At 36.8% G+C, this 60,948-nt stretch overlaps 1 protein-coding gene and 1 long non-coding RNA gene across 2 annotated transcripts; one reads left to right on the forward strand and one right to left on the reverse strand.

Moving 5' to 3' along the window:
- Positions 1 to 43,746: 43,746 nt before the first annotated feature.
- Positions 43,747 to 48,875, reverse strand: LOC130221062 (uncharacterized). The gene is made up of 2 exons (XR_008836254.1): positions 48,740 to 48,875; positions 43,747 to 44,681 (listed from the first exon to the last, which is right to left on the reverse strand). It is a non-coding gene; the product is annotated as an uncharacterized LOC130221062 (long non-coding RNA).
- col1a1a (collagen, type I, alpha 1a) lies at positions 44,291 to 60,387 on the forward strand. The gene is made up of 51 exons (XM_056453373.1): positions 44,291 to 44,377; positions 45,767 to 45,958; positions 46,343 to 46,365; positions 46,560 to 46,595; positions 47,229 to 47,321; positions 47,645 to 47,713; positions 47,937 to 47,981; positions 48,267 to 48,320; positions 48,799 to 48,852; positions 49,027 to 49,080; positions 49,230 to 49,283; positions 49,372 to 49,425; positions 49,508 to 49,552; positions 49,640 to 49,693; positions 50,027 to 50,071; positions 50,155 to 50,208; positions 50,659 to 50,757; positions 50,858 to 50,902; positions 51,584 to 51,682; positions 51,771 to 51,824; positions 52,016 to 52,123; positions 52,206 to 52,259; positions 52,354 to 52,452; positions 52,551 to 52,604; positions 52,916 to 53,014; positions 53,106 to 53,159; positions 53,254 to 53,307; positions 53,559 to 53,612; positions 53,724 to 53,777; positions 53,960 to 54,004; positions 54,096 to 54,194; positions 54,354 to 54,461; positions 54,567 to 54,674; positions 54,782 to 54,835; positions 54,920 to 54,973; positions 55,064 to 55,171; positions 55,318 to 55,371; positions 55,479 to 55,532; positions 55,624 to 55,785; positions 56,243 to 56,350; positions 56,498 to 56,605; positions 56,716 to 56,769; positions 56,891 to 56,998; positions 57,087 to 57,140; positions 57,248 to 57,355; positions 57,457 to 57,510; positions 57,630 to 57,737; positions 57,828 to 58,107; positions 58,218 to 58,408; positions 58,502 to 58,744; positions 59,033 to 60,387. Exons 1-51 carry the CDS (start codon positions 44,296 to 44,298, stop codon positions 59,177 to 59,179), a joined length of 4,344 nt encoding a protein of 1,447 aa, XP_056309348.1. The 5' UTR covers positions 44,291 to 44,295; the 3' UTR covers positions 59,180 to 60,387.
- The last annotated feature ends 561 nt before the right edge of the window (positions 60,388 to 60,948 follow it).

A 60,948-nucleotide genomic window follows, 5' to 3' on the forward strand; every position in this document is an offset into this window, starting at 1 on the left:
GATGGCCTTCGGTAAAGTTGTTTGAATTAATATTAATTAATATCTAGCCAACTGGACAATATTTCTGTCAAATGTTTTCTGTGTTAGGTGTTTGGAATGTATAATTACTTAACGACCTGAGGAGATTTCTCTGCATGAAAGACTCGCGAATGGCAGATTGACCTGCTGCTTTAAATGGTAGGTAATTAAATATGAAAGAAATGAGGATGATGTGTTGAGATGATTGACGGGGACTTAACTAAGCATCATAATCGTCCATTAATGATGTAGCATGTCCCAAAGCTAACATACTCTTGTTACACACTCAAAAGTATTTACTTTTTCTTCACAGAAAAAGTCATACTTTTAGAACGTATAAGTATACAAATGGGGACGCAGCTCATTTTTTTTTTTTTGCTCTAAACGTGGCTGTCAGAGTTACAGTTGGCATAAGGTCATAAGTCAGACAGGATCAAAGAGCTGTTTAGGAGGCAATGAGTGAAAAAATAGAACCTAAAAAAAGTGGCAAACTGATCTCTCAGGCTTAGATATCATAAACACACAACATGCATCAAAAATGCAATGTATCTTTGGAAATATTGATTTGTCCTATGTAACATGTCACAATAAGATCTGATTTGTTAACATTATGTAATGCATTTGCCTACCAAAAATGAAAAATATCTATTTTTACATTTGTTAACGTTAGTAAAACCAATCATTGATTGTACCTTTGCATTTCAGGAATGTATTCATACAAAATGAAATTACAATTAACTTTTGAAGATTAAATGAAGATTAAAAAGTAAAATTAAAGTAGAAACCATGAAAGTTAAACCATTTTCATGAGATATAATGAATTTTTACTGGAAATATACTGAAAACATGAGGCACCTTTTTGTTATTTTGACCAATTGCCATTCTGTTAATGACTTAATTTTATTTTGAATTGGTAAGAATGTCACCTATAGAGTGAAGGAACTATGGCGTCAATTTGTATGCAAAAACCTGAAAGCAAGTTAGCATTTTAGCAGTCAAATAGGATTTTTAGCAGTTGAATGGAATTTTGGTTTAATCGCTTAAATATGGTTCGTGGTTACCACAAACTCAAGATACTTTCACATTTTATTCTACGAGATAAAACACATTTGTTTCATCACACTCTTAAATTTTTTTTAAATCAGTTACGTTTTTTCAAAAAGACGGTTGCTATCAAGTTGCTAAATGGGACTACAGGCGATGTCAGAATAGTTTTACATCATCAAGCTAAATTGATCTGTAACTCAGCCCGCTATAAATTTACAGCTTGCATTTGCATTTGGATTCATCTTCTATTTGGTTGAGTATTTAAGTGTTTTACAGTTTGTAGTATTTTCTAATTGGGCATTCATGTTGTTTGTATATAATGCTTTAACTTGTAGAGGCGTAAAGATTCATTTGTTGATCATTTATTTTGAGATAGCTATTTTATGAAGATACTGCTTAACATAGTACAGCCTGTCTCTTTCTTGCTCTCAGTAAAGCAGATGTATGAATATGTCATCTTTTTCATCTGAACACATTTAACTGAATGTCATAACTGCGATATTTACACTCCTTAAACTCGGTTACACTCACCTTAAAACTCATAGCATATGTGACTGTATGGGCTGCTTTTCGCTGTACTTGACAAATGGAATATGTATGTGACAAAAAAGGAATATTAAATGATGTTCTCTATCCATGATGGGACGTGCAGGCATTTAATAGACGTATCCCTCATTTGTGTCATTTATGAAAAAGAATATGAGATTTGTAATTGACTGCCATAGCTAGGTTTTCACTAAGGTGTATGCATGCAGGCAAAACACCTATTTAAAGATGTCATATGATAATAATATCAGACACATTTATAAAACATCAACGTCCAAAACTGTAAAGCAAAACATATGTATTATTTTCAAGTATTTGTTTATATAAGCATTGATGGTTTTGCTCTTCAGTGTTTGGACTTTCAGCAGTGAAAATTAAACCACACTGAACTGAACTTCAACTCTGAAAACTCTGAAAACTGGACTGACACAGTTTCAATTTACTATAATCTTCTATGTGAAACTGCTTTGGCGCAATCTGTTAACATTGTTAAAGCACTATGAAAATAAAGATGAATTGAATATAGCGTGGGTTATAATATACTGAATCGAGAAAGTAAATCTTTGTCATGAACCACATTTCTAAAAATAAGCTTAAAACTTTGTCGTTAGCAGGGTGGTGCTGACGTCACAGGCAGCCGCCCTGAAGTCAGTGTAGTCCGTTTATAGCCTAATGTTAGTTCTTGCGTTTGGATTTAAGATCCAACAGTGGTAAAAGTGATATTATCATGTGAGGATTATCCGTTTGGACAAAACTTGTAAGTGCAATGAACTGTGTTTAAACACAAAGCTTATTATTTGCAAACTCGAAACGAGTCTATGGGAATATCCTATGGGGATTTTATCGAGGGAACCAGTTTTATGCTAGCAGCCGATTGGCCGACAAGGTGACGTCATAGTTCCTCCACTCTAGTTATATAATAAACCAAATATTAAGTTTACTATAATAAACCAAATATAAAGTTTAAATTGTACAGAGAAACTGACAATTGCAAAGTGCAATCATGTCTCCACCAACATATACTGATAATTAGGTTAGGTTTTATTGAATGTTATATGACGTAAAAATTGAACCAGTGATTTGTGTTTGAATTTTCATATATATCCCTGTAAACACTTTTAACTATTAAATTCCAATCAACAGTGCAGCTACTAGAGGCTAATGAAGTCGTTTTTCTTTCCTGTTGTTAACCTAACACTGGGCTTTTGGATTTTAAAATGGCTCTCAAGTTTTACTTTAAAGAGTCCGAGGCGCCACGGAGATCTGAACAGATCCTCCAATGAAACTCAAAACAGTCGGACGAGTAGTTAAACCCACAGGAAACAGCAGCTCTTCAGCGTTTATGTGGCTCATTATTAAGCTCTGTTCACCTTAGGACGTTTCACACGTCACACACAACAATTAACCCTCGCTAAAACAGACACATGTCTGCGCACATATCTGAACTTGAGTTTAGGAGTTGGACTGAGATTTAATGTATAATCCTAATTAATAATGAGTGAAGCACAACTATATTTAATATCCATGTGTTAAAAAGATGAAGTCTTGAGGAGATCTAAAGGGAAAATCCCAATTCAATTCATATATTTGAGCTGAGCTAATAAACAGAATACACTATTTGAGTTGGATTTAGGAAAGCATAGTTTTTTTTCTCCTAATTTTCTATTATGGAATATAGAAATCATTTTGGAATAAGATCGCTTAGTTAACATTAGTAAATGTATTAACTAATATTAACCAACAATGCACAATAAATATATTCAGTATTTATTAAGATTACTGAAAGTAGTTAATGAATTCAGTAGTTTATAATTGTTCATTTATGTTAGCTTTGTTTCATCGAGTTATGTTTATTAATACATTTAATTAAATCTAAAGATGCATTTATTAATGTTAAAAGTAGCATTAGCTAAGATTGCTAAATGCCTTGGAAGTGTTTTTAATTACTACTGCTAGCACTGCTAATAATAGTAAGAACTTATTAATATTATTTTGTGCTTTTTACATGAAAGTGAGAACTATTTGAACACGTTTAGACCAATTTCTTATTATTTACAATTTATGAAAATTACTAGACATAAAATTTTAATAAATAAGATATTCTCGTATAAAATATAAAATATTTTAATAATAAAATATTAAAATATAAAATAGAACTTGTTAAAAAAATTCAATAATTATCGATACCGAATAATATAAAGCATGATATCGTAATAATTTTTTTGCTGTATCACCCAGCCCTAATAATGCATTAATAATCGTTGTTTAAAATGTATCCATGAATTTATATACAGTATGAATTTATATACTGTTATGTATATACAGTTGAAGTCAGAATTATTAGCCTTTTGAATTATTATTTTTTCATATTTCCCAATATTTCCCAAATGATGTTTAACAGAGGAAGGAAATTTTCACAGTATGTCTGATAATATTTTTACTTCTAGAGAAGGTCTTATTTGCTTTATTTTGGCCAGAATAAAAGCACTTTTTAATTTTTTAAGCACAATTTTAAGGTCCAAATTATTAGCCCCTTTTAGCTATATTTTTTTAATAGTCTACAGAAAAAACCATCATTATACAATAACTTGCCTAATTACCCTAACCTGCCTAGTTAACCTAATTAACCTAGTTAAGCCTTTAAATGTCACTTTAAGCTGTAAAGAAGTGTCTTGAAAAATCTAGTCAAATATTTTACTGTCATCATGACAAAGATAAAATAAATCAGTTATTAGAAATGAGTTATTAAAACTATTATGATTAGAAATGTGTTGAAAAAATGTTCTCTCCGCTAAATAGAAATTGGTGAAAAAAATAAACGGGGGCTAATAATTCTGACTTCAACTATATGTATGTATGTTACATTTAATCGCAAACTGGAATGAAGTTTTAAATAAATTGAATGGTGAATTGAAATGCAAACTGTAATTAAAGAAAATGTAATTACATTTCAAATAAATTTGGCTATATTTACTTTTCAAAGTTAACCAATAGATTGCCATTATGTATTAAATTAAAATATAAAATAATTGTCCTCTTTTACTGTCAAACAGGGCCAGTGTGAAAAATACACTATTTAAGCACTAGGAAGCAAAAATAAATCACATAAACCCTTTAATGAGCAACTTCTATCAACATGACAGTGAGTTTTTCTTGGCTCCTCCTGACGTTTGAGTTCACTTTCTTGAACCCAGCCCTTGACAGTGGATCAGCAGGCGCAAGGAAAAGTGTGTACATATTCTAGAAATGAATCACCCAGTCTCCCCCTCCAGGGTTCCAGGAGGACTTCACTGCCAGACAGCCTCTCCACTCAGATAAACTAGCCTATGGGAAGGAATTTCTTCAGCATCGACTCAAGCACTTTTTAAGCTAGTCCTAAAGCTAAGCTGACAGCCTTCTTCTCCATAATCTGCACTGAAGCTCCTCTTCTGGGTTGGATTCTTAAAAAGCAGCATGGTTCTCTACAAGTAATGTGTACCTGGAAGTGGTTAAACTTCAGAAGCATGGCCGTTATTCTCACAACATAGTTTTGTCTTTTCTTGTCTGTGCATTTGAGAAGTCAAGAGGCTGAGAAAGAGAGAGAAAGGGGGAGGTAATGTTCTCTGCAGACGTAGACTTCAGCTCACTCCCTGACTAATTTCCACGGCTGGAAGACTGCAGAAAGGGGGATGGGAGCGACTAATAGCTTTTCAGCAAGACATTTTTCCAGCAGCACGCAGGTCTGGGCAAAGTGCTCCCAGTAGAAGGAGTTGGAGAAATGGAGAGCGGCGGCTCTCAGAATGGCTGATACATAGCATGTTGACGAACAGGCTTCATTTTTTGGGCCTTTTAAATTGAAGTTAGAATGGCCACTGTGGAAATGAGGTTGCCTTGACTTGTGAAATGATGCCTGTACACTTAAATTGTCTGTTATGTTATGCTTTCTGAGACATTTTAACGCAGTATTGCAATCCATTCTTACATTTTCATTTATAAAGTAAGCTTTGAATTAATTTTTGCTTCATTGCATGATTTAATATTAACAAAAGTGTTCAAAACCCCTCTAAATTCAGTCAATAGATCAACCCGAGCATCCTCGAAAATCAATTGGCATGACAAAATCAACTCAGCCTTATTCCTTGGCCTTTTAAATCTAAACCGAAGATGTTGTTGAGGACATAACTCATACATTTTTCAATTTATCTTTATTTCTGTAGCACTTTTTACTATATAGATTGTGTCATAATAATTCAAATTGTTAAACAAACTTCTATAGTTCAATTGTCACTGTTGAGCGTAATGCAAATGTCACTATACTGAAGGCCGATCCACCAATGCGAGCTCCACCAGTCCCAGTCAAGCAAGTCAGTGGCAGCACACAAGGAACCAAACTTCATAAGTTGTTTGAAGTAAAGAAAAAAGTAATTCCTGGACACAACCAGTCGAAACATTTTGTGCCGATCATATTTATTATAGATCTATCCATTATATATAAATCGAATTTCCAAATTTTACATGCAGCTACAGTTTGCTAAGGGTCACAAGTCTGCTATCCATTCATACATTCTCAAGTCAGCTTTTGGATGAGTTTTAAGCTCCACTTTCTGTTTAATAACTCACACAGTTTGCTTGTTTTGGCTGATGTTTTTGTTTTAAGATGGTCTTCACCCTTACCTCAGATTGGTATTTGGAAAATAGCCTGAGCTCAACATTAAAAAGTGATCCTAATTAAAAAAATTAAACTTGAAATTATTTTAAAAGCCTACAATAGTCTATTAGTCTACCATGGAAGAGAAAGGAAACATTCGGTGATAAAGAAATTCTCTGTATAATTGATGGATACAAAAAAAGACTGAAAAATTTTTGCAAAGAAAATAAATGCACACCGCTAGTGCAAAAAAAAACATGTCTAATAGCTTGAGTTGCTAAAAAGTGGCCAATCAACAAAACAACTTTAACTTCAGATGGTTTTGTAATCATTCATAAAGTTCTAGTATAGTCAGAAACTGATTTCTGAATGTTTTTTTTTGCTCGGCTAAATGATTGATTATTCAGAGACGTAAAAACTCAGGACAGTTTGCTGGTCTTTGCAGGTTTTTAGCTCATTTAATTAAGATGGACTTTACATACCCTTCTACACTATTAGCTAAAAAGTGTTGAAAACCCACTGTAAAATAAGCTAACATATCAGATTAAGAGACTAGGTTAGACCAGAAAACCAGCTTATCCTCATTCTTTGACCTATTAAAATTTAATCAGAAAAGTTACTGTGGACATGCGGTTGTATTTTTTTAACCAATGCAGGGTACCCAAACCCGATGTCCTGCAGAGTTTACCTATATCCTGATTCAACACCTATACCTGGAAGCTTCTAGAACAGGTGTGCCAAACTCGGTCCTGGAAGGCCAGTGTCCTGAATAGTTTAGCTTTAGCTTCAAAACACATGCCTGGAAGTTTCTAGTATACATAGAAAGAGCTTAATTAGCTGGTTCAGCTGTGCCTGATTGGGGTTGGAGTAAAACTCTGCAGGACATCAGCTATCCAGGACTGAGTTTGGGAACCCTTGATGTAATATATTTATCTACGTAATTTATCTATTATGTAGAGATTAAATCCATGGTTTACTCACATTTATGTTGCAATACTCAACTGTTGTTTACTCTGAGACTGAAAAACACTCCTAAATCTTACAATTAAATTTCAAGTAAAGTGCTGAATTTAATATGAAAATAATAAACAAATAAAATATTTATGATATTAGAAAAAGATTTTCTTGAAAAATGTCTTTCAAAAATCCTTGTTCTATATTAAAATGCATTTTTAATACAATTTATGAATGCATTTTTGCTGTTTGATTGACTGCTCTGCTTACCAGAAACTTAATAACTTTTACATTATTAGAACAATTGTATTTAAATGAATGTCCTCATAATTATTCTATTGCATCACTAAAACAAATAAGTCTAAACAAATACCAAATATTTCCAAAATTACCTTAACAATTTAATGCTGACATGTATCAACTTTTTCCAAAGTATAGAAACACTTTTATAATTTTGGTAAATTGTGTTTTTTTATTGATTGATTGATTGATTGATTGATTGATTGATTGATTGATTGATTGATTGATTGATTGTTCACTTTTATAGGTCCAGTCCCCATTGATTGGCCAAGATACTCTTCACATGAAGAACGGCAGGTAGGTTTGGCATAATATGAAGTAGACAATGATGGCTTTTATTGGTTAACACTTTAAGGTCATGTTCACATTTGACAAATTTGGTTTGATTAATCTCTGGTGGCATTTTATTTGTTTAAAGCAGTTCATGTGAATAAGTGTGAACCACAAACACATGTTTTTTCTCTGTTTAATCAAAAAATGACACTGTGAGCGCAATAAGAAAAGGCCCAAATGTATCTTTTTTTTACCAAGAAACTGAACTATAAGTGTGAGTACAGCATTAATGTGGGCTCTTCAATCTGAGATCAAGATGAATGCGTCTCATACACCAAGAACAGCAACTGTTCGTGCACTGAGCATCATTAATTAAAGGTTTTGTGTGTTTATAAATGGAGCATCAAGTTGCGGCAGAGTAAAATAACCGTCCCAAGACTTGAGGCTACAGAGTCATGAAAACTCAACAGATTCTCTCCAAACAGACCTACTTAAACACAAATGCTTGTGTTTGATTGCCAAACATTAAAATGTTTATTTCTTCATGGCACAAACAATTGAATTCAGATTCTTTAATATTCCAGAGTAAAGGTTTAGTATTTAAAGGCATTTCTGCTGCATGTTGGTTATAAAATAAAATAGCTTTGCAATATTTGCAATTCTGGTTAGTTATGCTGCAAGCAGTTTGAGACTAGATATCTGCATGACTTCCTGAGAAAACATGCACTCAATTTGAAGAAAAACACCTTCTCTTGTATTTGCCCTTTGTCCAATTTTTTTTTTGTAATATGCAATGAGCTTCCCATTTCCTCAGTGCTACTCTAAAGCAGAAAGTATATTGTCCAGGGTGCTTAGGTTTCTCTATAAAAATATGAAATCTTCATAATATGGTTTATATTTAGCAATAAAATAAGAGCAAGAAAAAGAGTAATTACATTATTACCTTAATCCAAAACATTCTGCAATGGTCCTGAGTGCATTCATGACCAATTCCTTTACTTCATAACACCACAATGTATCTTCAGGACCCATATGTAAAAATTGGATCTTAAAACCATGGGCCATAAAACCATTAAAACCAGTCTCAATTTTCGATAAATGTGTATATTTATATCTGAAAGTTGAATAAATAAGCTTTCCAATGATGTATGGTTAGTAAGGAAAGGACTATATTTGATGGAGATACAACTTTGTGGAAATCTGAAATCTGAGGGTTCTGAATATGAGAATCTAAACATTTTCAAAAAGTTCAAATAAAGTCCAAATTAAGTTCTTAGCAATGCATATCACTAATCAATAATTGAGGTTTCATATTTTTATTAAAGGAAATGTACTAAATGTCTCATGGGGCTTGATCTTTACTTTCAATAATCAAATGATTTTTTGATCATTGAGAGACATAAACTATATTTAAGGTTGTTCTCACAAATATTAGAATAGCTAAGCACAAATAGCTAGAAGCTTTTGACCTGCATTTTTGCATTTTACGAATCACCATGGGCCACATTTTCAGCTAAAAATCGGGAGACAAATTAATTGAGGGAGACAAATTAATTGTTTTATGTTCAATCAACTTAAATTTGTAAAAATGATTAAGTTAATTTAATCGGTTTGTGTTTGGACAACATGAGAATTCAATTTAATTCATGTTTATTTGTATAGCGCTTTTACAATGTAGTGTCAAAGCAGCTTAACAATGAAGTTCTAGTAAACTGAAACTGTGTCAGTCCTGTTTTCAGAGTTAAAGTTCAGTTTAGTTCAGTTCAGTAGTTCAGTGTGGATTAATTTTCACTGCTGAAAGTCCAAACACTGAAGAGCAAATCCATCGATGCACAGCTCCACAAGTCTCAAACCAAGCAAGCCAGTGGCGACAGTGGCGAGGAAAAAACTTCACCAATTGACGAAAGTGAAGGTAACAACCTTGAGAGGAACCAGGCTTAGTTTTGCACGGCCATTTCTTCTCTGGCCAAACTTTTTGTGCAGAAGTCTAGGTGTCAGAGGCTGGAGATTGCTGGAAGTACATCGTGGAGAAGCTGCTAAACCCATCATTGTGTGGAACCCACCATTTTTTACAGTGTACATAAAGAATCTGCAGATTTTCCCACTTTTTCACAAGGAAAATAAATTTAAGTACAGTATGTTAAAATGCATTAAATGTAGCTTGTGAGTTAGGGATTTGAATTCTTATGAACGTGTTGCTGTACGTTTAGTCATGGTCATAAACAGCCAAATATATCATACTCAGAACTGCATTATTATGTCATATTTTGACTTTTATTAAAATTTGTGGAAATGTTTTTTTTTTTTCCTAACTGTCGTTAGTTGACTGATTTGAGTGATATTTGGTAAGGGTTTATTTATTTATTTTTTTTTATTTTTTTTTATAAATATCTCTGCAAACATTTGATCTTTCACACAAAGTTCATGATAAGCTAAAAGTAATTGGTAGATACAGTAGCATTGCAGATGCCTTCATGTGGTTTGAAGGGTGAAAAGGCTTTATTTTCCTTCTGTTTCTCTTCTCTCATCCGCATTCCTGAAATCCTTGTCTCTTCCCCTCGTCACATAACGTTAGGTGATATTGGGGTTTACTGCCTCGTGTCCTCCTGCGCTGTCATTTCTGCAGAATAACGCAGAACACTGCCATAGTTTCCATAAACCGGCTCACTCTCACTGTCTCTTTCCCTTTCTATCTTTCTTTATTAACCATTAGCCTTGCAGTCTTCAAATAATGTAGCAAAAAATTTTGTCTATTGAATTTTTGCTCATGCCTTTTTCTTTACTTGTATAGCCTATGTGTATTGTTAAGTATCTTATAGTATATGTTAGTTATGCATAGGTTTTTGAAAATAGCTCTTATGTCCAGTGTTGTGTTTGTATTTATGATCATGTAAAGTGCATCCGGAAAATATTCATAGCGCTTCACTTTTACCACATTTTATTATGTTACAGCCTTATTCAAAATGGATTAAATTCCAGTTATTGCCTCAAAATTCTACACACAATACCCCATAATGACAATGTGAAAAGATTTTTGAAATTGTGCAAATTTATAAAAATAAAAAACTGAAAAATCACATGTACATAAGTATCCTTTGCTCAATATTTTGTTGATGCACCTTTGGCAGCAATGAGCAGCCTCAAGTCTTGTTGAATATGATGGCCACAAGCTTGGCACACCTTGTCCTTGCCCATTCCTCTTTGCAGTACCTCTCAAGCTCTATCAGGTTGGGATGGCAAGCGACAATGTACAGCCATTTTCAGATCTCTCCAGAGATGTTCAGTAGGTCTGGCTCTGGCTGGGCCACTCAAGGACATATTCACCAAGTTGTTGTGAAGCCATTCCATTGATATTTGACAGTGGTGCTTTGGGTCATTGTCCTGCTGGAAGATGAACTGTCACCCCAGGCTGAGGTCCAGAGCACTCTGAAGCAGGTTTTCATTCAGGAGTGTCTCTGTAAATTGCTGCATTCATCTTTCCCTCTATCCTGACTAGTCTCCAGTCTCGCTGCTAAAAAACATCCCCGCAGCATGATGCTGCCACCACCATGCTTCACTGTAGGGATGGTATTAGCCTGGTGATGAGCGGTGCCTGATTTTTCCTCCAACGTAAATGCCTTGCATTCACTCCAAAGAGTTCCATTTTAGTCTCATCAGAGCAGAGAAATTTGTTTCTTATGGTCTGAGAGTCCTTCAGATGCCTTTGGCAAATTCCAGGCAGGAGTGGCTCCATCTGGCATACAGGCTCTGATTGTAGATTGCTCCACAGATGGTTGTCTTCTGTAAGGTTCTCTTCTCTCTGCAGAAGAATGCTGTAGCTCAGACAGAGTGACCATCGGGTTATTGATATCCTCTCTGAATAAGGCCCTTCTCCCCCGATCACTCAGCTTAGATGGCCTATCAGCTCTAGGAAGAGTCCTGGTGGTTTCAAACATCTTCCACTTACGGATGATGGAGGCCACTGTGCTCATTGGAACTTTCAGAGCAGCAGAAAGTTTTTCTTTAACCTTCCACAGCCTTGTGCCTCGAGACAATCCTGTCTCGGAGGTCTAAAGACAATTCTTTTGTCTTCATGTTTGGTTTGTGCTTTGACATGTACTGTCAACCCTGGACCTTATATAGACAGGTGTCTGCCTTTTCAAATCATCTCCAATCAACTGAGTTTACCACAGGTAAACTCAAATTAAGCTGCTGAACATCTCAAGAAATGATCAGTGGAAACAGAATGTACTTGAGCTCAGTTTGAGCTTCACACCAAAGGTGGTGAATACTGAGTACATGTGATTTATATATTTTATTAAATCTTTTTTCACATTGTCATATGGCTATGTGTGTAGAATTTTGAGGAAATAAATTAATTTAGTCTATTTTGGAATAAGGCTGTAACATAAAAAAGTGTGGAAAAAGTGAAGCGCTATCAATACATTCTGGATGCACTGCAGTTAGCACCGTTGTCCAGCGAGACACAACGTTTCAGTTCTCTGTATGTCCACACATGTATGGAATGGCAATAAAGCTTGACTTGACTTGATGTCTTCCACAATAGTAATAATAAGAGTTAATGCAGTGCTGTTACCGTGCTAGGGACTATTTTCAGGCTCTGCGTAATAATATTGTACCGCTGCAACTGTGGTTTTCCTTGATTGATTTCATTATTAAGCCAAAATTAGAGTATAGTTTTTCCTTGCCCAATTGACATAGAAAACCACAGTTTTTTTGTCTGTCGTCTTAGTATACAGTGTCTTTGTCTTTGTCAATATTTGTTGGATTTTACTAAAATGTATTTAAGGTTCTGTAAGTGGGTTTGCAAACAATTTGTAGGGCTGAAATTTAACTATTTAAATTTTTGTAATGTTAATCTTTATTTGTTTGTTTAAATCACCCCATGAAAACAAAAATTAAGCAATTTAATTAATCATTTTTAGTGTGCAGAGAAGAGTCGAGCTTTGATGAGGAAAAGTATCTAAACTCTCTTTTGAAATTTGGAGTGAGATGCTAATGGTCTAATCTGATTCAATGGCTCATGCTTAGCTAAGCTAAAAAGTGTCCCAGCCAGATCTGGAGATCGCTTTATGGATTCAAAAATTGCAAAACTAAACTCTTTAACGGCTAGCACGGTGGCTCAGTGGTTAACAGTGTCACCTCACGCATGAAAGTCGCTGGTTCGAGTCCCGGCTGGGACAGTTGGCATTTCTGTGTGGAGTTTGCATGTTTTTGGTGTGGGTGCTCTCCGGTGCTCCGGTTTCCCCACACAGTTCAAAGACATGTGCTATGGGTGAACTGAATAAACTAAATGGCCATAGTGTATGGGTGTTTCCGAATACTGGGTTGCGACGGAGTGCATCCGCTGTGTAAAACATGCTGGAATAGTTGGTGGTTCATTCCACTGTGGTGACCTATAAATAGAGACTAAGCAAAAATGATGAAATGAACTCCTTAACTCTAGGGAAGTTTGTAAAATGAGCCTATACAAAATAAAAAGGTGGAATTCTCATTTAATATTTGGCTACTGAATACAAACTGATGAAATTATTTTTGCTATCTTATAATATCTTCTCTAACAGCTCAAGAGGACACTGAAAGAAAAAAAAAGAGGAGAGAGAAGAAAAAAAGACAGAAGCCTCGCCTAAAACTAAAACACATAATCAGTCCAGGCATAAGGAGATGAAACTTGATACCAAAGTGTATAAAACAAGAATCCCTGCTTCCACTCTTCCAAGCTTGTTTTGGGTCAAGACTACATGTCTCTTTCTTCCGCTCCTCTCTCCTTTCTCTCGTGTCTCTCTCCGCTTCAACCCCCCGCTACGCTCCCATCTGTCCTGCTGTGAGCATTGAAGGGCAGCCACGCTGAGCAATAATGTACGTTAATCAAAAGCTCATGCACACATTGATTTGATATTCGGCAGCTCTTTTTAAAGGACCGCACAGACTGAAATGCTTTGACTATCTCTGGTGTTTTGTCTGAATTACAGTTGCCCTCGCTGTGAAATGCTGAACTGCTCGAAAGAAAGACGGCCCACACCAAGCGCACAGCTCCATAATGCTTTGCAGCCTCCGTCATTAGCGCTGTCTGTGTTTTTGTTGAGAGCTGGCATAACAAGCATCCGGAGCATTTGTAAAGGGAGGCCAGGGTAAGACTAAAGTAAAGTGATATCAGGTGGACGGCATCACGAGCGGGGTAAATGGAAACAGCAGGAACTGAACCTGGAGGCGAAGCTCACCTCTCCAAATCCTCTTTTGCTTTAGTCTAGATCCCTATAAGATCTCTGTCAGCAGATGCTGCCCGTGGAGACGTGGCTGTTCACAGCCTTGTCTCCTCCTCGAACCACAGCGCTGTTCTTCTCTAACCAACACAAATAATCATCTAGGAGAAGTCAAATTTATCCCAAACGCTGGATGTGCTGTGCTGAGGGTGGACGCACTCCTGGTTTTTCCTCAGCTACTGTGAGCTATAAAACAGTGTAAACAATACATGAAAAGTGAATAAAACTCAAAAGCACTTGCACTGTTTTTATCTGAGTCCATGTGGAATCAAAAAGAATTAGTATTTAGGCCATTCCTATATTTAAAGTACTGCATCGGCCTAATATATTGAATAAAATCAGATGTTGCTGGTTTTTTCTACATGATTTAAAGGGCACCTATGATGAAAAATCATGTGTTTGGACACAACTGTCTGTAGGTATACACAGTCCACAGTCATATTGGGGTGACAAAGACAATAAGTCTCTTTTTTTTTAATTTTCTGACGTTAAACTAGGATCTAAATCCCTCCCACTTAGAGGCACACCGCAACGTGACGTAGTTTTGTGGTTGTGGACGTTAAATCAGATTTATTTAGTACATTAACATAACCGATATCCATACAGCAGTGGGTATTAACGTTTATCTTGTCACGTATGCTGTGCAAAAACAGTGCAACGTCAAATGTGCTGTATGTGTGTATGTCTGTGTGTGTGTTCGTGAACTTTGTAATGACATTGTTCTCTTCGACTCATTAACTCCACAACAAATACATCATGTAATCATTGGTAAAGTTCTTAACAGTAGTCTTTCTCACAAATGTTATGTGAAATCTGCTTCCTTTATGTTCTGTCACGTGCTGTTTATCTGACGCAGCCGAGGCAGAGATCACAGTCTGACAGGCATGTGGGGAATGGTGGGCGGGGAAATCTACAGGCACAGGCAACAAAAACAGCTGTGTTCAGAGCAGAACATTTTAATATTCTGAAAGCTAAAATAAATAATCTGATAGGTGTTTGAGCTGAAACTGCAGACACATTCTGGAGACACAAAAGACTGATCTTAAATCTTGAAAGAGAGGGGTAAAATAGGTGCCCTTTAAGAACTAAAATCTGTTCTGCAGTTTATTCAGAAATATTTTGCTTATTTTCGGTATGTTTCTTATTTTTGGATTTAAACTAATGAACTATTTTGATGAACTAAAATGTATTTTACAAATTACAAAATATTAACACATTTCTATGATCGAAGAACTGATCTTTTTTTGTTGTTGCAATTTTAGAAATATTCTACAAGTATTCTTTCAGCTACACGTTTTTTCAAAATGGTATACAGTAAAAAATAACACAGTTACAGTACTTTGTTAATTAACATATTCCATATTGATTGATTATTTTTTCCAGTTTGTTCATAGGTATGATCTGCATTATACAGGGTGTCCGCTGGGTATTAAAATGTCTTAATTTTCAAAAAACAATTTTAGGCCTTAAAATGTCTTAGATTCACTGATTCACTGACACACATTTTAAACTGGTCTTAATTTTCCTTTATTTATGTAAAGCTCCCCAATTGATCGAAAACACATCCAATCACCAACAACACAATCTCAATAAAACTTTTAGCAAAAACTACTCATAACTAATATTATAACTGTAGTTTGGTTGTGCAAACATTTAGTTTTTAAAAAGTTTTTTTTTAGGTATGTTAAACAAAAATGTGTGTATACAACTAAGGTCTGCTTGTTTGACACGTTATTTAAAATATGTGGCTAAGAAATGACTAATTATATATATTTTTTCTGCTGGGCCATTAAAAAAATCCTCAGTGTTTAACCATATCGTCTGAAATTTCATTATTCATGGTCTTAAAAGGTCTTAAAACGTCCTAAATTTGACTGTGGAACCTGCAGAAAGCCTGATTATAAGACCTTGAGCTCTGCCTTGCCATCTTTTGAGGTTGAAAATTCAACTCTGTGGTTGAAAAGAGTGACGTCTATTGATAATTTAAATCATTTTATGTCAAATAAGTTTGAAAATATATTGTATAAGAAATTCATTCATTCATTAATTTCCCTTTGGCTTAGTTCCTTTATTCATCAGGGGTTGCCACAGCGGAATGAACCACCAACTTATCCAGCACATGTTTTACACAGTGGATGCCCTTCTAGCTGCAACTTCACACCGGGAAACACCCATACACACTGATTCACACACAAACACTATTTCCAATTTAATTCATTCAATTCACCTATACCAGAGGGAAACCAGAGCACCTGGAGGAAACCCACGCGTGCACGGGGAGAACATGCAAACTCCACACAAAATTGCCAACTGGTCCAGCCAGGACTCGAACCAGTGACCTTCTTGATGTAAGGTGACAGTGCTAACCACTGAGCCACCGTTGTTGCTCCCCACAAGAAATTATATAAAGCAAATTAAGTTATTAAAAAAACAGAAAATGTACTGGAATTTTAATACAGGTTTTTGTACATAATTTAAAGCAACAACCCAGACAATAAATCACTTCAAAACTATTAAAATGTCAATAAATGTCACTTTTCAACATCAAAATGTCAAGGTTCCATAATGCTATTCAAAAACATAAAAAATAAACTTTTAAATAAAGCAATCACAAAATACAGAAAACTGTTCATATATATATATATATATATATATATATATATATATATATATATATATATATATATATATATATATATATATATATATATATATATATACATATATAAAATGTGTGTGAGTGTGTGTGTGTATATATATGTGTGTATATATATATGTGTGTGTGTGTGTGTGTGTGTGTGTGTGTGTGTGTATATATATATAGATATATATATATATATATATATATATATATATATATATATATATATATATATATATATAATGTAATACTCTCAGTTCAGTCACTTTCAATACTGTCTAATAATATATCTCATTAACTAGCTGAAGCCTGATCCCCAATGACATCATCCACCAGGAAGTGACATCACTCTGGAAAGAAAACAGCAGCACACATGAGTGAGTATTAGCAGATTAGCTAAATGGTAGATGTCCTGATCATTTTGACCCAATTGTGAAATAATACATTTATAGTACAGTTTAAGTGCTTGTACTCACCCATAAGTATTGTTTGACCCCATCACTACTAATTATTGACTGTTTTTGTTGTTAAATATGTCCCATTATTCAATTAAATAGTCTGAAACCATAAAATGTTGGATTATCTGAAGTTTCGCTAATGTTCCAGCCACCTGTTGCCCAGAGCCCAGCATTTCTTCTCAGTCTCTGTGTACAGTGGGCACCTGTAATTGTGTGGGATGATTTTTACCTCTGCTGTAATGACAGACGTTTACAGTCGTCTCCAGACCTGGGAGCGAGATCCCCCCTTTCACCACCACCCATTTTCACCCTGTCATTAGTCTGGAACGTGGAGAGTTTATCAAAGCAGCAGCGATGCCATGGTAGCGACTGGCGGCCAGACAGCGGGTGAAGTCAAACACGCCGTCTGTGTGGAGGAAGAGGCTTCTGAATCCTCATCATTTCCTTTCTGCAGGTGTGTGTCCACCTCACCATGCTTGCAACAAACAAACAGCGTAGTGGCTCTGCCATGGTGGAGTTGCTAATACTATGGTGTTTTGATTTATGTTGTGGTAGAGAATGATTACCATATTCATGATCAATGGTGTTTACATCACACAATGCCCCAATATTCATATTAATGCTTGGTCTTTTTTTAATGACTACATTTAAATTAAATTATACTGAATAGTATTAAATACAGATGGATGGATGGATGAATATCAATGAATCAATAAATGGATAGATACATGGATATAGATGGACAAATATGGATGAAAAGATAGAGCTAGAGATGGATGGACAAGATGATAGATGGACAGATAGAAATGAAATAAAATAATGGATGAATAGAGGAATGTGAAAGCTGGATTGGAATAGATGTATGCTGATAGATTAATGGATGGTTAAATATGGATGGATGGAGTTGATAGATAATTACTCTGATGGATGGATGGATGGATAAGCATATGGATAGATAAGGAGGGATGGATATATGGAAATGATGCATTAATATAGATGGAACAAGATAGAGAGCTAGACATGGATGGAGATGATAGATGAACAGATAGAAATGAAAGGATGGATTCATAGAGGAAGGTGGAAGCTGCATTTGGAATAGATGTATATTGACAGATTAATGGATGGTTAAAGATAGATGGATGGAGTTGATGGATATGTACTATAGATGGATACATGCACGAGCATATGGATGGATTAATAAATGGATAGATATGAAGGGATGGACATATGGAGATGATGCATGAATAAAGATGGATGACGATAGAGAGCTAGAGATGGATATAGATGATAGACGGACAGAAATGAAAGGATGGATGGATAGATGGTGGAAGGTGAAAGCTGGGTTAGAATAGATGTTGATATATTAATGGATTTTTAAAGATAGATGGATGGAGTTGATGGATGATGGATGGATGAGCATATGGATGGATTAATACATGGATAGATAGGGAGGGATGAACATATGGAGATGATACATGAATATAGATGGATGAAGATTGAGAGCTAGAGATTGAGATGATAGATGGACATATAGAAATGAAAGGATGTATGCATAGAGGAAGGTGAAAGCTGGATTGGAATAGATGTATAATGATAGATTAATGGATGGTTAAAGGTAGATGGAATTGAAAGATAAGTACTCTGGATGGATGGTAGGATGAATTGACAGATGGATGAGCATATTGATGGATTAGTAAATAGATAGATACGGAGGGATGGACATGGAGATTGATATAGATGAAAGATGATGGATGGCTGGAGATGATAGATGGACAGATAGAAATAAAAAAGATGGCTGGATAGAGGAAGTTGAAAGTGGGATTGGAATGGATGTATGTCGATAGATGAATGGATGGTTAAAGATGGATGGATGGAGTTGAACGATAATTACAATGGATAGATGAACGGATGAGCATATGGATAGATTAATAAATGGATATATAGGGATGGAGGTACATTTGGAGATGATACATGGATATAAATTGAGGAAGATGGATGAAGATGATAGATGGACAGATAGAAATGAAAAGATGGATGGATAAAGGAAGGTGAAAGCTCGATTGTAATAGATGTAAGTTGATATATTAATGGATGGTTAAAGACGGATGGATGGAGTTGATAAGTACTCTATAATGGATGGATGGATGGATGAGCTTAAGCATGGATGCATAAATTGATAGATACGGAGGGATGGACATATGGAGACGATACATGGACATAGATGGATGAAAATTGGTGAAGAGAGAGAGCTAGTGGTGGATGGAGATGATAGATAGACAGATAAGTACTCTGATGGATGGATTAATATTGGATGAATGAGCAAATGGACAGGTTCATGGAAAGATAAGGAGGGATGGACATGAAGATGGATGGATGAATGGAGATGATGGACAGATCAAAATTAAAAGATGTATGGATAGAGGAAGGTGAAAGCTGAATTGGAATAAATGTATGCTGATAAATTAATGGATGGTTAAAGATGGATGAATGGAGTTGATATACAAGTACTCTATGATGGATGGATGAATTGAGGAATGGATGAGCATATAGACAGGTTAATGGATAGATATGGAGCGTTGGACTTGGAGATGATATAGATGGATGAAGATTGAGAGCTGGAGATGCATTGAGAAATGGATGGAGATGATAGATTTAAAGATATTGATGTATGGAGAGAAATGGAAGGATGGAGGGATAGACAAAGGCATAAATAGAATGGAATGGATGTATGTTGATAGATTAATTGATTAAGTGGTTAAAGATGGATTGAGTTGATAGTACTGTATATAGGGGTGCCAGAATGGATATAGATGACAGAAATAGATGCATATGGTTTGCTGAACATATACAGTATATCTTAGATAGATAGATTGATAGACAGATTGATAGACAGATAGACACAAAAAATACAGTGTTTTTTGTAAATGCAGGCTGTTTAAAAGTTGAGTGGAAGTTTTGAGGCTGCTTTAATCAAGCGTGTGTGATTTTGTGCTTGCTTAGATTTTGTTTAATAGATGCTGTTAAATTGCTCTGTGGTTCTGGAGTGAGACCTGATGCTGTAAAAGTGTTTGTAAGTGTGCGACTGCTCACCTGCTGAGCTCCAGAAGTGTCTTAGTAAGCACAGGCGCCAACTAACACATTCCCGTTGCTCTTTAACTTCTAACAGGAGCTTATGAAGTGTGCCTCTCACCCAGAAGCTACCGTTTGGCACACATATGCAAAGTGCACACGCAAACAAGCCGACACACACTTCACAGGGCCAGTAAACGCACACCAACTGTAACGCACAGCGTGAACACAGCTCATATGCAGACATCTGCAGTTTTAATTGTGTGTTACCCGTCAAGCGGATTCATTTATTTATTTAGAAAATTGGTTGTGTATTCATTTTTGTCAATTTTCTGCTCTGAACTGAAGTGAATTGAGATTGCCTTAAAGTGAACTGAGATAAATGTAAGGAAGTAGATATAGTTGGACGGGGATGGATGGATGGATGTGGAAAGAGATAGAAAGATGGATGGATGGATCGTTGGATCGATAGATAGATTGCTGTTGGCATTTTGTTACTGGCTTATTATGGAGCAGAGAAATTTGGTTTAAGTTTAAGTCTTTGGTTTAATATGGGGGACGATAATTTTAGGTCTTTGTCCAAGTTCAGTGTATATTTAGAAAGAGTTAAAGCTTCACACTGTTGTGTAGGCCATTACTGTACTGCGCATTACTGTATGTGACCAGCACTGCTGCTTATGGCCCTCAGACTTCAGGGCCCTCGTGTAACAAGGCAGCTACATTATGGTACCTGCTTTAAAACTTTTTCTCCTGCTCAAGGCCTTAGGCAAACGCAGCCAAATGAAACATCTGTCTACAAGCTGCTACAAGTAGAGAGAGGGATAGTAATCCATCTAACCTCTGAAATGTGTCTATATTTCCAATGACGAAATATGAATTTTTGATTATATGCAAGTCAGTGACATGACCTCAGCGTTTTGATAGATCTTAAATTCTTAGATATTGCATCTGCTGTTTTATTTGTTTAATATTTTACTAATGTTACTGGCATTACTTAAGTACAAACACAATACATTTGTATTGTTTTGCCCAAAAAATGAATGTATAAATATATATATACACATTACCTGACAAAAGTCCTGTTGCCTATCCAAGTTTAAGGAACAACAAATAATAACTTGACTTCTAGTTGATCATTTGGTATCAAAAGGGGCTTATATGAAAGGAAAAGTCCTCTAGATTATGGTTATTTTACCTCAATAAAATATGATCATGCCTTGATTTTTAATTATTTAATTAGGATAGTAAGGTCTTACTTTGCTCAGACAAAAGTCTTGTCACTTAATAGAAACAATGTACAGTATAGAATATAAAGTCATGGTGCAGATGAAAAATAATTATTATTGTGTATGACTCCCATGAGCATGGAGGACGGCGTCCATACATCTCTGCAATTACTCAAATAACTTACCAAAGTCACCTGGAATGGCAAAGAAAGCGCTCTTGCAGGACTCCCAGAGTTCATCAAGATTCTTTGCATTTATCTTCAATACCTTCTCCTCCATCTTACTCCAGACATGCTCAATAATGTTTGTCTGGTGACTGGGTTGGCCAATCCTGGAGCACCTTGACCTTCTTTGTTTTCAGGAACTTTGACGTGAGAAGTATGAGAAAAAACGCTATCCTGCTGAAGAATTTGCCCTCTCCTGTGGTTTGTAATGTAATGGGCAGCACAAATGTCTTGATACCTCAGGCTGTTAATGTTGCCATCCACTCTGCAGATCTCTCGCATTGCCCCATAATGAATGTAACCCCAAACCATGATTTTTTTCTTCCCCAAACTTGACTGATATCTGTGATAACCTTGGGTCCATGCAGGTTCCAATAGGTCTTCTGGAGTATTTGTGATGATTGAGATGCAGTTCAACCAAAGATTCATTGGAAAAATCGACCTTCTGCCACTTTTCCAAATGACCAACTAGAAGTCAAGTAATTGTTTGTTGCTCTTACAACGGTAATATAACGCTAATATAATGTCAGATGTTTTGAGGGATGCTCTTCCCTGCTTTATTTACTTTGAAATTAGTTTTGGACACTGAATCACTTCTCTGAAGTAAATATATATGTTTGATCTGGGTTGATTAAAGATTGCTTTGTCACGCCACATCAATGGTGTTGATTTCCTCATAAAATGACAGAATTGAAAGTTTAGACTGTTTTTTTGTTGAAAGTAAAAACAGTCAGCTCCTTCCAGTTACTGGACAAGATATTTGTTATAGAACCTCCTTCTATATGAAGTTTTATTCACACTTAAACTAAAAGCATAAACTAAAAGAGTCTTAATAGTTAAGAATAAATATATCAATATAAGATTGCATTACATCCGGCTCTATTTCGACCATAATGAAATGTATTGTGTTTAAAGTATTGTTTTAACTATAATATAATGTGAATGTTTTGAGAAATGCTCTTCTCCGGTTTATTTACTGTGTGAAAGAAGTTTTGGACACTGAATCACTTCTTTAAATGTATATTTGATTGAGTTGCTAAAACATTGAGCAACTCGGTGCAGTCAAAGCTGCATTTATTGTGTCAATTTTTTGTTAAAATGGACAGAATTTGAAAGATTAGACTTTTTTTGTTGAAAGTAACAATAGTCATCTCCATGCAATTACTGGACTAGAGGTTTGTTATAACACCTCCTCTTATACACTGGAAGCCCATACAGATTAATTGAACTTTTAAAAAATTATGAAAACTTATTGCCCTAAAAAGCTAATTTTGTCTTGCTGAAAAAAACCATACTTTATAGGTTTATTGTAACAATAATGTGTCAAAAATGAACATGAACCTAACATTAGACACAGCTTAATCTTACATGTCGTTTTCTTGCTAACCGTTACATATTTGGTTTAATAAAGGAGAACAATGTAGGGGCTGTTTAAGACAAAAGCATGAAATCATGCTCACAGTGACCAGCAGACGGAAAATGTGCACTATATACTCGGCCGGCCGGAAGTGCGATATCTACCTCAATATAGCAGCGTTTTGTTTTTTTTTTTGTTTTGTTTTTTGTTTTTAAATGATGCTGTATAACAATAATGAATGTTTTTACAGTACTGTGGCGGTTGGGTTTAGAGTTGGGGTGGGGGTAGACGTTAAAAAAATAACATTTATTGGGTAATTTAATAGATAGCATAAATAATACTTGGTACACCTACTGTTTTTAAGTTACTGTGACGGTTTGGTTTAGGGTTGGGGTTGGGGTAGGCGTCAATAAAATACAATTAATGGGAAATTTACTAAATATTATAAATATTTCTCGTTTACTTCCAGTCGCAACCATATCCCATCTAGCAACAACCGTTCAAAGAGCCAATACCTTTCCTTGCACATTGTTCCTTTGACAACAGACTAGAATAAGTTAGGTACATTCAATTTAAACATTACAATAGAATAAAAAATATCATGCAATCATACAACAAACTAAACAAAATGGAGTAATTGAGCAAAAAATTTCAAGATGTCTTCGCTGCAGCCTGCTGATGTAGGCAATCGTCAACTACGTAGTGGACCTTGTACTGCCCACTAAGGTAGCGCCCATGCTACTGTGATGATTGGGTTTAGGGTAGGGGGAGGTGAAGTCGATCGTCCTTGTACTGCCCACTAAGGTAACGCCCATGCTACTGTGACGGTTGGGTTTAGGGTAGGGGGAGGTGTAGGCGATCATTAACTACATAGTAAACCTTGTGCCACTCATTAAAGTAGTGCCCACGCTACTGTGACGGTTGGGTATAGGGTAGGGGGAGGTGTAGGCAATCGTCAACTACGTAGTGGACCTTGTTCCACCCACTAAGGTAGCGCCCATGCTACGATGACTGTTGTATTTAAGGTAGGGGGAGGTGTAGGTGATCGTCAACTACGTAGTGGACCTTGTACCGGCCACTAAGGTAGCGCCCATGCTACGATTACTGTTGGGTTTCGGGCAGGAAGAGGTGTAGGCAATCATCCTTGTACCGCCCACTAAGGTAGTGCCCATGCTACTGTGACGTTTGAGTTTAGAGTAGGGGGAGGTGTAGGCAATCGTCCTTGTACTGCGCACTAAGGTAGAGCCCATGCTACGGTGATGGTTGGGTTTAGGGTAGGGGGAAGTGTAGGCGATTGGCTACTACGTAGCGGTCCTGGTCAACTACATCATCAACTGGATGATGGACTGTCTCAAAAATGTGGTATTTTTGTTTATTGAATCTAAGTATTTTGAATTAATACAACTTCAGGGATAACAGTGTATAAAGTTTTATTCACACCTCAACTAAAATTAAAAGCACCAAATAAAAGACCTATCTTAGGATTTAAAAATCAATATTGCGTCTTTAAAAGGAAGACACTGTAAAATAATTTGATTTCTACATTAGTAATAATATGTTATTAATAATAATAATTAGTTATAATAATTAGTATAATATAGTAAAACTAGTTCAATATTTTTAAAGCTGTATCGCATTATTTGTCTTGATATGGCGTGTGTTTATATAACCACACAACTTTAAGCCACATGAACAGGAAATCACTGATACACTTGAGTCCCTATGATAAACGACTTCATCAGAAAACAAAGCCAGTCAATTTCTCACTTTCTCTTGTTGTACTGCCACAAATCTTTCAGATGACAGAAACTCTTGTTTGTGAAGAAAGGTAAAAGAAGAGTAGTTTGGCCTCAGGTGTGGAGTATTTCTTTAAAACTGTGCTCCAGAGTGCTTTATTACCTGGTTCCTGCCCTGCAGATGTGTGTAAACCATGTGTTGTGTGTGTGTGTGTGTTGTGCATTCATGCTCCAGCAAACGTGTCCTTTAACAGCTCTTCAAATGTGCGGCTTCCGTTCATAAAAGCCAGCTCTTCAAAGAGAGGCACCTTTGGTTCAGGCAGTCAGCACGGACAGCTACTGTGTACTCATTAGGACCCTGTTATGAAGGATGATGAAAAAGCAGATGTTTGTAATGTTTCAGCAGCACAAGCAGTGTTTTTACATGCTTTAATAGGCTATTTAGCTAAACAGTTCTGTAATCTTGTTCACTATGAACAAATATCGTTTTACAAATAGATTTTACATGGTGGGACAAATGGTTTCAAAAACAACAGGTATGCAGCTTGTCTGGCGAATTGGCGTCGTTGTTGTTGAATATGCTGACCTGATGATAGCTACATACTTTGCTAGACGATCACACAAGTACAGCAACGTTTAAATGTTGTGAAGACTTAAAATCAATGCTATTCTTTTGTACATAAAACAATTATAATTAAAAATATTATGATTTCCACTAGGGTGACATGGTGGCTTATTGATTAGCACAGCAAGTTGGATTTTCTATGTGGAGTTTGTTCTCCTGAAGTTCGCATGGGTTTCCTCTGGTTTCCCCCACACTCCAAAGACATGTGATACAGGTGAATTAAATAAACTAAATTGGCCGTGGTGTATGAGTATGTGTGTGTATGGGTGTTTCCCATTACTGGGTCGCAGCTGGAAGGGCATCTGCTGTGTAAAACATATACTGGAATTGTTAGTGGTTCATTCGGCTGTGGTGACCCCTGATGAATAAAGAGACTAAGCCGAAGGAAAAAGAATGAATGAATGATTTTCACTCTTTTAAAGGGATAATTCACCCAAAAATGAACATTTTAAAAACTTTTTACTCTCCCTCAAATGGTTGTAAACCTTAATGAGTTTCTTTATTCTGTTGAGCTCAAATAAAGATAGTTTGAAAAAAGCAGCAAGCCTGTAAACATTGACTTCTATAGTAGGAAAACGAATCCTATGGAAGTCAATGGTTACAGGGTACTTTCTTTCTTTAAAGTATCTTCTTTTGTGTTTAACAGATGGAAGTAACTCATAAAGGTTTGAAACCAGTAAAAGATGATAATGTTAACTGAATTCTTTTTTGGGTGAATTATTTCTTTAAATAGCACATCTGATAAGCTTTTTTCAACATTGGTAAGTAGTTTTAGTTTTAAAAAATTATTTGGAAGAGATTAGAATAATTTCGGAAGGATCATGTGATGAGTATATTACATTTTGAAAAACTTATTGTAAATTAGCGCGATCACTGAGTATGTTTACATGGATACCAGTAATCAGATTTTAATGTGAATAAGACAATATTCTGATTAAGAGTCTATCATGTAAACAGCGGTTTTTAATTAATTTAATCTGATTAAGGTCATAATCGAACCAAACAGAAATCTGATTAAGATGTGAAATATGTCGATTTTAGTCGCATTATTAAAGTGCAGTACAGACATGTAAACACCTCAATCAAACTATTACCATTGTGTAGGATTTTTGCCGCATTTTGCGACGGGATAGTCTATACACACACGGCTGTTTGACTCTATTCTCTGCACCTACCGAGTCAGTTAAGGGAAACAGACACCTGCATCACCAAATGCAGAGGTTTTTCCCATATGGCGTGCGGAATCAAATTCCAACAATACTAAACTCAGCAGTTTATACTCGCATCCAACATCTCGTTTGGCACGGGGGGCATGCATAAAATGTTTCTGAATGAAAGTGTAAAACAGCTTGTCAAAAGCTGTGAACAGATTACATACAGGAATAGAGAAAAGAGCACTCTTTAATTATCAGCTGTTAGTCAGCGCTCGCTCTTTTGGTCATTTCGCCTTTGCCGTGTGCAGTGTAAATGCAGATGATCGGATACGAGTCACTTTTAAAAGATGATGTAAGCAGGTCATCAAAAAAATAGTCATAAAACAGTCATAAAATCGGAACTGATCATAAAGATCTGCAGTGTAAATTCAGCATAGGTTTTTGCATCTGAACTCTTCATATTCTTAAAATCACCCCTAAATTATTAAAGTCACTTTAAGTCAAGTCATTTAAATTGGCAGCCATCTTTGAAACGCCTCTCAGGCAGTATGCTAAGGCATTCTATCTGAATGGAGAAACATCAAATTCTTCAAAACTTTTTACATTACATATTTGGAACCACCAATAAAATTAAACAACTGTCTCATAAGTTTAGTTTCTAAATGACCAAATCTAACAAAATCTGCATATTTGCAGCTTGCCCAAGCTAATTCGCACGCACTTGCAAGGAAGGAGATCACAACACCAACCTCATTTATGGCCATTCTAAACATTATCATCCTCTGGATAACGCCACGTCAGATCACGCTGCTCTTCTGAAGTAATTCACAACTTAATCTTGAAGGTGAATCTCCTCCAGAAATGAAAGTAACTCTTTGTTTACAAGTTTGTGGACGTTTGAGTAGTTGCTACTGTCATGTGACGTGCATTTGACAGGATTGACTGTACCTCGCATTCGTTTCATACAGATTACAAAACCAGACAACTTTAGTTATCAAGAGCACTTGGTTCATTTAACAGGACAGATTTCAAGCTTTATGTGGACATATTTCTTATGTCTGTGAGGCAAGTATTCGCTGAGATTCAAGTGCATTTATTGACCACCAAACTGTTGTAAAAACACGTCTGATCAGAGCTTTTCCCTGGGAGAAACATTAGGCTATTATGTTGATGATTAACGATGATTGGCTCCTGTACCAGAAGGTAGGGATTCATTCGCCATATTGATTGTTACACTTTTCCCCATTTAAAACTATACGAGTGACATGTCTTGTGTATTCTACAGTCTTTGTTACCATGCAGTTGCTAAGTTGCTCAGATTCTTATGTGCCTGTATAATGGGGTTGTGTACAGAGTGAATCCAAAAAATTTTTAATTATCCTATAAGAAGGAATGGGCGTTGTTCAATAGTTTTAAGACTACTTTGATAAAAGGTAATGATCTGCTTCAAATGTTGACTACTGTATAATCAGCATACCCAAGTCTTGTTAAACTACATTTCAAAGGATGTAATGTTAATGTCCAAAAATACAATAAAGAAAAAGACGACACTAAAATCCTGAGTGGTTTCAACTCAAATTTGCGTAAAATAAGGACAAACCCAAATGTTTGGTAACATTTTTTAGCTTATAACATATTTTATGCAAATTTGAGTTTTAGATTGAATACTGCAGTTCACGAATGCTCTGATTTAAACTTCATTAAATATCCTCCAGTTGTCTCGGTTTTGCCCCAAAGCAACTCAAATTTGTTGTTTTCAATCTGTAAATAAGCCCCATTCACGCACATGTTTAAAGTTGACACACGTTTTCTTCTCAACCTAGATTTATTCGGGCACGTTACAATCTTTTTTTAGCTGTTTTCAAATCAGTTCCGCCTCGTTCTCTCTCTGTCAGATGTCTGCAAACTCAATCAGCTATTATTGTATTGTCATTGTACAGTGAGAAAGAAGGAAAGAAAGCAAGCGATCACTCCTCTGTAGGATCTCTTCTCATTTCTCCATCCAGTGGGACTCCACCTATAATTACTAGCTGACCTCTGCGAGACTCTGACCACAGAACTATAGATTACAAAGAACAGGGTCAGACCAGGAAAATGCCAGTTTCTATTTCAATGCCACTGTAGCTGTAAACTCGCATGCAGAACAAACTGGAGACATCAGCCTGAGAGGAACTTTTTACATTGTAAATAAATGCTGGGTTCCACACAGTCAATTTGTGTTGGGGAAACATGAAATTTTTACAAATTTAAGTGGAATGGATGTAAAACAATTAAGTTGTTGCCAAAAAACTCAACAGTTGTGTTGTTTCAGCTCATTTTAATAAGTAGTTTGAACAAACAGCAAACATCAGTGTGGAGATAGCAGTAAAACACAGACACTCATCTTGTTTTTAACAAGCGATGGCTGTTTGTAGTTTTAAATTAATATACATCATTTTAGTTAAAAAATAATAATATTACATTTAAAGACATTATTTAGCTGTGTTAGATGAGAGAAAATTACTTATTTTTGAAGCATTGGCATCAAGGCTGTTTTTATTTGAACAAAAATGTAGAATGAATGGTAATATAGTGTGATTTAATTTATTGTATTTAAGAATTTTTCATTTTAATATGCACTACTGGTCCAAAGTTCAGGGTCAGTAGTATTTTTAAACGTTTTAAAATAAGCTTCTCCTGCTCACCAAGGCTGTATTTATTTCATTAAAAATACAGTACAAATTGTAAAATTGTGAAACGTTATTGCACTATAAAATAACTGTTCAAAAGCAGTTTATCATTTAATAATTTATTCCAGTCATTTTACTGATGAATTTTCAGCTTCATTACATATGATCCTTCAGAAATCACTCTAATACTAATTATTATCATTATTATTATTAAAATTATTAATGGTAATAGTAATAAAAGCAATAATGACTAGAGAAATAATTTAATTTGAAACTACATACAACAAGAAAGCAGTTATTTAAAATAATTTATAATATTTGTATAATTTATAACAAATCATTTTAAATATTTTTAATAATTATTTGACAATTTAACATTTTTTTACATATAATAAATGACACTTTTTCTTTAAAAAAACATTGAAAAAAAAAGACTCCAAATTTTTAAACGTTAGTGTATTTATTAACATTTTTGCAAAAGAAAAGACAACTTTTGATAACGCTTTACAATAAGGTTCATTAGGTAATGTATTTACTAACATGAACTAATCATGAACAATACATGTGCAGCATTTATTAATCAGAATTGAACATTTACTAATGCATTATTTACATCCAAGTCCATGCTTGTTAACATTAGTTAATGCACCATAAGTTTACATGAACTAACAATGAACAACTGTATTTTCATTAACTAACGTTAACTAACATGAACAAATACTGTAGTAAATGTTTTGTTCATTGTTTGTTCATGTTAGTAAATGCATTAATTAACATTAACTAATGAACCTTATTGTAAAGTGTAACCCAACTGTTTTATTTAGCAGTTATTTAGTACTCCAGACTTAATCTTATCCTACCAGACTTAACATAATCTTTCAGAAGTAGTTGCTGTTGTTGTTGTTATTTATTATTATTATTATTATTATTATTATTATTATTATTAATAATAATAATAATAATAATATAGTTTAAAAGAATAACTGTGCTGGTTAATTTTGTGGTTTTCTTTTTTAGAATTCTTTGATGAATAAAACAGCATTAGTTCTTTTTTTTCACTTTTGTAGTTTAGTGCTGGAAAAAATAAATATACAAATATCTAAATGTGTCTGCAAAATAGCCTAATGTTTAGTGCACCAACATATGATGTGGTAGCACTTCAGGGTGTTCAGAATTCAAATCCCAGTTCAAGGACATTTCCTGACCCTACCCCCCTCTCTCTCCCACTTCGCTCCTGTCAAATAATGGAAAAAAGGTCAAAAATAAATCTTAAAAAAAAGAAATATCTAAATGTAAGTAAATAAAAGTTACATAACAAGCCTTATTTGTTTTATATGTATATATATATATATATATATATATATATATATATATATATATATATATATATATATATATATATATATATATATATATATATATATATATATATAGCTTTTTACATTTAGATATTTCTTTTTTTTTTGTATCTAAATATAAAAATCTCCAAAAAAAAAAAAATAACAATTATATGTTATTTAACCCTTGTTTCACAGACAATGCTTAAGTCTGAGACTGATCTTAAAATATGTCAGTTTTGTTGTGTCTCAAGATGGACACCAACATTTTTATTTATTTATTTTTGTAAAAAGCGTGTATTCAAAAATAACATGAAATTCTTTTATGTCCTAAGTAAACTATGGTCTAATCATGTCTGTAAAAGAAGGCCATAATGAACAAAAGTGTCTTTTTAAATTATATATTCATAAATTCTGGTATTGTATGTTGTACAATTCCTAATGCTCTTTTTAATAAGATTCAATAGAAGCGTATTGTAATGTTACCATTTTCACATCCATTAAAAGGGTCAACTAAAACTATTTCACCTCTTCCATTCCTAAGATTCTCATCTGTATTTCCATTTTATTTGAGTTTTTTTTTCTCTCTGGCAATCCGGTAATTCTGAGCCAGGAGGTTTTTTCCATGCTTTTTGGATTGAGCTGACATTCAGTAGTCCTCTAAATATCTAGAAGATGTAGACTCTAATTCCTGCAAAGACACAGTATCAGGTTCTATACGTATCCCCCAATTGCTTATCTCATATCACATGCTCGTATGTTTTTTTTTTGTTGTTGTTGTTGTTGTTTTGAAAAAGTTGTTTAACATAAGACTTCATTCAATTTCTTTTCAGCTTAGTCACATTATTAATTAGGGTTCGTCACTGTAGAATGAACCGCCAACTTATCCAGCACATGTTTTATACACTTCCAGACCCAATCCAACACTTTAAAACACCCATACACTCTTGAATTCACACACATACACTATGGCCAATTTAGCTTATTCAATTCACCTGTACTGCATGTCTTTGGACTGTGGGGGAACATGCAAACTCCACACAGAAATGCCAACATACCCAGCCAGGGCTCGAACCAGCAACCTTCTTGCTGTGCGGTGATACTATTATTTTTTGTATAAAGTGTAATTTAAATGCTTATCTAGGTTAACCAAGCAAATTAGCGTAATTAAACAAGTGATTGTACAGCAGTGGTTTGTTCTGTACACAATCGGGGAAAAAAATTCTTAAGAATCTAATAATATTGATCGTAAAAATAATTTAAAACAATTTAAAAGCTTTAATTCTAACCAAACTAAAGTAAATAAGACTTTGTCTAGAAGAAAAAATGTGGGTGAAATAATGGTCTTTCATTGTTCTTCATAAAAGATATATTTACGTAAAAATAAAAGAACATTACTTATTCTGACTTATTAAAACAAACAATAGGTGATTGTTACTTTTTAAATGTTTTAAAACTCATCTTGCTGACAAATGAGTATAACCTGGCTGTTTTAAAGGATAGTGAAAAAGAATAAAGATTTAAAATAACAGTTATTTAGTATTTTGAGGTTGGAGATCTTTGAGTCTGTAAATCCTGGTAAAAATGTCTTTATGGTGCCGTTTATTTTATGCAAGCCTTATTTGTTATAGTCAAATAAAATCTGAGATCCGCCTACGTTTGACCCTAATGGTGTGTAACATAAAAGTGTGCTATACTCAGAAGCATATCATAATGTATAAATTGACTTTCTGGCAAAAACATTGTGGTTAAATGCACTTCTGGCTAAACACGACTCTTTTAAAAAAATGCCATTGTCGTCCTCATGGTTGCCAGTGCTTGTGTTTTTTGAGAAAACGAGCATGCGTCCTTTAATTGGGCTTTTTGGAGCTACTTCCATAAAATTCCACCAAAATGGATAGATTTAGACTGCAGCGTGTAGTTATTTACTAGAAACAGTTTAATCTGTGTTGTAGTATGTGGTTTCCACATGCCATTAAATCAAGCTTGAGGATCTTGGAGTAACCAAACAGAAAAGAGCAGAGCTTTGAAGAACTGTACTGGCTCAGATGAAAGTTTTCTAAACTACACAGAGTAACTTTTCAACGGCTTTTTAATATAGAATAAAAGGAAATCAAGCCTCCTGGTGAGCGATGTGATTTTCATCTTTATTTGATTTGATTTTATTTAGGTTTATTTTATTTTTTATTATTTTTCCTTCTGATTAGTTCCTTATTTATCAGGGGTCGTCACAGTGGAATGAATTGCCAACTATTCCAGCAAATTTTTTTACATATCGTATGCCCTACCAAACCCAACCAAGAACTGGGAAACACCCATGCACTCTCATATACATGCACTCTTACACTATGGCCAATTTAGTTCATCCATGTGGGGGAAACTGGAGCACCCACAGGAAACCCACACCAACACTTATTTTTTTCTTATTTTATTTTATTTTATTATTATTATTATTATTATTATTATTATTATTATTATTATATTTTTTATTTTATTACTGGATCGCAAAACTAGGTCTTATATTTATGGCAATAGTTAATTGTATGGGTATAAATGTTACTTTTTTTTCCTTCTATGCTAAAAAATTGTTATATATTAAGTAAAGATCGGGTTCCATGAAGATATTTTGTACATTTCCTACTGTAAATATATCAAAACTCCATTTTTAATTTGTGATATTAATATAAACTGCTAAGAACGTGATTTGGACTTTAAAGGTGATTTTCTCAATATATCAAGAGGAGTCTGGATGCAGACTTGGTACAGTTGCAAGGTGAGCTGCATGCAATGCTTTTAAAGTGCACACCTAACATTCGGATGGTCGGGTCAGAATTTGATATCAACAACGTGAAAGCATGGATTCATCCTGCTTTGTATCAACGGTTCAGGCTGGTGGTGGTGTTGTAATGGTGTGGGGGATATTTTCTTGGCACACTTTGGGCCCATTGGTACCAATTGAGTACCGTGTCAACAACACAGCCTACCTGAGTATTGTTGCTGACCATCTCCATCCCTTTATGACCACAGTGTACCCATCTTCTGATGGCTACCTCCAGCAGAATAATGCCACATGTCATAAAGCGTAAATCATCTTAGACTGGTTTCTTAAACATGACAATGAGTTCACTGTACTTAAATGGCATCCGCAGTCACCAGATCTCAATGCAATAGAGCACCTTTGGGATGTGGTGGAAGGGGAGATTCACATCATAGATGTGCAGCCGACAAATCTGCAGCAACTGCATGATGCCATCATATCAATATGGACCAAAATCTCTGAGGAATATTTCCAGTACCTTGTTGAATCTATGCCACAAAGGATTAAGACATTTCTGAAGGCAAAAGGGGGTCCAACCTGGTACTATTAAGGTGTACCCAATAAAGCAGCCGATGAGTATATTTTAAGCTCAAACAGAAGACTGTTTTTGTGATTTTGAGTATTTATACTGTATGGAATAGAAATATGTTTGGATGAAACATCCCTTTAAATGCAGAGACCTCCTTCCATGATTTCTATTTAGTTATGAAATCTATTCTATCAGTCTGAAGCACACTGGTTTAAATCTGACCAAATCTCATATAAGGTCCATTTTTTGGCCCAGTGAAACCTTCTTCTTCATTCTAACATGTGATTTATCAGTGTTTTACAGTCAAACCTACCATTCCTTCAACACATGCTTCCCGTACTTCCAGGTCCATCACAGTGAGCGTGTGTGTGCTTGACAGTCAACCATAAAGAGGATAAGCACTTTCCTGCAGAGGAACAGCTGTGGAGCAGGAGCACAGTGAGTCTGGTATTTTTGGAGAGCAGGCCTTCTGCCTCATGAAAGCGCGGGGTGGGTCACAACACCTGTTTGTTCAGGACAGACAACCGCCTATCAAAGCACTGAGGCTCCGAGCGCTGCGTAATGACAAGACCAGCAGAAGATCCTCAGTGCTGCAGCGCCAGCTTGTCCTCTATCCTGAAGCATACAGTATGAATGATCGAATGAACGAACAGCAGGACGAATGAAGGGATGGATGGATGAATCTAGACAAATGCTGGTGATTAGCTTGAATTTGTTTGTTGGCATTAATAAGGTTGAAATGAATGCCTGGATATCACAATATGGCCTTGTGGGTCAGTTGTGTGTGTCTGTTTTTTTTTTTTTCTTGTAAGAGGCTGGGTCTCTGCACTGTAAAAAAAATCTTGCTTTTCCTAAATTTTTAAGCTGAATCATTTTTACCTTATGAGTCCATTGAACTTATATTATGTTAAACTGACTTAAAACAGCTTGCATAACTTATAAGTCAGAACATGATTAACTTAGTTTACTAAGTTACAATGACCTAAAAACAGATGCTGTCAGGATTAATTGACCATATGATTTTTTACAGTGCGAGTCTGTATATATTTGTGACCATAAATGAGAAATCATTACTATAGTCTAATTATGCCAGCAAAGAAATCAAAATTTTAGAAAAAAAAATAAAATAAATAATTTAAAAAGTTTAAATAAGATGAAATAAAATTATGACTAAAAATATTTAATAAAAAATAGTATTAAAAATAATTTGTTCAATATCTTTTTAAAATTTTATTTTGAGTTTTTTTTTTGTTTTGTTTTTTTTGTTTGTTTTTTCATTTATTTATGTTATGTGATAATTTTTTGATTAGTGAGATTTATATTAATTGCTAAGAACTTTATTTGGACAACTTTAAAGGCAATTTTCTCAATATTTACACTGTAAAACCCAACAGTCAACTTTATCAAATGAAATGTGTACTTAACTCCAAATGTAATGAAAGTGAATTCTACTCATCTGAAAGGAGTTTTGAACTCAGTGTTGAAGGTAACGAGTTAATTAAATACCTCATCACTTGAACTTAAATGAAGTAAGTTCATAGTACTCGTATAGATTCGTTTTTTTAACTCAAACCGTTTGAGGAATTGCTACAAGCCATTTGAGTTGACTTAACTTGTTGGGTTTTACAGTACTCAGTTGGTTTGAGTTCTCTTTATTAGGTTTTACTGTGCTCAAATTGCTCCATTTACTCAAATGGATTAAGTTCACAGAACTCATTAGGATTCGTTTTTGAACTTAAATGGTTTGTTGCAATTGGTTTCCTCAAATGGTTTGAGTTACCTTAACTTTTTGGGTTTTACAGTGTCAATTTTTTTTAATTGTCGGACTCCAGATTTTCAAATAGTTGTATCAAATATTAGAGTTTCCTAACAAAACATACATCAATGGAATTTGTATTTCTAAAATATGCTTTTGACTGGTTTTAATAATCATTTAAACCAATACTTAATACGAATTAATACAATTTAACCATGAAATTTAATAACCACCTAAAAAAAATCCCAGTTTAATTATCACCACAGTGGTCCACAACAACATTTGATATGTGTTTATTTAGGATATTAGTATGAGAAATTATCTATATCTTAAGGTTGGACAGAAGACAGCTAACTACATTGTTCAACATATAACAGTACACCCCTCACAAATCTCTCTTTTACATTCATATTTTTAATAGGAAGCTATACAATATTATATATGTGCATATACATTAGATTAGTCAGTACTGCCAAATCTGGAGCTTATACAACAAAATAACTAAATAACGGTCCAAAAACTAGTACACCCAAATGTAAATGTTATAGAAAAATATTAAATAATTTTTTTTTTAAAGGACAAATCAAGAGAAGCAAAAAAATTGTATATTATTTTTTTTGCAATATTTAGCTTGAATTTAAATGTATTATCGTACAATTTCTAAATATGTTGGATGACTATTATTTATTTAAATATTATTTGTATAAATCTATCTGTTTAATAAATATGTTTTGTTTAAATGCACCAAAAATGCATAGCCTATATTCACTGAGAAATGGAGAAAAATACTCTTTTTCAAAATGGGCTGTACTCTATGCTGAGCACTGTATTTATTTTTTTGTGACTTTGGATATTTACAGGTATATGTAACAAAGAGATGTTTGTATAAACTGTCCCTTTAAATTCAGACAGGCCTCCTTGCTTGAAAAAAAAACATATATGAATTTTTACTTATTTATGAAACCTATTGGCCCAGTAGCTCCTCGTTCAATACGAAAGCACTCACTCTTTATTTAAATCTGACCAGATCTCATTTAAGATCAATTTTTCGGCCCAGTGAAACCCTCTTCTTCTTCTTCTGTTGGCTTTTCCAGGTCAGATCTTTGGAAGCTGTCTGTGCTCTGTTGTGCTTGGCTCTTGCTCTGCTGCAGTTCCTGCTGGCTTTGGACAATGTGCGAGCTCCCAGAAGGCTTTGCTCTCCCAGGCTAAACACTAATACTTGGCTTCTTGCGGTTGCATCCATTTTCATAAATTTTCAACTCTATATTGGCCACTACTGGGTTTTTCCTTATTTATAGTATTTTGACAAATGACATGGCCATGTGGAGACATTTGCTTTTGCAGATTTTTTTGATAACAGATGGCATAAGGTTTTATATATGGTGACTATTGAGGCGAGACTTTTATACAGTATAGACATCCCTACACTGTAAAACTCAAAAAGTTAAGGTAACCCAAACCATTTGAGGAAACCGATTGCAACAAACCATTTAAGATCAAAAACTAATCCTAATGAGTACTGTGAACTTAATCCATTTGAGTACACAAAGCAATTTGAGCACAGTAAAACCTGATAAATGAAGAGAACTCAAACCAACTGAGTACTGTAAAACGCAATAATCTAAGGCAACTCAAACCGTTTAAGGAAACCGATTGTTACAAACCGTTTGAGTTGAAGTAATGAGGTATTTAATTAACTCATTACATTCAACACTGAGTTCAAAACTCTTTTCAGATGAGTAGGATATACTTTCAGTAAATTTTGAGTTAACTACACTAATTTCATTTAATAATGTTGACTGTTGGGTTTTACAGTGTAGCATAACACTGACACTTTTGTCACTGTGTTGCCTTTAAGTTGGCTGATGCTGAAATGACCTTTAGCATAAGTTCATGCACTCACAGAATGCTTAATGTCTACTCGATCTTAAGAAATCATCTACAACTTAAGGTTGGCTGTATGGCTGTTAATTATACGTCTGTGACTTTGGATATTTATAGGTAGATGAGTGCGTGTTTGTCGTTGTGTTCAGTAGAAAGGTCTTGGCAAGCCGTTGGCAACATTCTTGTTTCATTTCTTTGCCTTTAATTTGAAATATGCTTGGTTGCTATTTTTGTTAACTTGTTGGATGGGTGAACAAATTATAAGCAAAAATTTTTGTGGATTTGTACAGAGGTCACTGCGAGTGCTGTCGGCGATGTGATGCATTTTATCAAAAAAATAATAATAATTGTAAAACAATTGTCTTTCCTCTACTTGTCATAAGTTGGGATTCTTTAATACATTATTAATAATATATGCTTTTAATTGCAGAGTCCTAATTGCAGAAAAACAATGAATAATGTTAAGTATTTTTCACACTAAGAACACCTAAGAAAGCCCGTGGTAACCCTCTATTTGGTCCGCGATGTCATCCGAGAGGAGGGGGTTGCTGGAATGGCTTTGTAATGTGAACGGGAAGCTGACAATAGGGTGCAGATCCAAATGCAGGTTTATTGAGAATGGTCAGGCAAGCAACGGTCACAATCAGGAGCAAACAGATGTATGTAGGCAAATCCAGAGTCACAGTCGAATACGCAGGCAGCAGACAGAAATAACCAAACAAAGCAAAGCGAGGGTCAAAAACACCGCAAGACAAGGAAAATGCATAGTAATGTTCACAATACTGTACAACAAGACTCAGCAATGGGGGTGTCAGAGTAAGCCGTATATATGGGAGTGTAATCAGTCCATGAGCAGCATCAGCTGTGGAAGGGTAATCGATGGAGACTTGGAGCAGGTGTGTGTGTGCGTTGCATCAATGGAACTTGTAGTCCATATACCAGCAGATTTGTAGTCCTTTAGCAATCTTCACAGGCTGGATTGCTGGTGACCGTGACAAGCTTTGACAATTTTGAGTTTTTAAATTTAACATAACATTTATTTGTTGTTGTTTTACTGTTGAACTTCATAAAAAAACTAAATTGAACCTTTAAAATAAATAGTAAATTTAATTGATTTTGTTTTATCGTACATGAAAGGTACGGCTCCGCATGCTTTGAGGCAATCTACGTCAGTCAAAGTCAACATGTTAACAGACAAGATAGAGAAATCAAGACTAGCAAGGTGATTTTTTTATTTACTGAAATAAATTGAACGGCAGTATGTCTAGGTCTGCGAACAGTCTGTTGCCGTTTTAAAAGAGTACAATATCCAGCGTCATTACGAAACAAAATACTATGCTGTTTATCAAAATACACAGCTGAGGCATGAAAACAAAAGGCTAGTGAGTTGGTAGAATATTCATTCATTTTCTTTTTGGCTTAGTCCCTTTATTAATTGGGGGTCACCACAGCGGAATGAACCAGCAACTTATCCAGTATATGTTTTACACAGCAGATGCCCTTCCAGCTGCAACCCATCGCTGAGAAACACCCATACACTCTTGCATTTACACACACTACGTCCAATTTAGTTTATTCAATTCACCTATAGCGCGTGTCTTTGGACTGTGGTGGAAACCGGAGCACCCAGAGGAAACCGGAGCCAACACGGGGAGAACATGCAAACTCCACACAGAAATGCCAACTCACCCAGCTGGGGCTTGAACCAGCGACCTTCTTGCTGTAAGGCGATCGTGCTATCCCCTTAGCCAGCGTGACGCCCATTGCTAGAATATATTCTTTAAAATAGTATTAAATAAATAAGGGGACCCTGTGGCAACTTTAATAAAATTTCCTTTTGGTTCACGGTGCAAAATTTACTTTTGGCCCGCAACCCAAGTTTTATTTTTGGACCTTTATAGGAAAAACTTTAGGCACCCCTGATTTAAGGCATGTTGACTTTTTTTTATGCAACATTTGTTTTTCACAATTTTTATCCTCTTGTGAAAAAAGAAGGTTATTAGGGGAGTGCGGGGCACAAAGTAATACGGGGTAAAATGTAACACAGAGTTTTAAGGTATTTGCTCAGGGTTAACCATGGCATGCTTCTTAGGATTTCACCAGTGTCGGCAGACGTCTATCTAACAATTATATCAAAAGTTCGGCAAAATTTGCATGAGAAACACAGGAGAAAACATTTTTGTAGCATAAAAGTATTTTTTATTATAGTTGATATTTTTTTATTTTAAAAATCTTATAAAGTAAAATCTTATATTGTTGTAATTGCTGTCTACTAGGCTAAACGATGGAACCATTTTGAAAGATGTAAAAAACACAGTGACTGCTAGCCAGTTTTGAGGAAAACTCGACTCAGCGGGGTTAGTTGTAATGGGGTGTTACATTTAAGCCACATGCTGTTAGACACCAATTAAACCAACAATATAATTGTTGAATTTTGAGTGTAATGTTGAAAACTTTTTATATTAAAACGTTTTTTAATAGAAAATATTTTTAATAGAAAAAAATGTATTTTATTACTAATGCAAATAAATACATTGTATATTAAATCCAAATGTGCTTATCCAATAGATAATTAAATAAACATGCTAGGCTAAATAAAATAAAAATAAAAAAAGCTGAATAATTTGCCAGGTTATTCCGCTGTGGCGACGCCTGATTAATAAAGGGACTAAGCTGAAAAGAAAGTGAAAGAACGAATGAATGAGTTAAGTACTGAGAAAATATACTATTTAAAGTAAACTGGATTTAAATTAATTGTGTGAAATTTGCCTCATAAGCATGTGTAACAACTAACCCTCTGTCTGTTACAACTTGCCCCACATGTGGGGTAAATAGTAACATTTATATTCCTGGCACTTTTGGCAATACTGCACAGAAACCATAAGTCCGGCGATCATACAACCAGTGCTTATTTGTAGGAGAGGCTTGTGTATTATTGGTAAAAAAATATATATATGTATAGTTTGTGTAACCCCATTACTTTTGTTCATTATTTGACCAAAACCAAAAAGTGTTATTTTGTACCCCGCTCTCCCCTACACTGTAAAATTAAGCCATTATTTTACTTAAATTTATATTTTTGGTAAATTTCTGTAGTTTACCGTCTGTTATTTTATGGTGAACATCTGGCAGTTATTTTATGGGGTTTTTTTGCGGCACCCCAGTTGCTGAAAAAAAAAGTTAAATAATGGAAATAATGGATAGGTTATATAAATCTTTATAAAACCTTACATTTAAGTAAAGAACTGGTAATTTAGTAAACTCTACAAAGTGATGCTAAATAGCACTAAAAGTGGTTCTTTCACTTGTCATCATAGGCGAACCACTTTAAGTGCTGGATAGCAGTGGTTCCCAAAGTGGGGGTTGTGGGATAATGAAGGGGGAATCGCTTGGTGATTTCCAAAAACCTAATTAATTTTATTAAACCATTAGAATTGCCATATTTTATTTGTTTAAATTAAGCCCAAATAAATTTACGACCAACTTTAAAAAATGTAGTAAATCCAAGGAATCTTCTTTGAATAATTTTTTTTTTCAGATACTGAAGATAAAAGAAAATAGTAGTTTAGTTCGATTTATTTATTTTTTTCTCTCTATTGTATTGCAACCCTTGGTGTGATTATATTATATTAAAGCCACATCAATAGCATCAGATGCAGTAAATTGATTTTATATTAAACTTTTTGGCACATTTACAGCACACGCATACATTAAAAAATAAAGAATAGACTCGGGCCTATTGGTGTGTATGCACTGTTGCATGCAAGGTTTCTATATTTACAGTATAACCACCTAAGAGGATATTGGGGGTTGCGACTCACTGGCATTGTTATTTAGGGGGTCGCGGGCTGAAAAGTTTGGGAACCCCTGCTTTATAGCACCTATATATCATGAAAGATGGTGATATGTAGCATCTTGAGCACCCCAAAGAACCATTACTGGATTTAAATAACTGAATTTGGATCTCTTATGATTATGATTTTTTATGGGTTTAGTCTGCTTAAATGCAATACTGTACAGTAAGACTATAATGCTGTTGGCATTAGTTGCTTTGGAATATGTAAAGTGAATATTGTAAAGTACCAGTATATGATTACATAATGTGCATGAACTTTAAAACACCTGCACATTTTAGCCCATTCACTATTAACTTGAATATACTTGTCATATATCTATCTGTCTATCTATCTGTCTATCTATCTATCTATCTATCTATCTATCTATCTATCTATCTATCTATCTATCTATCTATCTATCTATCTATCTATCTATCTATCTATCTATCTATCTATCTATCTATCTGTCTATCTGTCTGTCTGTCTGTCTATCCAGGTGCAGACTGGCCATAGGGAGCACCGGGACATTTTCCGGTGGCCTGACGGGCAATCTGGCCTGCCACCGTGAGTCTGGCCTGCTGCGCAACAACCCCCCGCCCACTCCCCTCCTCCTCTCTTCACTTTCTAGATCGCATCGGATGTGGCCTGACTGACAGTAACTTTGGCCTGGTTGAAAATGCTTTCCCAGTCCACCCCTGTATGTATGTATGTATGTGTGTGTGTGTGTGTCAATATAGTGCTGTCGCCTCACAGCAAAAAGGTCGCTGGTTCGAGCCTCGCCTGGGTCAGTTGGCGTTTCTGTGTAGAGTTTGCATGTTCTCCCTGCGTTTGCGTGGGTTTCCTCCGGGTGCTCCGGTTTCCCCCTCAGTCCAAAGAAATGCGGTACAGGTGAATTGGGTTGGCTAACTGTCCGTAGTGTATGAGTGTGACTAAGTGTGTATGGATGATTCCCAGAGATGGGTTGCAGCTGGAAGGGCATTCGCTGGTTAAGTTGGCGGTTCATTCCGCTGTGGCGACCCCAGATTAATAAAGGGACTAAGCCAAAAAGAAAATGAATGAAACCGATTGAGTTATTAATTAATTATTTTTGTGTGTTAACTCTAATTCTTTAATTTAATTTATTTAAATTAATTTAGTTAATTTAGCTTCTGTCTGTTGCAGACAGCAAAATAATGTTTAAAAGAGATTACCAATAAGAACACTTAAAAATAATGGTTCTTTATTGAATCAGTGGTTAAAAACTATTAAAACCCCGCGCGTTTTCCCCAAGACCCAAATGCAGCCGTTGTGGCGCGCACATATCCCCCGCAGCTGCAGTATTTATTCAGCTAGTGCTACTTTGGATTGGGAATATAGTGTTTTTCTCGCAACTGACCCGACGTGCACCTGAAAGCGATGAGGTGGCATTCTCTCTCTCTCTCCCTCTCTCTCGCAGCTCGCGACTCCTTTCATCTGCATTGTGAAGGGAATGAGGAGGCAGACGCAGCTCTTGGATGAGACGCCGCTATGAAGATAAAGAGAGGGGGAGCGTGAGATCTGATTGGCCACATCCAGAGGTGCGACGTGTCTGCGGAAGAGATGCAGCCGCGTGCGGACCAAATCACTGCTGATTGCTCGTCTGTGCCGCGTATTAACGATTTGACCTTTAAGATTAATATTCCCTTATTAAAGTTTGGGCCGTCATTTCCATATGTACATTTTTTTGTTCAAATTGTTCGCTTGTGCATTATTATTACCAGTGTGGTTTCTTTTACTTTAACAAAAATAAATCATCCCACTAAAAGTGTAAATGCAATGCTGGGTAAAGATTTTAATAAAATCAAATTGATGACATGGCGAGAGCATTCAGTGCATGCAGCTTTTCCAACACGCAAAATGCAGTTCGCGATATGGTTAATGCGATTGATCAAGTATAAGTTGATTAAACGTTGAGTGTAAATTATGATGAAGCGTTAAAACAAATGTGATAATGCCGGTAAAAGTTTGTCGGTTCTGAAATGGCATCAAAATAGGCTATAAAGCTTCAGTTTCACATTATTGTTTCCAAAATTTACCAAACACAACAGCTTTCATAGATCAAATGAGGTGAAATATAATAATTTCAGAAACTTTGGGGATATTAAAATACAAAATCCACAAGCAAAATAACCAACAACTTTTTCATCGCTATTTATTTATTTATTACAAACTACAGATGACAGCACAATGATAGATAGATAGATAGATAGATAGATAGATAGATAGATAGATAGATAGATAGATAGATAGATAGATAGATAGATAGATAGATAGATAGATAGATAGATAGATAGATAAAAAACAATCTACTACTCAAAAATCTGGAATAAGTGTACAGTACTTGGTTGCAGAAATCCACAAATGAAAAGAAATAACTATACTACGTTTTATGACGCCAGTAAGTCATAAATGTTCCGTCAGTATACAAATGAATAAAGAAGCGACGACAAATTTAACTCAGAAAGCATTGCATCTCCAAGTCCCTCTGTGAAGAAAGTTGTGGTTTTTGCAGAATTCAAGATAGAAACAAAAGTCCGGAGTGATGCCCACAGTACAGGTGGTCACCTTGGCACACAACCTAGCCTCACCAAAAAGAAGTTTTGAGTGCAAACCCTCACCTTTTTATTAAGAGATCAGGTTTCTTTAGAAGTTAGCTCTGCAAACGTTGTGAAGACAGCCCCCCTGTCCGGTGAAGGAGGGACGCTTTTTCTATTATACATGAACATGCTTGAGTTATCTGCTGCTCCCGGCGCCTCCCAGAAACTTTGGGGTATAAAAGCCAGGACCTAGAGTTGGTTTAGGCAGTAGGGAGTTTCTGCTGGGGTCTGGATTGGAGTCACAGAAGACCGGACCCTACCGTGTATGATTGGAGTCTAAAGGAAAAAAGAACTTCCCTCGCCTCAAAGAGTCTACATGTCTAATATTTAGACATGTTCAGCTTTGTGGATATTCGGCTGGCGCTGTTGCTCAGCGCAACGGTGCTTTTGGCAAGAGGACAAGGCGAGGACGATCGTAAGTATAACTTTTTTTTACAACTTTCCAAGCTTTGCTGGAGGTTAGTGGGTGCAAAGTGAAGAGGCGATGGGTTTTGTGATGCTGTGGAGGGAGGCAGCAAGAGAAATTATTCTGTCAGGACTTTTTTCCTGTCGGGCATTTTCCTGTCGCCTGAGGTATAGTTTTTATTCATATTCTTCTTGAATGGTGAGGAACTTTTTGCTTAGTCTAGATGTGCATTAGACCAACTGGGCCTTTCACGTTCGCATGCGCGAGCCTTTGGAGACAAGTTGGCACAGGTTTGGAAACTCTCCTCCAACAGCTGCTAAAAGAGAAGAGCAGACAGGGGAAAGATCAGAAAGTCCATAATGTGCTACATTTAAATACAAAATGTTAACAGCTTCATAAGATATAAAACATGAATACATTTGAAGAATTCAGTATATGGTGATAAATTTGACCAGATGTGGAAAAGAGAAGCTTTAGACATTAAAAATATTAGATTTAAGTACAAATAATCCAAATAGCACATCCATCAAAAAAGTTTTCCCAGAAACAAAAAGAGATGATCTCATTCTTGGATGAGCATCTCTCCGAACTCCACAGCGAATTCTGCTGATTGCGTTAAAACTGAACTACTTGTTTTACAGGCCAATACGAGAGAAAGAAAGGTAGTTTAAATATAAATTCTACTTTTAATGTATATTCCAGACCAATACTTTTAACCAGTATTAGAGCTCAAGTGTTTTGGACGGTGTCGCGGCGCCACCTGGTGGTTAAACATGCAATGACACCATATTTTGAAGATTCCCCTCCCCCATCCCTTTCACTTTTCCCCCCTCTGTTATGATGATTGAAAACACATGCGGACCCTGCAGACTTTCCACAGAAGGAAAACGTTAGTCGTTGCCAAGCCGACGGTCTTCAATTACTTCATGACGGTCAGCTTCAGCAGACGTGGAAATTTTCCCTCAAGCTTTTCCATCAGAATAATGGAATTTAGGCAAAAGTGCACTGCGCCGCCTAGGGGGCGTTTTCAAACCAAACAGCTTAAACACTAAAGTAAAGGTGTGTGCGTTAATTGACGCCAGTGATTCTTTCCCACGTGTAGGGAGAATGTTTACAAAACAAAGGACACAAGAGAAGTCCTCATTTCAATAGATAGATACTACTAAATAATTTTAATAAGTAATAACAAATTCATTACAGTTTAGAGGTTATTTAAAATCTGCAAAAGTAAGCATTTCCCACCCTGCGTCACTCATTTAGCATGACTACTGTAAACAACAAACCCACTGACCTGAATTAAAGATGAATATCTATTAAATTATTCCACATACTCGAATATTAAATGCTATTTTGTCTAATTTCATACTCATGTAAGTGTTTTTCTCGTTACTCCCGCAGGCACAGGCGGCAGCTGCACATTGGACGGCCAGGTCTACAATGACAGGGACGTCTGGAAACCAGAGCCATGCCAAATCTGCGTGTGCGACAGCGGCACCGTTATGTGCGACGAGGTGATCTGCGAGGACACGAGCGACTGCCCCAACCCAGTGATTCCCCACGACGAGTGCTGCCCCGTCTGCCCAGACGACGGTACGACGCCTTGGTTCTCCGCCTTTTCTCACCCTGGGCGACCCCACATACCCCTATTTAAGATATCTGGGAAATTTATCATGGATTCACAGCATTCACTCCCCCTTGGATTTTAAAATGTGATCTTCACGCTACCAGCCTTATGGTCACTCACTGGATTAATTTCTCTTTGGTTCTGGGTCTAGTAGGCCTATAAGTCAAAGGTCAAGGCCACAAATCTATTTGGGGGAAACCACAGACTCACTTGATTAGTTGATTGTAAATTGAGCTAATTGTTCTAAGAGATATTATTGTTATAAGAGTTATAATACAGTTATAAGAGACATCTTATTTTTATATTGGTTTTAATATTTTCTTTTTTTTATTATTTCCTCAACTGTATAGATTTCCAGGAGCCCAGTGTTGAGGTAAATGCTGTTTTACTTTTGTCAAAAATTACATTATGCTTAAAATATATTAATTTCATTGAGGATGTTGATTAGTTGTCAGTAATATTTTAATAAGCATACCATACTTAGATACTACTTTAGATAGTTATTTTAATATTTATCAGGGAAAACAAATCCTCATGAACTGCTTTGTGTTCATCATTCTCTCTTAGGGACCTAAAGGTTCTCCCGGTGACAAGGGTGAGAGGGTAGGTTGAGATTTCTGTCTTTTTTGTGCATCTGCTTATTGCTTTGTCAGCGGTTGTGTTTACTAGCTGTTTGTCTTTAAAATCTTGGAGACCTGAACAAAAGTTGTTGTGAATTAGAGCCCATTAACACTAAAAACTGTTATATTCCTTTGAGTTAGTTTTGATTTGATCTAAAATAAGTCTTTTTTTTTTTTTTACTGATTTGTTCGAGTTGTTCAAAGTTTGTCACTGAGGTTGTGCAGGGCTTTTACTATGACACTGATACATAATCATAAGTACTCATGAGTCTACCAGTACTAATAATACAACTTATTTCTGACAAAAATATTACACATGCCAATGGTTTGGTTTCTCTTATTATAAGGTATTTGTGATGCTTTGAAATCTGTGATGAGGCACAGATGTTTTCAATGTAATATAAAAAGACAACAGAATTATATACCACCCCACCGCTTTCCACTAATTATACCTTTACCAAGCCAAAAGGTCTCATCTATAGAAGTGGTGCGTCAGTTTGAACTGTAAAGGCTTTGATGTGATGTTGGTGTCAGTGCATAGACCTTTCTGTATCAAAGTGTAGCATCTGTCTCATCTCCTTAAATCCTCATTTTCCTTTTTCTTGATGTTAAACAGGGTCCTGCTGGCCCACCCGGCAATGATGGAATCCCTGGACAGCCTGGCCTCCCTGGGCCTCCAGGCCCTCCTGGACCTCCTGGCCTTGGTGGAGTAAGTATCTCACCCTAAATAAAGGACATCTCTCTTAGAGATAGGTGTGACTATGTGCCTTCAGGCCAGGTGCACAACTTCAGCAGTTGGTTTAGGCCAGAATGTGAAATTAGATCACATTTAAAAGACCTTCAGGTCAAAGGGCAGATGCATTTCAGCACTATTAATGTGGACAGCGCCCTCAGGCAGTGGCATACACTTGCACACAAGCATACAGGTTTTACAAGATAATCCCCTGGACTTGATCTATTTAGATAAATGTTTATCCCGGTTTCTGTACAAATTACTGACATGGTCTTTCCTTTTTCTCTTGTGCCCCTCAGAACTTTTCTCCTCAGATGTCTGGTGGCTTTGATGAGAAATCCTCTCCAATGGCTGTCCCAGGCCCCATGGTAAAAATTCCCTGAATGCTAACACACAAATATTCCTGGGCATGCATGCACATTAATGTGCATCATTTAATGTAATACAAATATCAGTTTAATAAATAAACAGTGTGCAATGTTCACCTGTTTATCTTAATATAAAATCACCAGAGAGTTAAGTTTTAACACACATAGTCAAATCAGCTGTTAAAAATGCTGTTTGTTGACTCCGTTTTTTCTTTTTTTAAAGGGACCTATGGGCCCCCGTGGAGCCCCTGGACCTCCTGGACCTTCCGTAAGTACAGTACTTAAAAACCTTTTTAAAATGGAATGTGATCCATAGTCGAATTCATAATTAAATTAATTTGGGATATTAAATATTATCTTGGAGACTGAAAAATGAACCTTTTAAAAATGAATATATCATATACAAATTGAAATCAAAATATATTGGGGAAATCTGAATGATTTCTTCATAATTAGATTCACTCAGGAAATATAACAGAGCTACTTCCTTAGTTTAGCATGTAATAGCACTGTGATTCCTTCTTTAATTTGTGCACTTTGTCCACCTTCACAGGGACCCCAAGGATTTACTGGTCCCCCTGGCGAGCCTGGTGAGGCTGGTGCTCCTGTGAGTATCTAAATTAATCATCTGCAATCTCATCAACACTGCTTTTTTCCTGTTAATTACATAAGCAGTAAAACATCCTTTAACAATTAACTGACCTTGAAATTTGAGATCGTTTTACCTGCTTACATTCACCCAAATTGATAGTATTTTTACCTACTTGCATATGTGCCTCCATTTTGACTCATTTGGGTCAAATGAGGTCAAAGGTAAACAAAGTTCATGCATCTTGACCTTAGCCATCTAGACTGCTTTTCCACTGTATGGATGCATGACATGCAGTCTGTGTCTCTGTGTAACAGAGCTTTCTTACTGACTATTACATTAGCAAGATTTTCACTTTAATTCATCTGGATAATTCAGAACTGCCAAAGTGTGACTCACTCATGGCGCCACACACTGACACACATAAATGCACTCACATGGACACTGATGTTTTTTTCCTAACTTAGACTTTTTTCCTGTTTCTTTCATTCTGTAGGGTCCAATGGGTCCCCGTGGCGCTGCTGGTCCCCCTGGAAAGAACGGAGAGGATGTAAGTAACCCATATAATCTTTATATTGTGGATGAGACAAAGTTGGAAGAACCATTTTTTTTTTACTTCTTTAGTTTAGGCAGGGATGTTTTGTTGTTATAGATTTTAGGGGATTTTTCGTAACATCTCACAGAAACATTGGTGAAATAATTTTGTTTTTCTCTGAATGTATAGGGTGAGTCTGGCAAACCTGGTCGCCCTGGTGAGCGCGGACCCCCTGGACCACAGGTGTGTTTTAACAAAAAGACTCTATCAAAGATAACACGAAAATAATCCAATCTATTATTTTCTTATAGAAAATAATAGGCTCTATGGTTATAGGACTCTCAAAAGAGAAATGGGTGTAAAATGCATCTTTCCTTTCTCTTTCTATCAAGGGTGCTCGTGGATTCCCCGGAACCCCTGGACTTCCAGGCATCAAGGGACACAGAGTGAGTTTGCTAGCTTAAGGAAATGGTCATTTAACAGATATAAAACTGTTGCCACATATTAAATCTACTTAAATCTTCTGTACTTTAGGGATTCAGCGGTCTAGATGGAGCTAAGGGTGATGCTGGCCCTGCTGGACCTAAGGTATAATCTATTTTTAAAATCATCATCATCACGTTTTAAACCTCAGTAAGCAGACCAGCTAACATTCTGCTTTGTCCATTAGGGTGAGCCTGGTGCATCTGGTGAGAACGGAACTCCTGGTGCCATGGTAAGTTTAGTCATCCTTGATTTGCACATTTAGGAATGACTTAAATGCTATTTAGCACATCTTTTCTATTGTAACTCTGTTTCCCAGGGTCCTCGTGGTTTGCCTGGCGAGAGAGGCCGTGCTGGTCCTCCTGGTGCTGCTGTAAGTAACCTTTCAACCCTGATCTGTACTTTGTGTCCTAGTATATGGTTACTTGCAGGTGTTATACCTTCTTAAAAATTATATGCATGGAAATTAAGTCCTTCACGGCAGCTTAACAGCCATTTGGAATGGATGAGATAAAACCGTTTTTAAGTGTATATATATATATATATATATATATATATATATATATATATATATATATATATATATATATATATATATATATATATATATATATATATGTATAAATATAGAATGTTAAAAATATATATAAAGTGTGCATATTATGCTCTTTAATGCATAAATAATCACACTTTCTCAATTTTTCAGGGTGCTCGTGGTAATGATGGTGCCGCTGGAGCTGCTGGTCCTCCTGTAAGTAGCTACAATATTTAAAATAATAATAATAACAATAAAATTATGATGACTAAAAACTTTCTTTTATTCTTTTGCTTTAGGGCCCAACTGGCCCTGCTGGTCCCCCAGGATTCCCTGGTGGCCCTGGATCTAAGGTAAAAAAAAATATTTATGTATATTTAAATTTTGTTCATGATTAAACTAATTCAAACTCCAAATCAAACCAAACAAACAAACTCTAGATGACACAAAATGTCACTGTAATAGGATCAAAGGCACCAGATGTCTGGGTTGTTGGCAATTTTCTCAATCATCATGATGATGTAGGCCAACAATGAATGAATGAAGCCTTGGCAAATGTTAGTAGGTCAAATCTTAGAGTAACATATTTTTTAACTAATTATTTGTTTAGTTTTATTGGTTAATATATAATTAACTTCCACAACAATTTACAATAGAAATTCAGGTGTTCAGAAATACTGACACAAATGCCATGAGAATCTTTCTTTTTATGCAATTCTAAATTTACAATAAAGGTTGAGATGCCCCTTATAGCATTTCTCAGGTGTTTTATTGACCTATCTGTTGCATTTTGCCTTTTTTAGGGAGAGGTTGGTCCTCAGGGATCCCGTGGTGCAGAGGGACCTCAGGGAGCCCGTGGTGAAGCTGGTAACCCTGGACCTGCTGGTCCTGCTGGTCCCGCTGTGAGTAAATTATTTTTCCAGATTTGTTTAAGGTTAAATGTGAAATTATTCACGCAGTTCACTCATGAACACATTGTCTGCTTTGCTTGTTTTATTGTAGGGTAACAATGGAGCTGATGGTGCCCCTGGTGCCAAGGGTGCTCCTGTAAGTTGCTTTATTCTTTGTTTGGTAAAATATTTTCATGAGGCATTTATGTTTCTTCATAGACGTGGGAAGATGTTTTGGGTTGGGGGTGCTGTATTAGGGTGGCCTGGGGAAGATTTGTCTAAAAATTTACATAAATATAGTAGCTTTCACAAGATTGTTGAAGTCAATGGAGCAACTATTACGGCACATTTCACTATAGATCTTAAAATTTTATATAATGGTGATAACCCTGACATATTATATTTTGTGTTTGAGTCTAAACTTTCTGTCAGTGAGCCAGCTCGGCATATTTGCAAACAGAAGAGTAAAATACCAAAAGAAAATAAGAGATTTTTTCATTTCCAATGTTGCCACCTTGTGGCAAAAAATAAGTTTTACACTGCATGTTTGAGCTTCAAATGCACAATTGGAGAAAAAACTAGCCTTAAGTGTATTATAAAGGTTTAATAACTACTACAAATTACAGTTAAATTACTGAAGATTTACTGATTTTGAATGGAGCCAGCTGATTTCTGCATTTAAAGAAGCAAAGTGTTTATGGTCCTGTAAAATCAGGGGAGTGCCGCAGCACTCCCAGCACCCTTACTTCCCACACCCCCTGTATTTCCACTTCCTTGTTTTGAATGTAGTAAGTCACTTGACTCCCTCATTTTTGCTAATCTCTGCTGCCACCTACAGGGCGCTCCTGGTATTGCTGGTGCTCCTGGCTTCCCTGGACCCCGTGGTCCTCCTGGAGCTGCTGGAGCAGCTGGTGCCCCTGGCCCTAAGGGTAACACCGTAAGTGCCCAAATCTTCTCGGATACAGCTACATTTTTTTAAAAACAAAATGTGAATAATTTTACACAATTACTTCTTGCATTTTCAGGGTGAGGCTGGTGCCCCAGGTGCCAAAGGAGAGGCTGGTGCTAAGGGAGAGGGTGTAAGTATAAACTTCACTCAATTAAAATACGTTGCCAGTTACTTTGTCATTTTTAAAACTCAATTTTCATATATTGCATTTTTAGTTCCACGCATTTTCAGAAAGCAACTGTACTTTTCTTTAATACTTTAAATAATTTCTAATCCCAATCTTCAATTCTAACCATCTTTTTTCTTTGTGTGTTCACCCAGGGTGCCCAAGGAGTTCAGGGTCCCCCTGGTCCCCCTGGTGAGGAAGGCAAGAGAGGACCTCGTGGTGAGCCCGGTGCTGGTGGTGCCCGTGGACCTACTGGTGAACGTGTATGTACCCACATCAAACCAATTCAGAAAACTGAAGACATCAGTAGCCAAGACAATAACATTTACACACCTCTCTGTGCAGGGTGCTCCTGGTGCTCGTGGTTTCCCTGGTGCTGATGGAGCTGCAGGTCCAAGAGTAAGTCTACAGAACAAACGAAATAATTAAGTTACCAACTAAGGAAAGGATATGTTTGGGATTTAATTTTAACTCTTTTTGATCTGTGTAACAGGGTGCCCCTGGTGAGCGTGGAGGCCCTGGAGTTGTTGGACCTAAGGGTGCCACTGGTGAGCCTGGCCGCAATGGTGAACCTGGTATGCCAGGATCCAAGGTAAGGAAGTTGGCATCCTTGATTATATATAATTTTATCAACTAATTGTGTTTCAGTGGGCCAGTTTGTGACCCCCTCTCTCTTCATCCCTATTACAGGGTATGACTGGTAGCCCTGGCAGCCCTGGACCTGATGGAAAGACCGGACCTGGTGTAAGTGCCCACTACACCATAACAGATAACCCAGTGCATTGTGGAAATGTCTAGCTTACTACTATTAGAATCCAGGGTCTGCATTTCAACAACTCCAACAGCTTTTAACCACTTTTATTCCAAAACAGTTCATAGGAAATTGATTTTAAAAAGTGTAATTATTCAATCCATGATCATTTTTACATTTATGTTTTTCTCTATGATACAATAATTGCAGTAAATTCAGGCAGGCATATAAACTCATATCCTGATATTCATTCAGGGTGACAAACAATGAAAGCTCACAATTATCTTTTATTTATATCTGATAGGGTGCTCCTGGACAAGATGGTCGCCCTGGACCACCTGGCCCTGTTGGAGCCAGAGGACAGCCTGGTGTCATGGGATTCCCTGGACCTAAGGGTGCTGCTGTGAGTGCCTAAATAACAAAAGGCCTTGTTCAATATGCAAATGTTGCAAAGAGCTTTCTACATTTGATGTTTATTTTTGCCCTTTGTGCAGGGTGAGGCTGGCAAACCCGGTGAGAGAGGTGTGATGGGTGCTATTGGTGCCACTGTAAGTATCTGTAGCTTTTGAATTTACTTATGCTTTTGGTTTTATAGTGTCTGGGTATGAACCTTATTCGATTTTGTTTTATGCCAAACTATAGGGTGCTCCTGGTAAGGATGGTGATGTTGGTGCCCCTGGTGCTCCTGGACCTGCTGTAAGTAGCTCTGCAGTATTCCATAATATGTTAGCTAAGTAATTTCATGTTATTTAACATATTTTTCATCAGTGGTCATTAAAATCCATTATATGGGTCATCAAACTTATGTTTGTATAAATACAACATTACAATATATAGCTTCAACTTACATTCTTCTTTAAATTACTACCTTATAGTAATAAAGTTCAAGTATATTCTAATGAACTACTTTGTCAATGTCTCATGATTTTATTTTTTTTTGTGAGTAGGGACCTGCTGGTGAGAGAGGTGAACAAGGAGCTGCTGGTCCTCCTGGATTCCAGGTGAGTGCATTCAATACTTTTACCTATTCCATATACACTTTGAATGCAGTAGTTTTGTTATTGAGGTTGATTTTAGATTGCTCACATCTTTGTTGTGCATCTGAATGACAGGGTCTGCCAGGACCTCAAGGTGCTACTGGTGAGCCAGGAAAGTCTGGTGAGCAGGTAAGATCATACGTAATTGATACTGTCTATTGTATGATCAATGGATTTAAGAAACTGTTGCTTAATGGACACTACACATAAACATGCAGCTACCTTGAGCTATGGGCAACTTTGAAAGCCTTATTAAAAATCAAGGACCAATACTAACACAATACTAATTTGTGCTCTTTGATATATTACAGGGTGCTCCTGGAGAAGCTGGAGCTCCTGGACCTGCTGGTTCTAGAGTGAGTATCTACCACATGATCACCAAATGGTGCATAGCCCATATATGAAATGGACCAGAACTGATGCCATCTCATATTCATTTTTACCCAGGGTGACAGAGGATTCCCTGGTGAGCGTGGTGCCCCTGGCCCCTCTGGCCCTGTTGGTGCCCGTGGTTCTCCTGGTTCAGCTGGTAATGATGGTGCCAAGGTAAGTCTCATCTGTCCTGACTATTTTTTTATTATGCCAGACATTTATAGTGAATGACTAAGATAAATCAAGGGTTGCCACTAAATGTGTATCAATGTCCTGGAAAGTATGGCAACAAATCTTAGTCTGTATCAACATTAAGATGACTTGTTTTTTCAGGGTGAAGGTGGTGCTTCAGGTGCTCCTGGTGCTCAGGGTCCTCCCGGACTTCAAGGAATGCCCGGAGAGCGTGGTGCTGCTGGTCTCCCAGGTCTTAAGGGTGACAGAGTGAGTATGACACAAACTGAACTTTGAACAGTTTGTTTCTGACAGAAAATATTGTACCAACATACAGCAAACAAAGTTCTCAAAACTGGTGATCTCTTATCCCAGGGTGACCAAGGTGCCAAGGGTGCTGATGGTGCTGGTGGTAAAGATGGCATTCGTGGTATGACCGGACCAATTGGACCTCCTGGACCTGCTGGAGCTCCTGGTGACAAGGTGAGTGTCTTTTGAACAAGATTCTATAACACCATACTATGTGATGAAACTTCTTGAAGTTGAACAGTAAATTTAACCCTGGTTCTATTTTTTGTATGGTAATATAGGGAGAATCTGGTGCTCAAGGACTTGTTGGACCTACTGGTGCCCGTGGACCACCTGTAAGTACAGACTTGGCTTTAAGACAACAAACATTTAGGTATTTCACTAGATGGTCTGATACCATAATCTTTTATTACATATAGGGTGAGCGTGGAGAGACTGGTGCTCCTGGACCTGCTGGATTTGCTGGACCTCCTGTGAGTAACAAATTCTACTACATATATATCCTTTTAATGTTTTTTTACAGGCAAGTTCTTAGTTTAAACACTTAATTTCTTGCCAAACAGGGTGCCGATGGTCTGCCTGGTGCCAAGGGAGAGGCAGGAGACAATGGTGCTAAGGGTGATGCTGGTGCTCCAGGACCTGCAGGAGCAACTGGTGCCCCTGGACCTCAGGTATGACCATAATTTCAAATAATTTCCTCATCCTCCATTTTCAGACATCATCAGACTTTTTTAATTTTATCCTATATCATTAGTCATGGTTTTCTTTTATAATGTAGATATGCAATTTTCTAATCAAATTGACTTGTGCCATGCAGGGTCCCGTTGGTTCTACTGGACCCAAGGGTGCCCGTGGTGCTGCTGGTCCTCCTGTGAGTATGACTACCACAATTTCATATTTCTGGGTGTTTTGTTAGTACTTACCACAATTTTTTGCTTTCGAAGACCTGTGGAAATTTACATTTACATTTTTATTTAGGGTGCTACTGGCTTCCCTGGTGCTGCTGGCAGAGTTGGACCTCCTGGTCCTTCTGTAAGAACATCTACAACATTGATTTAGATATTTATAAACTGCTCTCTTATATATTTAACAATGGGTCTCTAATTACTTGCTGTATTTTTAGGGAAATTCTGGACCCCCAGGACCTCCTGGACCCGCTGGTAAGGAGGGCCAGAAAGGTAACCGTGGTGAGACTGGACCTGCTGGTCGTACTGGTGAAGTTGGTGCTGCTGGACCACCTGGTGCCCCTGGTGAGAAAGGAAATCCCGGAGCTGAGGGTGCCACTGTAAGTCATTCTGTTCAATAATTATACTTACCTTCTGGCCTTGTCTAATACATCACTGTAAACAAATCTGTATAAAGTAAATTTCCAATATCGCCTTGCAAAATGATTTTAAATGCTTTCACTTTGGTAGAGCTGTATGCACAAAATATGTAAAATGTTATCCTAGGTTCAAAATCAACATTTTATCTTAAAACCCAAATGAGCTTTATTATGGTTATTTGGATTTTTAGTTAAATCTATGGATGTGATATTAATGGAGTTTGACAATTGTGGGCTTGTTAGCTAATAGATTATCTTATACAGAAAGTAAAGATGTTACCCCTTTGCTCCTCATCTTGATCTCCATGCTAGTATAAATTAGTGGATATTTATTTCAAACATAATTTCTAGCTGTAAGAACACACTTTGTTGTGCATTTTCCTATATTATCTTACTGACATACTGATTTCTTTTTCAGGGCTCTGCTGGTATCCCTGGACCCCAAGGTATTGGTGGTCAGCGTGGTATTGTAGGTCTCCCTGGACAAAGAGGCGAGCGTGGTTTCCCCGGTCTCCCTGGCCCATCCGTGAGTTTTTTGGCTCTTTGAAATCTTTTGAAATCTCAGTTGAAAACAGAAATATCTACATACTCTCTTGTCTTGCTTGGAAGTTGGTGTCTCAAGGATCAATCATGGATAAGCTTTCATTAGGATTTTCTTTATCATGCAATATAGGGAGAGATTGGCAAGCAGGGACCTTCTGGTCCATCTGGTGAACGTGGACCTCCTGGTCCCATGGGACCCCCTGGACTGGCTGGACCTCCTGGTGAGCCTGGTCGTGAGGTGAGGATACACACTTATACCCCAGATCTTGTTCAATGTCATTGACATAATTGAACTGGAAGAAAAGTAGTACTGCCTTGTTCACACCTATATACATTTCTTTACTTTAGGGCACTCCAGGAAATGAGGGCTCTGCTGGACGCGATGGTGCTGCTGGCCCCAAGGTGAACTACAGTCTTCATGGTTTCCCTTAATGCAATGCATTCAGTTATCATAGCACTACACATTAGGATGTGTCAAAGGTGGTTTCTCTTTCAAAAGTCTGTTTTTCTACTCCAAACATAGGGTGACCGTGGTGAGACTGGCCCATCTGGCACTCCTGGAGCCCCTGGACCTCCTGGTGCTGCTGGACCTCTTGGCCCTGCTGGAAAGACTGGTGATCGTGGAGAGACCGTAAGTGTCTCATCTCCAATAATGAATCGCCTGTGGATTGTTTGAGGGGAATTTTAGACTCATCTGTTGTTGTTTTTTTACTTGTTAGGGCCCTGCTGGTGTCCCCGGTCCTGCTGGCCCCTCTGGTCCCCGCGGACCCTCTGTAAGTTCTGACTCAAACAATAAAGGAGTTGCCCAAGCATACTCTGTATTTAGCTGTGGTATGAACAATATTGTGTTCTAAGGTTTCATGTCAATGTCTTTATCCAGGGACCCTCTGGAGCTCGTGGAGACAAGGGTGAGACTGGTGAGGCTGGTGAGAGAGGCATGAAGGGACACAGAGGATTCACTGGAATGCCAGGACCCCCTGGTCCTCCTGTGAGTGATTCTGTTTAGAATATGGAATTTGCAGTATATTCCTTGATAATAAAATCTGTAGATGGAAATCTGTTTTTCATTTCCAATATTCTTGTCCATAGGGACCCTCTGGAGAATCTGGACCCGCTGGAGCTTCTGGACCCGCTGGACCTAGAGTAAGTGTTATTATAAAATGTATATTGTGTTTCTCTTTATTTATTTATAGGTGATCAAATACACCATGTCCTGAGTTCATTCTGAGAAAGGTTTGATGTTTCTGTTATTGTATTAATAGGGCCCAGCTGGATCTGCTGGATCTGCTGGTAAGGATGGAATGAGTGGCCTCCCTGGACCCATTGGACCTCCTGGACCCCGGGGTCGCAATGGAGAAATTGGACCAGCTGTGGGTGATTCTTTCCTTTTTTACACAATCGTGCACTCAAAAAACTAAATATATGCATTAACACAGGCGTATTTGGTTAATCTGGTATAGGGACCTCCTGGACCTCCCGGCCCCCCTGGAGCACCTGGACCCTCTGGTGGTGGATTTGACATTGGCTTCATTGCCCAGCCACAGGAGAAGGCCCCTGATCCCTTCCGTCACTTCCGTGCCGACGATGCCAATGTGATGCGCGACCGTGACCTTGAGGTTGACACCACCCTCAAGTCCCTGAGCCAGCAGATTGAGAGCATCATCAGCCCAGACGGCACCAAGAAGAACCCTGCTCGCACTTGCCGTGACCTGAAGATGTGCCACCCAGACTGGAAGAGCGGTATGTTACATTTCTTTGCTGTACAACAATGGAGAAATTTCTAATTAAAAAAATTGTAAATATATTGCCTTGCATAGTTTAATCCCATTCCTCTCAAAAACAAAACACAGGCGAGTACTGGATTGACCCTGACCAGGGTTGCAACCAGGATGCCATCAAGGTCTACTGCAACATGGAGACTGGCGAGACTTGCGTCAACCCAGCTGAGTCTGCTATTCCCAAGAAGAACTGGTACACAAGCAAGAATATTAAGGAGAAGAAACACGTCTGGTTCGGAGAGGCCATGACCGATGGCTTCCAGGTGAGGATGTCATCTAGTTCAAAACCTACAACAGATTTTGTCATCAAGAGTCATATATTTGCAAATCTCATACTTTCCTTCTAAAACCAACAGTTCGAGTATGGCAGCGAGGGCTCCAAGCCTGAGGATGTCAACATTCAGCTCACTTTCCTGCGCCTCATGTCCACCGAGGCATCCCAGAACATCACATACCACTGCAAGAACAGCATTGCATACATGGACGAGGCTTCTGGCAACCTGAAGAAGGCTCTTCTGCTGCAGGGCTCCAACGAAATTGAGATCAGAGCAGAGGGCAACAGCCGCTTCACATACAGTGTCACTGAGGATGGTTGCACGGTGAGTTGTCTTTCTCTGCCATTTTATTGGTTTATTTGCCATCTCAGCAGTAATATTTACTGAATATGAAAGATAATGCAAAATAGATGGGAAAAATGAGAAGCCTTAGTATATTTTCCTTTATTCATTAGCAGTAGCTTTCATCTTAATCAACTTTTGCATGGTGATAAAAGCAGAAGCAATTCATCCAAAGGAAAACAAGCTGCTATTGATTTAGCATTGATTATAGCAATGGTGTATATACAGGTTCTAATTTTGTCCCTGTTTTGCTTGTTTCCACCTCTCCAGTTGCATACCGGTGCATGGGGCAAGACAGTCATTGACTACAAAACAACGAAAACATCCCGTCTGCCTATTATTGACATCGCCCCTATGGACGTTGGTGCACCTAATCAGGAATTTGGCATTGAAGTTGGCCCAGTCTGCTTCTTGTAAAAAAGAAATCTGGACTTGAGATTGTTTGTGTGCGTGTGTGTTTTTTTTCTAGCAATCATCTCTCTAAAATCTTTTCTATGCATTAAAACCAAACCCTAGAATCCAATTTGGCTGTCCAAATGGTCCACTTGCTTAGACCTGCGCTTCAGAAGACAGTGGTTGTGTGTTATCAGGCTTTTTTTGGACCACTATTTTGTCACCACCCACACTGAGGATACTTTAGAAGACTCATTTGTTTCACTGGCAACAAGAAAATAATATATACTTATAGCGTGTAAAATCCCCCTGGAGTTTTAAAGAAACATCACTGATACAAGTGACTTTTTTCAACCACTGAGGAAGGACAATGAAAGAGCAAAACCAAATGCTTTGTACCATGTTCAGGTGTTAAATAAATCTGTAAAATGACATTTAAGTGTCTCTGTGTTATACCCATTAGGACCACCGGGTGCCGAATGCCAACGTTCCTCTCAAGTCACACGAGTACATCTAGTAGAGACAGGGGTTCAACTTTGTTTTGATGTTTTATGGCTACCTCAAAAAAGAAACCTGCGATTCCCAGTGTTGACCAACACCAGGTCAGGATTTTACTTGGCAGAAGTATTGTTAAGAGAACAAGTGACAGCTGTAAAGGTGCTATTTCCTCATGAGGTCCTGTTAGCAAGAAATCAAGGAGTTTCACAAAATGTATTGTCGTCGCTTTTGCTCACAGGGCCTTTGGTGCTAAAGAAACCCCAGCATCTTGCTGCCCAGTTGTAACAGATGCTTCCCTTTCTGAAGTGAAGAGCCAGACAGCAGAGCTTTTGTTAAAAAGCAGTACTGTAGCTGTGATGCATGCAGTCTTTTCAAGTGTAGAATAAGCAGGTGGAGTCTGTTTTTATTTTCCAAACGCCTTTTGACACTTTTTGGTTGTTGTCTTTTGGTTTCTTTATAAAATACCCCCCCCCCCCTCCCCAAATGTCATTCAGTTGCCTCCACCTATTTCCCCACTTCCCTTCCATCCTTCTGTAATCTGGATTTGTTTTGTTCTCACCCAGGTTTTTTAAAGCTTAAAACAGACAATCAAATAGAAAAGTCCTAAAATCATGAGAGAAGCACACCTTAGGGGGGTAAAAACAAGAAGATCTGTACCTATTTTGTATATGTATAATAATTTGAGATGTTTTTAATTATTTTGAATGCTGAAATAAAGCATGTTAAGTGGTCGACCTATGTTTGTCAGAAGTGATCTTGACTCGTCCCTGACTGCCCAATGGACTTGAATGAAGCACAGCTTGCACCTGTTACAGTTGTTTTGACTAAAAGGAAAGATTAAAGAAAATCTCAGAAACGCCTTCTACTTTTTGCTGCTTTTTTCATGTTGTGTTGTTATTGCAAAAGTAGTTTCTTATGCTACTAAGCAATTCATACCCAACAGGACATGACTTTTGAGCTGAATATCTTAAAGCTAGCATATTAGAAAAGAAAATTGCATGTTCTGATGTTTGCAAGTACTAACCTGGTGCAACATTGAGGAACTCAAGTCACCAAAAATCTCCCAGATGATGTAGATAATGTTCCACTTGATAATCCAAATGATCCACAGTTCAGATAAAGTCACTCGTGCTGGTTGATGCTTCATGATTCAAACAGAATTCTGTTGAAATCACCAGTCATCCACGCTCTTGAGGACAGTATAATCCACAAGCAGACAATTCCTTTGACTTGAAAGCTGAGAGAGAAGATGCAGTAAACATATTTGTTGTTTTTTTTTATATTAAAAAAGTTAT

Source organism: Danio aesculapii, chromosome 3 (assembly GCF_903798145.1).
Source record: "Danio aesculapii chromosome 3, fDanAes4.1, whole genome shotgun sequence".
Lineage (NCBI taxonomy): Eukaryota > Metazoa > Chordata > Actinopteri > Cypriniformes > Danionidae > Danio > Danio aesculapii.

What these genes read in the sequence shown, in the direction of transcription:
- col1a1a (XM_056453373.1), top strand. Translation starts at nt 44,296, where the DNA reads ATGTTCAGCTTTGTGGATATTCGGCTGGCGCTGTTGCTCAGCGCAACG. An exon ending in TGGGTGCTATTGGTGCCACT is followed by an intron (nt 53,160 to 53,253) that starts GTAAGTATCTGT and finishes GCCAAACTATAG; the next exon opens with GGTGCTCCTGGTAAGGATGG. An exon ending in ATGGAGAAATTGGACCAGCT is followed by an intron (nt 57,738 to 57,827) that starts GTGGGTGATTCT and finishes AATCTGGTATAG; the next exon opens with GGACCTCCTGGACCTCCCGG.